At 48.1% G+C, this 72,089-nt stretch overlaps 1 protein-coding gene across 1 annotated transcript; it reads left to right on the forward strand.

Moving 5' to 3' along the window:
- Positions 1–5,040: 5,040 nt before the first annotated feature.
- Positions 5,041–31,141, forward strand: C1QL2 (complement C1q like 2). The gene is made up of 2 exons (XM_069616602.1): positions 5,041–6,679; positions 30,532–31,141. The coding sequence occupies exons 1-2, from the start codon at positions 6,095–6,097 to the stop codon at positions 30,709–30,711; spliced, it is 765 nt and encodes a 254-aa protein (XP_069472703.1). The 5' UTR covers positions 5,041–6,094; the 3' UTR covers positions 30,712–31,141.
- The last annotated feature ends 40,948 nt before the right edge of the window (positions 31,142–72,089 follow it).

A 72,089-nucleotide genomic window follows, 5' to 3' on the forward strand; every position in this document is an offset into this window, starting at 1 on the left:
TACCTGCACGTACAAAGACTTCAAGGCCCTCACAATAGCTCATAGATGCATTCATGGGAAGACACCAGGCTACCTGAAATCCAAAATGTACACATACGCTCCAAGCTGCAGTTTAAGATCAATGGACCAAAACAGGATTGCAGTAGCTACATACAAACGCAAGCTGGGTTTGGGTAAATCATTCCCGTCATCGCAGCAGGTACCTGGAATAACATGCCATCTAACATAAGGAAAGAACCGAATTATCTACGCTTTCGCAAACTGGTGAAAACTCATCTTTTCAACTAAACAAACTCATCTAGATACCTCTGATAACTCTTCACATAGAGAATGTCCTGTCATATTTTCTGTTTGTCCCTTGTATCTGCGCCCCGAGACTAGCGAGTTACCGGCCCAATAGAAATGAATAAATAAATAGCACAAGAGCATGAAAGCTGCAATATATGTGGGCCAAGGAGAAGTTCCAGGAGGAAGCATCCTTAGTTTCTGATCGGCCATCCAGAGGGGTTCGGTGCATGTGATGTACCAAATAATGTCAGCCTACACGACCAGCCCAAAAGATATGATGAAGAAAATGTTCCCACCTCTATTCAAAGGCCTTGGGAAGCTAAAAACTAAGCAAATTAAGTTGCATATCAACACTCACATCAAGCCGATAGCCCTGCACTAGCGGGGACCACCCCTCAACATTCAGAAACAAGTAGTGGATGAAATACAGTCGCTATTAAACCAGGACATCATATAACAGGCAACGGGACCTCCGCCCTGGGTGTCACCCATAGTGCCAGTACTCAAGAAGGAAAATAAAAGCAGTTTCATCTGCGTGGACATTAGAACACCAAATGTTGCAATAGAAAGAGATCTGTACCTGTCACCACGAATGACTGACATGATGCACCTGCTACATGGTGCTAAAGTTTTTTCCAATTTAGATTTAAATAAAGGATACCACCAGCTTGAACTACATCCGGACTCCCATTACATAACTACTTTCTCCACACACCTAGCTCTCTTTAGATACAAAAGTCTCCATTTTGGGGTATCTTCCACTGCAGAGATCTTTCAGAATGAGATACATCAGATCATTAAGCATATACCCCATGGGTATAACTACAGCGATGACATTTTAATTTTCAGAGCAACGCACGAAGCCCACGATGACATGCTATGAAGAGTGTGCTTTGCCCTCGAAGAGGCAAACTTGACCTTGAACGCAGACAAATGTGAGCTGAGCAAGTCAACTCTCACGTTTTTTGGGCACATCTTTTCACACAAGGGTTTACAACCGGATCCAGACAAGATGCAAGCACTAGCAGAAAAACCCACACCAATATCAATATCCGCCATCAGATCATTCTTAGGAATGGTAAGCTACTATTCCAGATACATTAAGGACTTTGCATCTGTCAGCACACCTCTATGTCTACTTACCGGCAAGGGACAGGAATTAATGTGGTCTGCCGACTGCGAAGAAGCGTTTCAAGAGATCAAAAACGCCTCTGCCTCATGCATGGCCTACTATGACCCAGAACTAGAAACTGAACTTACAGTAGACGCCAGCCCCATCGGCCTTGGGGCATACCTCGCACAAATAAAGCCGGGTGAGTCACCATCATCTGCACGACGCATTGTGGCCTATGCAAGCTGCAGCCTGTCCTCGACGAAGTTTGCATTCTCTCAACCAGTGAAAGAGAGCCTAGTTGTAGTGTGGGCATGTGAATACTACCGTTTATTCCCGTACAGCCGGCCGTTTACCATTGTAACAGAACATCAAGCTCTCACGACCATATATGGCAAGCCCACAGCCAAAACGCACCCACACATTGCAAGATAGGGGCTCCGCTTACAGGAATACTCACCATCATATATCGACTATGAAAAGACAGCAATCCAGCGGATTTCCTGTCCAGGTATCCCCTACCCGCCAAAGATGGAAGACTGTCTGCCGAAGCCAACCAATATCTCAACTGTATTGTGAGCAATGCACTGCCCAAAGCACTCACCATACCACAAATTCTCGTGGGCATGAAGCAAGACCACTTCCTCACAACAATAAAAGACTGCGTAACTTTATGAAAGTGGCATCAAAAGACTGCCAATGAGACACCTCAGTCAGAAACAGAGAAGCGACAACTCCGGACATTCCTGATAAGGCACACTCTCTCTGTTTCCCTGGAAGGATTACTGTTAAAAGAGAAAATAATTGTCATCCCAGCAAACCTAAAGTATCAAGTAATTGACATGGCCCATACAGGCCACCGTGGCATCGTATCCACCAAGAGGCAACTTAGAACAAAGGTATGGTTCCTACAAATGGATGCCAAAGTTGAACAGACGCTGGGGAAGTGCATAGCATGCAAATTGGTTGCTCCTCGCACATTCCCTGAACCACTCAAGATGACAGTAATGACTCAGCAAGTATGGAACGAGGTTGCAGTCGACATGTTTGGACCACTCTCCAATAGAAAATACGTCTTAGTAATCATACACGAGATATCCAGATTCCTGGAAATACACCTACTCCATCCCACAGGGGCTCAGTCAGTTATTCCAGCACTGGACAAAACTTTTGCAGACTACGGGATCCCCACCATTGTGAAGTCAGACAATGTACCCCCATTCAGCGGGCATGATTTCACAATGTTTGCGGAGCACCTGGGATTGCAACACTGCAAGATCACACAACTCTGGCCTCAAGCAAATGGAATGGTAGAGAGATTCATGGCAAATCTTAAACGCACTCTGCAAATCTGCTCAATAACAAAGGGATCATTCATGCAGGCCATCCGCATACTTCTCTGGGATTATCAGAACACACCACACAGCTCCACAGGTGTATGTCCTTCAGCTCAAATGTTTGCCCGTGTTGTGAGAACCACTCTCCCACACAACCCCAACAGTGAAGTAGCAGTCAAGAGTGCAGCCAAGGCCAGAGCAAACTATCAGGAAAGCAAGGACAAAATAATGGAAAATGCTGACCGCAGAAGGAGGCAACGGAACAGTGACTTCCATGTAGGAGACCAAGTACAAGGTTCCAAGGAAACACCTGCCTTCAACCCAGTCCCCATGACAGTCACACATATCAATGGATCCATGGTAACAGCAGCAAGTCCCACAGGCACCGTCACAAGAAACTCCTCATTCTTCCGATCAGTTGAAGGTGACCTAACATCTGAGAGAGAAAACTCTACTACGTTTGAGGACTCCTCTGATGACGACTCCGAGTTTATGGATAGCGACATGGACACAGATGACAGCGAGGGTGACCACAACAGTGGTACTACACCTCCCTTCGACAGCCCTTGAAGAAGGTCAATTTGGAAACCCTCAAGATGGATTGAGGAAATGGGCTAAGGGTACAAGTTTTTGTTAAGCAAGGAGGAGATGTAATATCCTATCTTTATGCCCATTGTTCAACGTGTGAAGACAGGCAACCACCTGTCCCCTTTTACTATTTGTTGTGGGTTGTAAACCACCATGTATCTTGTAGGCAGGGATACCGCTTAATCAGCAGTCCACGCCTGAGGATTAAGGAAGGTGCTAACACACATCTTGGGCTCCGTGTTTCATGGAGTCTGTGTATAATTGGTCTCATTATTCAAAATCCACAAGCGTGGATTCCCCACTATTGTCGGATGTGTCAGTAGCAACACTTGTTCCCACAGAATTCTAGTGGCTTTGTGCAATGCCACATCCTCGCCACGGGTTTATTTGGCCGGTGTTTCTTTTAATAAATTGTCCTTGCCACATAGAGGAAGCTGCAGCCCTTGCGGTTCCCTATTTTCGACCTAGTGACCGCCCCCACTTCTTTCTTAGTTAAACGCCCACCGCAGTCATTAGGTTCTCGTTTTAGCTCCCTTCCAGCCGACCTTTGGTCCAAGCATTAGTCCCTCTATTCATTGGGTCCAGTGTCTATTCCTCGCCCCTGTCGCTCTCTTTTTATGCCGCTCTTCCTTGCAATCTCTTTCTGATCTCACTGTAGTCTACTTTAGCTCTCTGTGAACTTGTGCATTTTCTCTGCCCATTTGCTTTATTTATGATTGCACAAACCTTATTTGCCTAGAAATAGCTCACAAACACAGTGAATAAATAACAGCTACTAAGTTGTTTTGTTCCTACCTGGTCCCCTGGTTTGTGGCTTGCACTTAATATGGCATGCCTTTGTCAATTGATTTGAACACCCATGGCTGAGACAGGATTCCCCGCTTTCCTTTTTTAGGCCAATTTGACTAACACCTCACCCACTTTAAAAATTCACACTGAAACCATAAGTGTGCTTCTAAATCTGCATGGGAAGGCCAGACCCCGCTTGTTTACCAGGTTTGTATGTCCTTTTGGTCCTTCCCGGAACATAGGGCCAGCTCTTATGTTTACAGTCTACTTTAAGCTCAACAGTTAAATGCATATTTTATTTACTTGCTCAAGATGGAATTAAGAATTACTATTGTATTTCCAATTTAACTTAGCAGCTGCTGTTGATTTGGTATATATTCAGATGTATTCATTTAAACGAATGTACCGAATGCGTTTTTCTTTTTTGAGAATGAATTTGAAAGGTTGATTAATCAGTCAACCAAATAAAAATAAAAAAATGCATTCTCATTCTCCAGCCACGCCACGTTTTCCTGCAGATTAAACCCACCCCTGCCTCTCCCCCGCTTTCTCGGCCCTTATCCCCTTTGCCTCCCATACCCGTGGGTACCCGCTTTCTTTCGGCTTATTATCTCTGCGCTCTTGCTCCCCCTGTGTGCGCTCATCTTCCCACTGAAAGCAGTCTCTTCTTCCGCGTGGTGCACCCGCCCTGTCACTCTGTCGTTTGTTTCTTTCTCTTTATACGTCTGCACTCACTTCCTCTATTGTTTCTGTCGTTTGCTATATTTTTTGTTCTCAAACATCGTTGACTTTCGTCGCTTTCCTGTCCGTGTGTTCACTTTCTAGATGTTTCTTCTAGGCATTTCCACACGTCTCTCTGGCGCTGCTCACCCCCTTTTGTCTCTCAACCAGTTTCCCTGCCCCATCCAACTCCTCCGTGTTTCTCCCCTCTTTCTCGGTCTACCATTCGCCTTTCTTTATCTCGCTCAACTCCTCATTTGGCCTCTTTTGAATGTTCTTCTCCCTCTTTGTATTTCTTGGGCTTCTCCTTTCTGCCCACTCCCCCCTCGCTCTCTCTATCTCACCTTCTCGCTACATCTCTTGTGCACTCCGTTTCTGAATCCCCCTCTGGGTCCACTCGCTGCCCTCTGGCGCCCGGCCCCTCTTTTTCTGGCCAGCCTGTCTCCTTTTCCCCTGACTTCCTCTCACTCACGCTCTCCAGTACATTCACCCCCATTCCTTTGAATGCCCTCTCTCCCCTTTCGTCGGTCTACCTGTCTCCGCCCTGAGGGGGGAGGGCTCTTTCCGTACCCCACCCTCTCTGGAATCTGATACAGCCCTTACAACGCGGTCCCAAGTTCTCTTTCTGTTCCGTCAACTTGCCTCTCTCCCCCTTCCCTAAGCTCTTCTCTCTCCATCTTTCGCCCTCAACGCCTCCCTTGCCTCCCCCCTCTCTCTTGCTCGCCTCTTATCACCTGTCCTGTTCTGTGCCCGTCTTCCTTCCTTACTTGGCTACCTCTTTTCCTCTACCTACAGCCCCTTCTTCTTCTTTCCTGTTTCTTTGCGAGTCGTCCTCCCCTTTATCGTGAGCCTCTTCGTCCCCTGAGCCTCCCGTCTCCTCAGTCACTGTCCTCTCCCTCCTCCTCTGCCCCCTGCCACGCCCCCACCGCTGCCGTTGCCTTGCAGGTGCTTCCCATTAGGCTGGCACAGCAGCCCGCTCCGGCCCCGGGATGCCACCATGGCTCGCCGCCCCGCGCGCGCTGTGAGGCAGAGTGACAGTGGCAGGCTGAGGCTGCCCGCGGGACCTGCGCGCTCAGCTTGAGGTCACTGGAAAGTTACTCGGTGTCAGTGGCAGCCGGGGCTCCGCGCGTCACCCGTGTCACTGGGGGGCCACCACCCCCAGCCCGGCACCATTACTTCGTACAGCAAGGAGGACTTGGTGGCCCTCCTGTCCGGGATCTTCCAGAGGAAGCGGCTGATCGCTGCCGTGCTCGGCATCGTCATGGTGCTGCTGCTGCTCGTCGCCATCCCCTTCCTGATCCAGCCCCCCAAGTCCTCGGCGCACTACGAGATGATGGGTACCTGCCGCATGATCTGCGACCCCTACAGCGCCAAGCCGAGCAGCACGGCCGTCGAAGCACTGCAGGACCTCAGCGCCGTGCCCCCGCCTCCCTTCATCCAGGGCCCCAAGGGGGATCAGGGCAGGATGGGGAAGCCCGGGACCAAGGGGCCACCGGGGGAACCGGGGCCCCCGGGACCGCGGGGTCCCCCTGGCGAGAGAGGGGATCCCGGCAAACCAGGATTCCCGGGGTTGGCCGTGGCCGGGACAACGGACACCACTGGGGGCACTGTGACCACGGCCTTCGCGGGACCCAAGATCGCCTTCTACGTTGGACTCAAGAGCCCCCACGAGGGCTATGAAGTATTGAAGTTTGACGACGTGGTCACCAACCTGGGCAACCACTACGACCCTTCCACGGGCAAGTTCACCTGCCAGGTGCCGGGCATCTATTTCTTCACCTACCACATCCTCATGCGCGGAGGGGACGGCACCAGCATGTGGGCTGACCTGTGCAAGAACGGCCAGGTGAGTCTGTGCCTTGGGCAGTGCGCGGCGAGGGCGCGGGGGTGCATGTGACCTTACCTGTGCAGGAGCGGCCAGGTGAGTCTGAGCCTTGGGCAATGCGTGATGTGGGGGCGGGGGTGCATGTCAGCTTACCTGTGCAAGAGCAGCCAGGTGGGTCTGAGCCTTGGGCAGTGCGTGGTGTGGGGGGGGGGGGGGTGCATGTGAGCTTACCTGTGCAGGAGCGGCCAAGTGAGTCTGAGCCTTGGGAAGTGAGTAGTGTGGGGGACAATGGAGTTGACATCTGCAAGAGCGGCCCTCTGATTCTGATCCTTGGAGAATGCGTGGTCTGGGGTGGAGTGGTGCGTGAGCTTACCTGTGCAAGAACGGCCAGGTGAGTCCGAGCCTTGGGAAGTGAGTAGTGTGGGGTACACTTGGGCTGATATCTGCAAGAGCAATCAGCTGATTCTGATCCTTGGAGAACTGGTGGTGTGGGGGGTGTGAAGGGTAATGTGGGTTGGCCTATGCAAGAGTGGCCAGGTGAGTCTGAGCCGTGGGGAATGCGTGGCGTGGGGGCGGAGTGGAGTGTGAGCTTACATGTGTAAGAGTGGCCAGATGAGTCTGAGCCTGGGGGAATGCGTGGTGTGGGGTGGAGTGGTGCGTGAGCTTACCTGTGCAAGAACGGCCAGGTGAGTCTGAGCCTTGTGCAGTGCCCGGTGTGCGGGTCGGGGGCATGTGAGCTTACCTGTGCAAGAGCAGCCAGGTGAGTCTGAGCCTTGTGCAATGCGTGATGTGAGGGCGGGGGCGCGGGGGTGCATGTCAGCTTACCTGTGCAAGAACGGCCAGGTGAGGCCTTGTGTGGGGGCAGGGGTGCATGTGAGCTTAACTGTGCATGAGCGGCCAGGTGAGTCTGAGCCTTGGGCAGTGCGTGCTGTGGGGGCGGGGGTGCATGTCAGCTTACCTGTGCAAGAGCAGCCAGGTGAGTCTGAGCCTTGTGCAATGCGTGGTGTGAGGGTGGGGGCATGTGAGTTTACCTGTGCAAGAACGGCCAGGTGAGTCTGAGCCTTGTGCAATGCGTGGTGTGCGGGTCGGGGGCATGTGAGCTTACCTGTGCAAGAGCAGCCAGGTGAGTCTGAGCCTTGTGCAGTGCGTGGTGTGGGGGTCGGGGGCATGTGAGCTTACCTGTGCAAGAGCAGCCAGGTGAGTCTGAGCCTTGTGCAATGCGTGGTCTGAGGGCGGGGGCGCGGGGGTGCATGTCAGCTTACCTGTGCAAGAACGGCCAGGTGAGGCCTTGTGTGGGGGCAGGGGTGCATGTGAGCTTAACTGTGCATGAGCGGCCAGGTGAGTCTGAGCCTTGGGCAGTGCGTGCTGTGGGGGCGGGGGTGCATGTCAGCTTACCTGTGCAAGAGCAGCCAGGTGACTCTGAGCCTTGTGCAATGCGTGGTGTGAGGGTGGGGGCATGTGAGTTTACCTGTGCAAGAGCAGCCAGGTGAGTCTGAGCCTTGTGCAGTGCGTGGTGTGGGGGTCGGGGGCATGTGAGCTTACCTGTGCAAGAGCAGCCAGGTGAGTCTGAGCCTTGTGCAGTGCGTGGTGTGGGGGTCGGGGGCATGTGAGCTTACCTGTGCAAGAGCAGCCAGGTGAGTCTGAGCCTTGTGCAATGCGTGGTGTGAGGGTGGGGGTGCGGGGGTGCATGTCAGCTTACCTGTGCAAGAACGACCAGGTGAGTCTGAGCCTTGGGCCTTGCGTGGGGGCGGGGTGCATGTGAGCTTAACTGTGCAAGAGCAGCCAGGTGAGTCTGAGCCGTGTGCAATGCGTGGTGTGAGGGTGGGGGCATGTGAGTTTACCTGTGCAAGAGCAGCCAGGTGAGTCTGAGCCTTGTGCAGTGCGTGGTGTGGGGGTCGGGGGCATGTGAGCTTACCTGTGCAAGAGCAGCCAGGTGAGTCTGAGCCTTGTGCAGTGCGTGGTGTGGGGGTCGGGGGCATGTGAGCTTACCTGTGCAAGAGCAGCCAGGTGAGTCTGAGCCTTGTGCAATGCGTGGTGTGAGGGTGGGGGCGCGGGGGTGCATGTCAGTTTACCTGTGCAAGAACGACCAGGTGAGTCTGAGCCTTGGGCCTTGCGTGGGGGCGGGGGAGCATGTGAGCTTAACTGTGCATGAGCGGCCAGGTGAGTCCGAGCCTTGGGAAGTGAGTAGTGTGGGCAACACTTGGGCTGAACTCTGCAAGAATGGCCAGCTGATCCTGATCCTTGGGGAATGCGTGGTGTGGCGTGTGTAAAGGGTAATGTGGGGTGCCCTATACAAGAGTGACCAGGTCCGTCTGAGGGGCATGTGAGCGTACCTGTTCAGGAGCGACCAGGTGAGTCTGAGCCTTGGGGAATGCGTGGTGTGGGGGTAAAGGGGGGTGAAGTGTAATGTTGGGGTGCCCTATGCAAGAGCGGCTGCAAGAGCGGCCAGGTGCGTCTGAGCCTGGGGGATTGCGTGGTGTGGGGTGTGTGAAGGGTAATGTTTGGGTGCCCTATGCAAGAGCGGCCAGGTGAGTCTGAGCCTTGGGGAATGCGTGGCGTGGGGGTGGAGTGGCGTGTGTGTGTAAGAGCGGCCAGGTGAGTCTAAGCTTTGGGAAATTAGTATCGTGGGGGACACTTGGGCTGACCTCTGCAAAAATGGCCAGGTGAGTTGGAGGCCTGCCATCTAGTGGTTTGTGTGTTGTGTGTGTATGAGGGGTGCGTGATGAACGGTCAGGTGATTGTGAGCCTTGGGAGTGAGTGGTGTGTGGGTGGGAGGGAGGGAGGGAGGTGACCTGTGCGAGAACGGCCAGGCAAGCCTGGAGTGCGTGGTGTTTGGGTGGTGGCTGGGGGCTAACCTGTGCAATAACGGTCAGCTTTTTCTGAGCCTTCGATAAGGTATGCGTGGGGCAAGTGGGTCGGCCTACTGATGAACGGCCAGGTGAATCTGAGCGCTGGGCAGAGTGGGTGCAGAAAATGGTCTGATCTGCACAGGACTGGCCACGAGGTTTAAGGCAGCTTGAGGATGGACTCAGTGAGAACGACTAGTTCATTGTTATTAAAAGTTCATGGCGAGTGGATTCCCGGCTCTGCAATAGCTAAATTGATGGTTGCGGTCATTGGGAATGGAGGATATGTCGAAGGCAGGGGGGATGAGCCCCGGCACCATCATGTACCCCGAACACAGCAAATACAGCCAGGTGGGTGCAGGGGCGCGTGCTGGTAGGGGGTCAGTCTGCGGGGTAAGGGCAGAACGCGCCAGGCGAAGCTGTGCCCGGAGGAGGGGACGCGGTCGGGTCTCGCCTCCAGCTTGTGCGATGCCCTTGTAGAGAGAGTTAGCCAGGTGAATCAGAGACGTGCAGCGTGGCGGTGATAACACCTCCGCAAGAGTGGACAGACGAGACCCAGTATGGCGAACTAAGGGGCCACTGCGGCATGTAGGCTCGCCTTTGCAGAACGAGTTGATGGGGGAACGGCACACCCTGTGTGCTGACCTCTGGAACAACAGTGGGGTGGCTCTGTTCTCTCGGGGTGGGGCACACCAGCATGTGGACTGGCCTGTGGAATATCAGGAAGGTGAATCAGGACTCCAAGAAGGAGAGGAGACAGCACCAGCATGTGGACTGGCTTCTGGAATAGCAGTCAGGTCAGTCTTGAAACCAGGTAGTGGAGGAGTAGGCACCAACACGTCGACTGACGTCTGGAAGAACAGGCAGGTGAGACAGTACTCCAGGGAGGGGCGGAGACAGCTCCAGCATGTGGACTGGCCTCTGGAAGACCAGTCGGGTGACTCGGGTCTCCAGGAAAGGCTGGCGGCAACACTAGCATGTGGACTGGCCTCTGGAAGACCAGTCAGGGGAGTCTTGAATCCAGGTAAGGAAGGAGAAAGTGCCAGCACGTGGACTGACCCCTGGAAGAACAATCAGGTGAGTCAGGACTCCAGGAAGGAGAGGAGACAACACCAGCATGTGGACTGGCTTTTGGAATAGCAGTCAGGTGAGTCTGGACTCCAGGTAGTGGAGGACTAGGCACCAACGTGTGAACTGGCCTCTGAAAGACCAGTCAAGGGAATCAGGTCTACAGGAAGAGGAGGGGACGGCACCAGCATGTGGACTGGCCTCTGGAAGACCAGCCAGGACTCCAGGAAGGGGAGGCGACGGTACAAGCATGTGGACTGGTCTCTGGGAGACCAGTCAGGTGGGTCTTGACTCCAGGTAAGGGAGGAGAAGGTGCCAACACGTGGACTGACCCCTGGAAGAACAATCAGCTGAGTCAGGACTCCACGAAGGAGATGAGGTGGCACCGACGCGTGGACTGACGTCTGGAAGAACAGGCAGGTGGGCCAGTACTCGAGGAAGGAGAAGAGACAACACCAGCATGTGAACTGGCTTCTAGAAAAGCAGTCAGGTGAGCCTTGACTCCAGGTAGTGGAGGGGTAGGCACCAATATGTAGACTGGCCTCTAGAAAACCAGTCAGGTGAGTCAGGACTCCGGGAAGGGGAGGTGACGGTCCCAGCATGTGTAATGGCTCCTGAAAGACCAGTCAGGTGAGTCTTGACTCCAGGTAGTGGAGTAGTATGCACCAACGTGTGGACTGACGTCTAGAAGAACAGGTAGGTGAGCCAGTACTCAAGGAAGGCGAGGAGACAGCACCAGCATGTGGACGGGCCCCTGGAAGACCAGTCAGGTGAGTCTTGACTCCAGGTAAGGGAGGAGAAAGTGCCAACACGTCGACTGACGTCTGGAAGAACAATCAGGTGAGTCAGGACTCCAGGAAGGGGAGGAGGTGGCAGCAGCATGTGGACGGGCCTCTGGAAGAACAGGCAGGTGAGCCATGACTCGAAGAAGGGAAGGTGACATCACACTCATGTGGACTGGCTCCTGGAAGACCCGTCGGGTGAGTGTTGACTCTAGGTAGTGGAGGAGTAGGCACCAACGGGTGGACTGACATCTGGAAAAATAGTTAAGTGAGTCAACATGTGGATTGGCCTTTGGTTGCATAGTCAGGGGAGTCTGGATTCTAGGGACGGGAGAACGCACCACCAACATGTGGACTGGCCTCTGGAAGAATAGTGAGGTGAGTCTGGAGTCTAGGGAAGGGAGGAGACACCACCAACACGTGGTCTAGCCGCTGGAAGAACAGTCGGGTGAGTCAGGACTCTGGCTCTAGGGAGGAAGGGGCATGTAGCACCTTTTCCAGTAACCAGGTGAGACTCGAGTGAATTCAAAGAGTCTTTATTGCAGATGACCCGGCGCTCCCCCCGCATCCTTCTTCACCTGCCAACCGTCCAGTCTCTCACCTACCATTCCACATTCCAATCATAACATTCTCACCATCCGCACAGTGAAGGGAGCGCCAGCCCAACATAACAAAGAACAACAATGAGGATACAACACCCCGCCCTTTATAACAAACAACAAAATGAGCAAAGCAACCTAACACAACAAAACAACATAAGCTATTACATTACAATCATCTTCAATTATGAAAGAGTCTTAGAGGCATACCTAGTAAAATTTCTAGGTTTCTACAATTTGTGATTGTTCACCATTAGTTTAATTGACAAGGGGGGTCCTGACATAGACATAGGGCCTCATTAAACGGATGGCGGAGAACCATGGCGCTATTAGCGCCATGGTTCATGCCGGTAAAATACTGGCACCGCCTTGGCAGAAAGGGGAATTACCGCCCCATTCCAAGGTTGGCGGGGCGGTAATTCCCCCTTCCACCATTGCCCTTCCCCATTCCCATTTTTGGCCCATAGGGCTCAATGGGAATGGGGAAGGCGCTAATTACGGTACCGCAAATTGCGGTACCGTAATTATATCCCTGGGTCCCTTTGCGGGTTGGTTTTTAACGCCTGCAAAAAGCAGGCGTTAAATCCCCCAACCCGCAAAGGGACCTTATAGTAAGGCGGTAAGGATTTACCGGTACCAGTATTTTACCGGTACCGGTAAATCCTTACCGCCATCCGTGTAATGAGGCCCATAGTCTTTTGACCAAGCTGAAAGCTTCCTAATCCTGCTTCTCGATATACCCGTCCTTCCGTTCACATTATCCACACCCATTTCTGTTGACACACTCCCTTGCTCTCCACTCCTCAACCTTCCTTGCCTTCCACCCTCTTCTTCAAATAACTCAACGGCATTCCTCTTTCTTTCTTCAATGCTCACAGTCTCTCCTTGCCATTTCAATTTACTTACACAATCCAAATTCCATATTGAACCATCCTGGATCCTGACTGCATTCTTGAATACTTCTCTGAACCTCACAGGATTGGAGTACTTCGACTCCCCCATTTTTTTCACCATCTTCCCCTTCCTTATCCTGACGAAATCACTGGGTACAACTCCCATTCTACAGGACCGCTGATTCTGCTTGTAATCTAGACTCTTACCATCATTTATCTTTAATCTCATAAGATTTACCCATACTGGATTCAATACAGTATTGGGTACCCTGCCTCTCACCAACTCGAATGGTGATTTGCCTGTATCACCCCTGACTGATATTCTGCAGCACCACAACTTCTCCTCTAAAGCCCTTTTAACTGACATGTTGTTGCTCAGAGCTTGTTCCACAGTTTCTACAATTATTATGTTACATCTCTCCACCAACCCATTAGTTTGGAGATGATCATTTGCAGAAAATGTCCATTCAATACCTATCATTCTGATAAAATCCATCATCTCCTTGCTTCTGAACTGTACACCATAGTCACTGATTATCACTTTAGGATATCCTTCTCTCCTGAACACAGGCTGCATGAATCTAACAATTTCATGACCAATTTGATCTCCATCCACCTAGAGCTATAATCCCAGGTCAACATCTCAAAATTCTCTCTACCATGAGATCAACTCCAGGCCACCAATACTTGGAACGAACATTGCATTTAGTACCCGAGGAACCTGGATATCCTTGATGGGCTTTCTCTATTGATCCTTCTGGCAAACTCTGAGGTGGTATTAATTTGTCTCCTCTCAACAATCATCCTCCAAGAAACATTCATCCTTAACTTCCCAAAATTGAAGACAATTCTCATCTACTAATCTCTCTTCAGGCCAACCGTTTCTAGTATATTCAATGAGTTTACATAACACTTCATACCCTTTAATTTCCTGAATTATTTTTTCTTTCGAAGTGACTTCCAAGACCACAGCCACACCTACCATTCCATGTTCCACCTCCATTCCAATCATAACATTCTCACCACCCGCATACTGAAGGGAGCGCCAGCTCAACCTAATATAAAGAACAACAATGAGGATACAACAGGGCAGCACCAGCATGTGGGCTGATCTCTCAAAAAACGCCCATGCTCGTGGGCAGCATGGCATGGTACCTGCATGTGGGCCGACTTCTTTAGGAACATGCATCACGCATTTTAGTCTCAGCGTAAAGGTTTGGTGTGTATGGTACAATGATATGGGCTGAACACTGTAACAACAGGTAGGTTACTCTGAGCCAGTGGCAGGTGTGGGGACATACTATTTTATGGCCTGACCTCTTTAAGATCAGCCAGGTGTCTCTGGTTCATGGAACAAGGTGGGCACTGCAACAGTATCTGGGCTGATGCCTGCAAGAATGGTCAGATGAGTGTGGTCCTTGTGGCAGAGGGTACGATATCAGCGTTGTTTTCAAAATGGATGGCCAGTTTTGTCTGGGGCTTGTGCGTGCTGATCTCTGTAAGAACAGATAAGTACGTTTGAAGCCTGGGGCCATATCGGGTATGGCGCCTGCATGCTGCTTCTCCTCTGCAGGAACAGTCAGGTTTGTCTAGACTTTGGGGTTGTGAGGGAACGGTACTTCGTGGGCTGACTTTTGCAAGAACTGCCTAGTGAAGCACCAGCATACACCTCTGCAAGGATGGCCAGGTGAGTCTGGGGCAGAAGGCATGGTACCATCATGGACCACTGCAAGAATAGCCTGGCAATGATGAGTCCTTGGGCAGTGAGGCAATGGCACCGACCGCTGCAAGAACAGCTAGATTTGTCTGGACGTGGAATGGGCTTAGTCTGGAGACAGGGCCACCAGTTGGCTTTGTGCTGTAACCTGGAGCTGTGGCCACATACCTGTGCGTGTCATCTGCAGACATGGTGATGGGGCGGGGTGGTACCATTTTCTAGGATAGTATGAGGCATGGGTCAGAAGAAAAAGTGCTGAATGCCATAATTACGATGGAAAACGTGGACTTGATCTGTATGGAATGGAAACTTGAAAGTGGGATCAGAGTAAACATTTCAGGTGCATATTCCAGAGACTCTGGTGGGACAGGGACACAATATTATAGGAATAAAGGGCAAATAGGAATGATGGACATTGGAGGCCTGGGCTGCATGAGGTGGAGTCGTCCAAGGGCGGGGTAGAATTGGGTTCAAGAAGTGTTGCTAGTACCAGTGAATGAAACATGTGGGGACATTGAAACCAGAGTTTGGGGTTGGGTGGGGGCTATTGCTCAGAGTAAAATAGGTGAAGGGAGGGAGATGTAATTCAGGAGATTTGGGGGGCATGGAGCAGGAGGTGCAACGCGAGGTAGGCATGACACCAAATGTAACACAATCACAAATGTGCCCAACTAGGACAATCAAAGGCACACAAGGGACTATATCATAGGTAGGGCCAGAAGGCAGGTTTGGGATTAAAAGGGATTGAGTCAAGAATTAGAATGGGGAACCTAGTATTTACCTGTTTCTGGGATCCAGGAGATACAGGGGGTTAGTGAGATCAAATATTCAATAAATCTCACAATTGGAGCTCATGACACTACTAGGTGCGTAATGGCCAGGGTCTGGAATATTGTTACGGAAAGGTGTCAGAGTAATACAAGAGTGCCAATGGAACACATTGCTGACAGATGATTTAACTGTATCAATGTTCGGAGGCTAAAAGGTTACCGAATTTAAAAAGACTGAAGAGTTGGGAGAAAGTGTCTGCTGTGGGGTGAGACAATAGGTACATAGAGGCCGGTGTAACCATGGAACCCATACGGCAATGGTTACAATGGGGCTTGTGATGCCCCTGATACTACGGTTGGTCATGGAAAACGTCACTGGGGTGGAATTGTGGCCAGTGTCAGGCGAATATGTGGCTTGAGCCAGGATAAGAAGCCCGGAATGGGTGAGATCAATGTACGGTGAGATCAGTGCCTTCAGATGAATGGTGTAACGAGACAAGAGGAACCCTGAAACTGATACAAGCACAGGTTGGTCTATAGGCTGAGCCAGAGAGTGTAGAGGCTCAGAACCAGACATGCGGTATTGAGTCCAATGCAAACATAAAAGGGTTCAAAGACTAAGACTGCAGGTGGTCAGTAGGCCTGAAACCATACACAGTATAAAGGACTCATAACGCAACACAACTTAGCATAGGAAACACAGACTAGGGCGTTTTTAACAAGATAATGCAATAGCTTGGGTGCCAGGAGCCATGTCATACATAGATGGTTTGCATGACAAATAGAGACCTATATTACGCAAAGCATGGGATAGGTTCGGGAACATACATGTATTGTTGCAGCAAACATTCCAAGTACTGTGGTTGGCTGGGGGAAAAAAAACAAGATGTGATATCGACCCATAGGGGAGGCTCTGCTGCAGATACAGTGCATACAGCATGCTTGGCAGGAAGCTACTATGTTCTAGGTTTTGAGTGGTGGTCTCTCTCCGAGGGGAAATACCAGCCCATGCAGCCAGGTCATATTATGCACAAAGTAGTGCATAAAGAAATGAGAATTCAACAAAGCGAAAGGAGGATGGCCAGAGACTAATATGCAAACGACACTAGAGTTTGGGCTAGAAAGTTGACGTGAGACCAAGCCATGAACAGGCCTGCAGCAGACAAGTGCATAGTAAGCAGATGAAAGAAGGGGACATGATGGTCACTAGAAACTTGAAGGAGACTAAAGACTGGATAGATTGAGGACTTATTAGTCTGGACACCAAGCAGAGAGATTTCAGGACCAGATACCCTAGTGCAGGGGTCTGCAACCTTTGGTTCTCCAACTCTTTTTGGACTGTGACTTCCATGGTCCCTCACAATTCACGGTGCTGGCCATTGCTGATGGGAAATGTAGTCTAAAACATCCGGAGAGCCAAAGATTGCAGACCCTTGCCCTAGTTGGACGCAGGCTACGATCTGTGATGATGATGTCTTGCAACTGGAAGCCAGTGGATGTCTATTAGATAATGCCCATGCACACACCGGGTACATGGGCTATGAAGGACTGCCAGCTCTACCTAGATACATGCACGGGGGAGCATGGACGTGTATGTATGTGTATGAGTGGGTACAGACCAGAGATAGGTATCTGTTTCAGGTTAGATGGACGCCACCCATTATAAATTTTCCCAGTATAAATTATTCTGTGTGTGTTGTGAGCTACTTCAAGTCTGTGTATGGCATACCTAGCATAAAAATCGGGGAACAAAATGCGAGCAAAGTCATGTAAAAAGTGAGACTAACTGTGCACACGTGGCACATCGCTGAAAACGGCTGTGTGTCATCTATTGTGTACGCTCCTGAAATCTCCAATGACCACGTGCGCAATCACTTGTTAGCAGTTTGGTAGATGCCCTCAGAGATGTGGCAAACGGGTGGCATGGAAATGGGCTGCAGTGAAAAGAGAGCGGGGTCTGCTTGTGCCATGGGTCTAGGCAGTGTGCTCCCCACCCGCCCCCCAGGCAGAGAGGACTCTGAATATTTCACTTATTGCGTTAGCCCATTCATTCCGACAATGAAAGATTGACTGGCTTCGGCTCTGTTGGGCTGGGAAACCCAAGTGCTGTTGTAAAACGGACACAGGTTGGCAATCCTCGAGCATAGTGTGCGCCTCGCCTTTGCGAGGTGAGGAGGAGTGTGTGTAGACGGTGGGAAACCGCAGTGTTATTGATAGCCGCGCGTCTTTCCCAGCACTGCCTTGCCACAGGGAGTGGAAGAGGCGGGAAAGACCTCGCCTCTCAGGGCTTTTCTGGTCATAACGACACCTCAGCCTCTACTTACACTGCCATGCGCGCGCACAGCAGACGAGCCAAGCAGCGAGACCGCGGCCATGACATGGGTTCTGTTCCAAAAGTTATTAGCCCCAAGTATCGACCCATCCTGTCAGGGTGTCCTTCATTCTGTGTCAGATTGGAGGGCGCCAATGAGCTGAGGCTAGGGCTGGCCTGGCCTACAGGGAACTCGGGAGATTTCCGGTGGGCCTCTGCACAGTGGGCCTCTTTCGTAGCTTATTTTCAAATGTTCTCATTCGAAAGGTTTGGGCTTGCTCAAAATGTGCAACATGGATCCACTTTGAAACAAATGTCCAGGGCCTCTTTTGGTTCCCAGTCCACCCCTGGCTGAGGCTGAGTGGAATTGTCCAGAGCAGGGCCGGTCTTAGCTTTGGCAGCACCCAGGACGAGAACAAAAAATTGACCCGCCCCCCACTCCCCAACTTTTATTTTTATCAGTTTACCATTCCTCTAGTTTTTACAACCACATTCACCATTCTATATGAAGGATTTGTCCATTCATGTCCCTGTGCAAGTGTAAAGTTGTAATAGGAGCCTTAGTTACTAGTCACTTAGACTACAGCAATCCGCCGGCCGCAACACCTTGTCACACGTTGCACTGTGCTTCTGCCTACCTTCTCCCCTGCCGGGACCACCGTTCCACTACTTTATTCTGTAGGAGGCGCATTTACTTAGTTCTGTAGGGGGTGCATTTCCTTTAAATAGGTCGCCTTCACCCACCACGGCAGCTCAGGGGAGCCCTTGAAGGACTCCCTCGAGCTGACGCGGCGGGGTACTAATGTGGTGCCCGGGCGACCACTCAGGTCACCGGGTCTAATGCCGACCTTGGTCCAGAGCGAGGGTGATAGATTTAGTAGCTATATCGCCGGTGGTTTGAGTCAGAGTGAGGGCAGCAAGCAGGACCGTTTCTGGTTGATGGCAACAGGGCTGGAAATGGGAAAAATATACTGCAGGAACATTCACTTCTTTGGAGGGGCAGGGCCCCTGCCCAGGTTGTAACACAGTATCTCTTCTTAGAACCCAATCCTGGCGATTTGCATAAAATCAAAGAGCATTGTGGGAACATCATACAATCCACAATTTAAATGTTAAACATGCCTTATAGTGATTCAGTAAGAGACCCTTTTAATCGAATAATGGACTCTTCTGTATTGATAGGTCACATTATTCACCGTAACAAAGAAATGCCTGTAAATTGCATGACATATATATCGGTTTGGACAGCTCTAGCATCCTCAAAGCTGGTTGAAGAGCGGTTACTTGTTTGTGCAGTAAGTGCGATAAATCAGCTCCGGATCTTGTTGGTAGATGTCTGTGCAACCCCCCTGGGCCTCGGGAAAGAGCAGGGCACTGTGGAGTTGTAACATCTGTGCTGAGTCTCTGGGACAGCCCGTCCCCACTTCCTGGTCCTCCCCCCAGTCTGGGTGACGCTCTTTTGCCAGAGTGCCGCTTTGTCTTGTTCCAGCACATTCCTTGCACTGGGTGGCAGAAGAGGAACTGTGCGTGAACAAGAAGGAGCTGCTCTCAGTCGAAGTTGGTCTTGCTGGAATAAAGATTTAGAGGAGGTCCTTGGCAAAACCCACTGGTCTTGCTAGCCCAGCAGTCTTACAGTTCTGCTCTCAAGCTGGGGCTCCCTAGATCACCCAGAAGCAGCAGTTTAGGGGACCTGTATGAACGAGAATAGGTGATTAATTTAAAGCCCTGAGCTGAAACATCCCAAGCCCCACATCCATTGACAGGATCTCCAAAGAGTGAGGATTGAGACAAATGAAAAGAGCACAAAAACAAGTTTGAGTTAATCCTAGAAGGGTTTTGTGCTTGAATTACTATCAGATTCATAATTCACATATATACATTTGTTCCCTGTTGCCTCTCAGCCCTGGTCACGTGACTCTGACCCTCCACGGCCTTCCCCCTATAATGGGGCAGGGGAGAGAAGTTGTTTCCGTTTCCAGCATTGGTGGGCAGGACTGGAGAGAGGGACATTGAAAGGTTGACTTTGTGCATGACTGGTGACATTCTGCCTGGTTGATAATGGGTGTGCACTGGTGGGAAGGTGGTCTGCAGAATGTGTGGTGGGTGGAATGGTGGTAGAAAAGCTGCCAGAGTGATATCATTGGTGCAAGGCTGCACAGTAAAATGATAATGAGTGTGGAATTGGAGAGGAAGTGTGACGAATCAACTTCCGGGTTACCATTAGTCCAGGGGTGAATATCGGTATCTAAACCATCAATCAGTCCCACACCTCTTGTAAACCAGAAGGGATACAAACAGATTGTAAACACAAGCAAATTGTAAACCTCCTTGTCCAATTTTGGTAAAGTGGCAGAAATGGCAGGCTTATCTCTGAAATGTTGTGGATTGTTGGTTAGTTGCAACACACCAAAAATACAATTATTACCCAATGATAAAAGGGACTGTCCGGTCAAGGTTGTATAAAATATCTACTTTATTATTATTATTATAACAGACATTTCTACCAACACTACAAAATACAACCTACCCTGTAAAGGAATGCAAAGGCCAGATTGTTTCAAAGAAGGAAAAGGGATGCACTTTGGATACTGACAGGAGGGTAGTCAGCATGGTAAATAATAGAAAGTCTTCGAGGTTACTTGGTCTAGTAAAGTGATCTCCAGGCTTCTTATGGTTACATCTAAGAGGTTTATTGCAAGTTCTTAAGTTACTGTTACATTAGGATATAACGACAATTAACACTGGCATCCATCACCCAGGCAGGGGAGCACTAACTGCCTGAGTGTGGAACCTTCAGGTAAACATTCCCACATTCACACATCAACATTCCACATGACATCACCATCGCTCAGCATGCAGGGACCGGCACTATATAACACTTGGCTTCAGCACAAAGGGAGCAATGGGTCATAAAATGTCTCTCGGGGGCTTTGAGAAGGACCAAGGGGACAGAACCAGAACGTACCTTGTGCTTGTAGGTGTTTTTGGTGCTCGACATGGTTGAGTTGTTTCAGAGCACTTTGCAGTTTCTGTGACAGAGTTCAAGATGGGAGATAGCTGCGGGTATCAGCCGGCAAAACCTTCAGCGATTGAAGCTGGATGGACAGCTGCAGGCTGGCCTACACGGTGGCAAAGGGTCAGGAATCGCAATCTCAGTGCTCGTCCACGGTTCTGAACCACTGGTCGAGACATCTTTAAGCGACTGCAGCGTAACAGTAACTGTTGCAGTCGATTGCAGCTCAAGGGTTTTGACTGGCTCAAAAATGTTCTTTAAGGCAGAGGGCGGTAGATTCTCATTGATGCACTTCTCCTAGCATCTTCGCTGGGTTAATGTTATCATTTAAGGCAGATGGCGCAAAGCTGGGACGTGTGTTTCAGCCAGCTGCCTTGTCCTTGGTTTTGAGTTCAGAGACTCTCTGGCACTTCCAACGTAGGAAGCTTGCTGCAGAGTCTAGCAGGGCACACTGTGTTCTGGCTGGGAACCAGTTCTGAGGCTGCTTGAGGATCCTCTGGATTCATTATCTGCCTTTCTTCCCTGGGGGATGTTTAGGCAGGGGATCTTGCTTCCCTCTTGGAGATCCTAGCCTTCTTTCACTGGCGGAAGATGTAAGGCAGACCGTATCTTCAGCCAAGTTCCAATGAGGAGTTCTTCTTGCTACTCCTTCTTCAGATGATCTACCAAAAAAAGTCTCAGCTCTCTTTTAATGCCAAATGAACCACAGGGATTGGTGTTGGCTAAGCCTACCTTAAATAACCAATCCTGGGTCCCCACCAACAATCTCCTGTATGCATGAGGTCATAACCAGAGTGCTTTGCAACAAAAAAGGTAAAGGGGTGAAAACATGTCATGTTATTTCCCATCCGTCTTCCTATCTGGAGTGCTCTCCGGTTCCTGATTAAAGCAGCAGGTCTCCCTTGAAGCAGCAGCGAGACAGACTCTCTGACTCCTGCAAACCACATTCTCATACCTTCTGAATGGGGTCCACTTGCGAGGAGGGCTACTGTAAACACGCAGTCCCAGACATGACAGTTCTCTGTCAAACAATGCTGAGGGCGGGAGCTGGCTTCAGGTTGACACAGTTGTATATAAAAGGTTGTTGGGGTTTCCTGCCTCCTTTGATGTCATCTGTAGCCAGTCCCCATGTGGTCCTGTTTGAATTACCCTATGCATCATATGTGAATCGCTGCTACTAGCTGCAGGGCCCAAAAAAGGACATAGGAGATCTGTGGAGCCTATATTAGTTAATCAGGCTGGCCATGGCAGGGGGAAGGTTTGGCCCCCCCTCTGGAGATGCATTGTGTACTTCTCCTGCCATATCTCAAATAAATATGACAGGGGGGTCTGCCCCTGTAGGATGTGTCCATCCAAAGTACACGTGTCTATGCCTATGTCGTGAAGTGAGCATGGGAAAATGTGTACAGATTAGCCCCACAAATTTCCTGGAACATTTCAAAAAAGCCCAGGCGAGTGCACACCCACCGTGCGAATGGTCGAATTCCTCATAGGAAGGCCTGCAGATGGAGGCTACATGTGATTGGCAGGAATGGGAAGGGCGAGTTGATGTGGGTAGAACAGGCATAGGAGGGTGGCAGTGTGAGTTTATGTATAGTGTGTGGAGCTGTGGAGAGGAGGGCAGACAGTTTGATTTTGTAGGTGGAGCTCTGGCGAGAATGGCTGTCAGATTAATTTTGTGTGTAAAAGGTGGAATGGGGCCAACCAAGGCAGGATATGATATTTTGGTGCACACTTTACTGGCCCATATTTACCCTCTATTTTAAGTATCAAAGGAGCTGAGAGCCTGCTTCTATTCTAATGAGAACGCTTAATGGTTGCTAAAGCCCTATATGCCTTTGGGCCTTTGTTTATCAGGAAATATGCTGTTAGGTTAAGGGTGGCGAAGCAGTGCGTAGCACATAGTGTGGGAGAGGTTGGTGGATTGGTCAGCCTTGTATAACCACTGGCGAAGCATACATTTCACTCTGTTTAAAGCTGTCCAGGGGACACATTAGGATACATTAAAAGATGCAGGTGATGGATTCATCCTATGTCAAGAATGGTTCATTGGTGAAGTCACACATGGCATGGTCATGCCAGCCAGTAGGTGTTAATTTCTTGGCAGTATGTGGATGAAGGTAGGGGCTGGCATGTGAATGGCCAGATGGCGTTCTGTGCTAGAAATTCCTGGTAACTATGCCCTCTCCTTCATTTTGAGGATGACACACCTTTCAATCTGGCCATTGGATTCCAATGTATGGGATAGCATGTGCCGGTCAGCTGCTTCAGTATTTCCGGGTGGGAGGACATCTGTCCAGTGGTAAACACTGGCATTTCATATTCCAGCATTTGATAGGACCAGTGATGCAGGTTTTGTAGATGGGGCCTCACTTGCTGTGACAGTGCTTTTATTATTATAATTATTATTTTTTATTTTTTATTTAGTGAGCTTGGGCCTTGGTTTGAGAAGTAACAGAGCACTTTACGGAGGTGTACAACATTACAGATGCATGACAGAGCGCTTTTCTGTGGTAACAACAGAACTGTTATACAGAGGGGGTAGGATACAGAGGGGGACAGAGGTGGGGTACAGCCATATCGGGTGTTGGGGAGGAGAGGGGCAGGTGGCATCTAGCTAGTCAGGAGGCACGAGGGGCCATGTGATGGCCTAGGTGTTTAGGAGGAGAGACTCCTTGAAGTGGTGGGTCTTGAGTTCTTTTCTGAATTGTCGGAGCGTGGGGGAGAGTCTGATGCCGATGGGAGGAGGATCCATAGTCTTGGGGCATAGGCAGAGAAGGCTTGTTTTATGGTTCTTTCCTTTTTGCAACAATGGATTTCAAGTCTGCACATGTCCTGGCTTCTGGTGGTGCACTTTCTGACAGATATGCAGACTTTCTCTGCAAGGTAGCTGGGTGAGCTGAGGGCAACTGCCTTATAGATGATGCAGAAATACTTGAAGGCGATTTGTGCATGCAGTGGGAGACAGTGAAGGTCAATGTGGGCCGGGGTGATGTGGTCGTACCTGCATCGACCCTTGATGAGGCATGCAGATGAGTGTAGGACACTTTTCAGGGGCACAAGGCCGGATGACGGGAGGCCTTTGAGAGTACATTGCCCCCATCCAGGTGGGATAGGACCAGTGCTTGAACGTTAGATCTAAAGCTGTCTGGAGGGAGGAAAGGCTTGACCTTTTGCAGGAGGGTGAGCTGATACCAGCTGCCATTTCTGAAATATGCCCACATCTAATGCCCATTGTTCAAGATGGATCAAAAGTAGGGAAGCAAACACCTTACAGTCAGCATCGAAGATTGAAATTGGCTGCTGATCATTTTGGGGATCTACACAGGACCCCTTCTTATAAATTGTCACGATGTAAGCTGTTTGTCATGATTGGGAAAAGGATTCAAAGGCAACTATTTGGTTGAATAAGTCAGTAAGAATGGTAGCTCAGACAGCTGGATTATCCTTAAAAAGAACATTAGACAATTTATTAGCCCCAGGTGCCCTGGATTTACTAATTCTTGAAATAAATCTTGACAAATTTAACAAAGGACACAAACCATTTTCGTAACTTGACAATCATAACCCTCTTTATTTCTACTTTAAATACACCCCTTTTCTAAACATTCATGTGTGTGACATTAGTAAGTGCAATCCATTACACAAATGATACATAAAAATATGTTATATGAAAACAAATGCTATTGTGTCTACTGTAGCTGTCTTTAAATACCACACTTTAAGGCAAGGGTCTGGTTGAGAGATGCTCTCAGGCAGTACAAAGAGACCGTGAGACCCAGACTACAAAGAAACTGTGACCCAGAACCGGGCTGTACCAGGTGGTAGTGGCCTGAGTTAATAGGCCGAGTTTACATCCAGGGGTGCAAATAGGCAGTTATGTCTTTGACAAAACAGCTAGTGACAAGCATGCAACCCTTTCTTTCAAAGAAATATTAATCTAACATGGCTGCCATGGAAATGGAAGCGAGGCTCCAATCAAAGCCCCTCTTCCACTTCCATGGCGGCCGTTGGACTTCAGGTAAGTGGGAGGGGAGAGGAGGGGCAGAGACGAGAGAAGTGGAAACGGTGGGGGCATAGAGGGAAAATGGTGGAGCGGGCCCTGGTAGTGACGAGGTTGTTTGAAACGTGAGTTTATACCGTGAGGGTCAGTGTGTGGTCTGAGTAACCTGATTGAATGAGGTGCTCGCCTGGGGGTGCTAACTTTCAATATAGTCCACTGATGTATTTAGAATTAGGGACACTTTACAAGGCAAGTTGCCATCTGTAAAAAGAGGCTTTGGTTCTGAACTCTAATGAGTATACCGACAGAAGGGGCTCCCCGGAGTTACATCTGACAAGCAGAGAAATAGCCCTGCCTCTAGGTTTCAAATGTTGGCGTTTCCAATACTGGGAGGACTCCTGGCTAATGGAAAGTTCAACAGGTTGCAGTGACGAGCAGGCATTATTTACAGTAGAACGGGGATGTCCGGGTTGTTATACATGCAGTCATTCAATCACACACAACTACTCTGATAGAAAAGATTGCATCAAACGATTGCATCAAACAAGGGATTGTCTGGAGTAGAAGTACCATGACTGCAGTCACAATGTCATCTCATACATACTCTCGCTAAATCTTACAAATGACAAGTGTCAAAATATTTAATTCTTGCTTGACATTGTCTAACATTGTCAACAAATCTCCTCTCTATTTACTATGGTGCAATACAAAACAGTTAATTCAGCGCTATCCTCTTTCATCAGTTCTGAGTGATGCTTTGGTCACTTTGAAACTACAGATTGTGCATTTGGGAAAATGTGGGAGCTCCTCTACTGAGAATGAAGAATGCCAAATAAGTGTTCCCTGGGATGGTTCGCACTAAGGTGCTTCTACAACAGCGATTTAGCAAACTAGCTTTCACAGTGGAGAAATATCCATTTGCATACCAGTCAGGTCCGCTCAGAAGGACACTTGCCCACCGAAAGGCAAGGCAATTCCAGTGGAGTAACTTTGCTGAAAATGGTGGCGGGGTAATGACATCTGAAGAAAAGGTGCCTAAGCCAAATGAATGGGGACAAAATGGTGTGCCATGAAAGTTGGGGGGGATAAACACCTCTGCCCCCCCCCCCAAATTACCCCCATGGGCAATTCTCCTCTGAATAATAGTACAGACACACATTTCTGCCTCGTTTTGCCTCATCAGTGAGGTGAAGATGGGCCTCTCTAAGCACAGCGCGCAAGGAGGCCATGTATGGGATGCCCTTCTAATTTAGGGTTAAACCTCAAGTGTCCCAAATTTGCCAAAATTGTGGGAGATCCACTTCTAAGTGAAGCTGTGCCTCTAAGCACAGAGAGCAATGTGGTTTTAGACCCTCGTGAGTGGCAAGCCTCACCAGAGAATAGGTTATTTGAATATGTGTGTTCTCAGGAGAAGGGTTACCACATGTTTGCACATTGTTATTATTCATTCACACAGAGGATGATTCAAACATGGGGTTCCCTTAACTTTTTATAACAGGCAACAATTGTGCAATGTATATGATTTTCAATTACACCTTTCTAGGCGTGGGTATTTACTTGAGGCAATTGATGTGACCACATTTATAACTTAAAATAAAATTAATTCTGCCACCCATCCACTGAACGTGTCTGGCAAATACTCTTGGAGCATATGGAGCATATATATATTATGCAGGGCACCATATCTATCTATATGTATAAAAGTGAAAATGTGTGGGTTTGTGGCTTGGCAAAGTAGTATTCCTTAAACAATTCCACACACTGTTTCACCAATCAGCATCAAATTTTGCATAGTTGCCTGTTGGGATTCTCCAAATATTACTGGCTACATGACATGTGGACAACCAATCCCTTCCCCTGCAATGCAGCACAAGTCAAAATTTGTTTTTTGGTTTGTGGCCTGGCAAAGTGTTGTTCCCCATCCAATTCCACACTGTTTCACCAATCTGCACCAAATGTTGCATAGTTAGCTGTTAGTAACATATGGACACCCCACTCCTTTCCCGGGATTTCAGCACCTTCACACATGAGACATTTGCCTGAAATCAGCGAAACATCAACATGGTCATAGAAGGACCAGTCCTCAACCCTAGAATGCATGGTTTCTTAGACATTTGCTCTGCAATGCACCGCAACAAACGGCACCATGCCAGGGTGAGGTAACAGGTAGGGGGAGAGCACAGTAGGTCCCAGTACGCACCAGAACACCAACTCTCGCATCCCCCCAACATCTGCTCCGGGGTATGTCAGCCAGCCACACACACCCATTCTCAGTACAGTTTACGTCAGAGTACAAAGCACATACAGCGATAAGCAAATTGGAACAGCGACCAACAGAACCATTGATTTTCTACAGTTGATGAGAGTGTTGTCATGTCTGTCCACAGAACCTCTTTGGAGAACGGGTACTTTTTGCTGTTGGTCTATAAAGAAAAACGGGTCGCACATCAGGTTGGATGTTCAAATAATGCAATTACCATAAACAGAGTGCTCTCCTTTCATCCAAACCTACATAAACCATTGAACAACTCTAGGGGAAATCAGCAGAGGTTTAATCTGGTCTAGTTTAAGGTGTGGGGTTTATGTTTGAAGATTGAGTTGCACATGTTATGAAGTGGTGGTGTTTATAGGAAGGGCAACCCACTGATTATGTTTGCTTCCATGGAAGCATTTTGACCCCTTGACATAAGGGTGTGAAATATAAGTTTGTATGCAAAGGGACAGGAAGGTGTTCGTTGATCAGAGGGTGTGGCTAGCACGGTGTACCAGTTACCAGGGCCACTGTGCCCCGTTTCTTCTGCGAAATGAGTCTGTGCAGTCCACTCAGGTTGGCTCCTCTGGATATTCAACACGGTTGAGCTTTTTAGGGTGATATGCTTCTGTGAAAGCACTGCGTATCTGGACATGTATGCCGCATTCTGTATTCTAAGGGGCCTCTTTGGCCATTTCACCCTAGATGTTCCGACGGAGTCGGATACGTGTGTGTGGGATATTGAAAAGTTGTGATGTCATGCACTGACACCTCATCTTATGAGCACTTTGACTTATGAAGTGCTGATGTGTTCTTGTGTTGCATTACTGAGGGCGGAAGCTGGAGAGGGTTGGCCACCGTGTCGAGCACGGGGTGGGTTGTTTTCCTTCGAGGTGTGCAGGATGGTGTTGCTGTGTGATGTGGAAAGGCTAATACATTGACATGCACAGGCGATCTACATGCATCACGCATGACTTCACGTCTCAGCATTTTGACATTCTTGTAGGCAGGACTCTAGACTGGTTTCGGAATGCACTTCATGGTATGAACGGGATTATTGGGATGATCAGATGTACAAAGAATGTACAGCTATCGGAGGGATTCTTTCTTTGGTATTAACGTGAACCCTATACTATGGACGAGAAGACAGTCTGGTAGGTAATGGGGGAAGCGGGCAGCACTCATTCAGATGCTGTGATGACCTTGGAGTTCATGACGTGTATCTGTTACATATGCGCACTTGGCCCATATGGTGTAGGGTCCATAGCGGGAGCATGGTGGAGGTGCCAGTCAGTAAGTAGGATTCCCGCTGCCCTTGCAGCACTTTGGTCCTTTAGTGCAGATTTACAGGCTAATTTGGGTAGGTGAGGTGTGAGGTTCTAAGAGGATTAGGGGCTGTACAGGCACTCATCTCGATTTTGGGGAGCATTTTGACCATACAAATGTAATGTAAATGGAATTGGTTATTTATACCACGCTTAATAACCAGAGGTTTCTAAGCGCGGACCTGGGGATCGAACCTGTGTTGCATCGCGTTGTCTTGCTACCGAGGCGAGTGCGTTGCTCTATCCTCCCAAAACAGATGGCACACGATTTCTGTGGAGATGTGCAGGTATGAAGGGAGCTGTGGAGAAGATTAGATATGGAAAATACAAGGGATTTACAGTCATGTGACATGCCCTTTTCCATGGGAGGACGTCAAACCCTATAGTAGGTATTTGAGGACCGAGCGTTTAGTATATTTTGGGTTTTAATCCGCACGCGGCTACCATTTGGCTGATGCTATGGGAGCTGCAAGAAAAGTGGGTTAGGTTAGTGCAGGCAGAGGGGAAGTGCACGCAAGTTTTTCCACTGTGTTGATGCCTGAAGACTGGCAGTACCCTGACTCTGGTTGCTGATTTGTGTTGAGGGTACTTGAGGTGTCTGCAGGGCCACTGCTAGGCATACCCAAGCTTGCTGCAGTGCACTCTGAGCGCACGGTCGACACACGCTGCAGCATGCATGATGAAGGGGAAGCTTATCTTTTGTCAAAGAGGCTGTTCTCCCTCGAGGTTTGTCTCCCCTTTGTTTCATCTGGTGAGGCAACTTGTTACCTCTCAACCTTCTGCTGCATGCTGGAGAGACACCTGCCCCCCCCCCTCCTCACAGCGACCCAATAGGCGTTCTTCCTTAAACAGAGCATTTAAAGTGGGTGTGATTTACTAGTGATGACCTATTTAAGAGAGCGTTTTTGTGGACAAGGCATCCTTAACGTGTTAAGAATTGCAATGGGGCATTTTTATTTTGAAAGCACATGCAAAGCAGCAGTTAGCTGCTTAAAATCTGTGCCTTCCTCCAGCACAATTAAACATATCGCATAAAACTGTTTTAGATATTTGCCTTATTTCCACATGTTCATATTTACCAAGACAAAAAGCATTTAAGTTCAATGTAATATTCTCCTGACATTGTATATTACCAAGGAGGTGACAGGAGAGGTTCTCATCCTGGAGACTGGAGGGGATATTTTCTCTGGCTCTTGCCCTGTACTGATTTTCCGGGCAGAAGTTGATACATGTGGGTGGGCAGCTTCCACCCACTTATGTCAATGGGTGGACGCAACGAGAGGCACCACCAAGGGCTCGGGAGGATAGCTCAGGGGCAACATGCTCGCCTTGGCAGCAAGACGACACGGAACAACACAGGTTCGATCCCTGAGTCTGCGCTTAGAGACCTCTGTATATTAAGCGTTTTATAAATAACCAATCAATCATATCAATGTCTAGCCAAGGGGGGGGGGCCCCACCAGCCCACCTGCCTCTATGTGTTTGCTCTGGTGTGCCACTGCAGTGACCTCATCAGGCCACCGCAATGAAAAATCTCTGGGGGCGCCACAGGATGCAACCCCTATTGTGGGTTTTTGAGGCTAGCATTAAAAATAAGTTTGTTTGCTAAAGTGTTCAGGTACTAGGATTTCACACGAGGTTGCCATGTTTCCAATGCAGACGCTTACCCACAAGAACAGATAAAAGTGCCATTAAAACACACGTCTCATGTTTGGATTTTGTTTTCTTTGGAATATTTCATTATAAATTGTTGGGCTTAAAAGGTGGGCACCTTTTATACTTTACTAGTGTAGTTATTGTAAATATTCCTCTCTGATTATTTATATAGATATGTTGTTCTTTTTTGGGATGTTTTCGCTCCTGCCTACCTACGTAGAGGTCATTATCTTGTGATGTCACTTCATGTGATGTTATGAAACGTAAATTAAGGGGCCCACACTTCATTTGCCGCACTTGACCCCACAAGTCCCAGGGCCGATTCTGGGTATCTGCATCCAGAAGGGAGCTTTGTGTGCGCTGAGTGAGAGGATGGGTGGCCTTAGATGGCGTCATACTAGCTGTTGGGAGAGGTGTGGCATCTGGTCGTTTCAGTGTCTTTGGAAGGTGCTCCACGGGGCTTAGTCTGTGCATTGGCAGGGCAGCAGGGATATTGAGTGGTGGCAATAACTCTTACTTGTGTCTGTGGTTTGTGAAAAGGGAAATGTGGAAATGTGGTGGGGTTGGGAGGCGGTTTGGCCAATTTGGCCAATGTGTACGCAGCACCCACCATGTCTTGCCCTTGGTTTCGCCCTGCAGGTCCGTGCCAGCGCCATCGCCCAGGATGCAGACCAGAACTATGACTATGCCAGTAACAGCGTGGTGTTGCACCTGGACTCGGGTGACGAGATCTACGTCAAGTTGGACGGGGGCAAAGCCCACGGGGGCAACAACAACAAGTACAGCACCTTCTCCGGCTTCATACTGTACCCGGACTGAGCCCCACTGTCCAGACGCCACCACGCGCTGCTGCACCACCGCCAAGGCCACGCCCTCGCGGTCCTCTTTATCTGTACGTCGTATGACGCAAAGAAATGGAAAATACGTTACCCATGTATCTGTCAGTTTACCCATGAACCATTGGCCTCTGGGAACGGATTAACTCATTTCTGTGAGAGGCAAACACTTTCAAAAACAGTTCTAAAACAAGGATTATCATTTTCTTCCCATGGACTTGTTTTTTTTAATTCCACAATTGGGAGTACCGGTGTTGAATTAGAAAACAGACTCGCCGATGCAGCTACCCATGCTTGTTTGCTCAAACGTATTCATGTTTTATGTGAACGGAAGTCTCTATGCGGTTGGTATGATCTCACCGGAGTCTCGTTTTATGTCTGCAGCAAAGCATTAAATTTAAGTTTTTAGACAATTTCCTTTGTCAGCCTGTCTCTCAGTCCCACTTATCCTTTGAAAGGCGGGCGTTTAATGCGAGCGCGCGCCGTGGGGCGCTGGATGCGGTTATCAGCGTGTTGGCAGCACAGGCGCAGGCGGCAGGAACACGATGACAATTGCGGGATAATTTTTTTTAATGGAAATAAAATAATAATACTTGAAAGAGCAGTCTGTTTGGAAATTGGAACGGGGCCCCCTGATCCAGACGTACACTCAAGGATGAGACAGAATAATGCAAAAAAAAGAAGAAGAAATTCCATTAAAAACACGCATCAGGTGTACGCTTTAACGGCAGATTAACACATGTAATAGTTTCCTGATTTTTACGTAGTGCCACAGCGGGTTGAGTGCCCGCAGCAGCCCCCTGGGTGCAATTGAGACACGTCTCGTGATCGAGCCCATCCAATTGGCAGGTGAAGACCAATTATTCCAGTGATTTGAAACACATTATGAAGCGAGAGACTGTGCGCAGCGAAAACGAGTACTGCTGCACTTGTGAGCAATGCATATCTTGTAGAGCAGCTATTAAACACAAGGCCGCATTCCTTTCCAAAAGTGGGGGCGTTGTCATAGGGGAGACTCGCACTTTCAATAATGTCTTTAGGAGCCTTAATAAACAGAACAACCTAGCGGGTGTTTCGCAGTGCTGATTGGTCAATCTGCGGGCTATACAAACTGGTATAGCCCGCAGATTGACTAGAGCTGCTTACCTTTGCCGGAAAATGTACTTGCCGCCTGCAAGTTAATTGCAGCGTTTTGCGAAGCCGCTCGCACTGGACGCTGTAGAAAAAGGAATATAGATTTAGATACGGCTGTAGTTTTAAAATAGCTTGGCTTACCTTTCACACCAAGAGAGATGTGATGTGTTTTCACCGTAAGAGAAAATTCATTTCTTTTGACTCAGCGTTATGCCAATCAGCATGAGCCATACAGGATAGCTGATTTTCTTTCTATCCTTAACACATATGTAAACACAACCTTATGCCCACTTAACTTGTGTTCGGAGACAATATTGCTGGGGAAAATAAAGTTTTGTAAACAGTAGTTATTCCTAAATGCTCTCCAATGGCCATCCAGCACATTTGCCAAGCATTTTAGTGCTGGACATGGATGAGGGAAGTAACATAGGCGTACGACATGTGGCAAGTCTTTTTTGGCCTCAGGAAATAAACACTGCAACACTAACGGTTTTTATATCAGAGCTATCATATAGATACCCATTTTATTTTGTCAACACGAGGAAACATAGTCCCCTCCCTTGCGATTTATGAGGAAAGTAAAATTACCCCCAAACTACTAAATGTAAAAAATGTGTATTCATGATACTTTTGTAACTAATTTCTGCAGCATGTATGTGTAATGTATCCTTTTTCTACTTTAATTGAACAATGAGGGTGTTCTAATAGCTTTATAGACCTGCAGCTCGGGCCGTACTGGGCCTTATGGTCCCTCATACCTAGTTAAAGGCCCTCGCTTCGCTCGGGCCATTAACTCGGTCTTCAGGGCCCATAACACCCGGTACGGCCCTCGCTGCAGGTCTATAAAGCTATAGTGTACACAGTGCCTCAAAAAACGCAAACAGCAATTTTAAAGAACTAGAGAACACCCATTTTAAAAACATGTATAGCTCTTAACCCCCGCCCTCCCCCCGTCGCCCTTGGCCTTGGCAAGCACTCGCAAATGAATGGCATTGGGGTTATCGACCTGGGAAGGATGGAAGGCCGACTGTGAGCCCTCCACCCGGCCTGAAAAAAACGCGAACTTCAATAAACAATTGGGTCCTAAAATAGAGGTTTGAGGCTACCAAGATGGCAGGTTCTATTGATTCATGTATTTATTTATTTATTTATTTATTTATTTATTTATTTATATAGTGCACATAACCCGTCTAGGCGCAGTTGTTGCAAGTACATTAAGGTTACAACAGAAAAGAACATTGCGTTTAGGTTAGACAACAGAGCAGATAGCTAACCATTTCAAGGTTTACAGTAGCATCATAATTGTGGAGGCGGGCTAACATAGAAAGAAGAAGCAATGAGTATACCTGAGACTTTTGATTGTATGTGGCACATTACTGCTCCTGTGCAAAAATCCATGTTTTCAGAATTTTTCTAATGGTCCAAAAGGATGGTTCAGCTCTTAATGCTAATGGCGAGGTGCTCCATAGTTTGTCCGCAACCACCAGGAAGCTATTGCCACCTGCCTTTTGTAGTTTGTATCTAGGGATAGTTAGAAGGTGTGCATGTATGGGCCATGTTGGTCTGTTAGTTTGGTTTTCTGTGAATGTGTTCCTTAAATATTTAGGGGGCGAGTTTGCAAGGCACTTGTGCGTCAGTGAAAGGGTTTTGAAGGAAATTCGATCCTGCACTGCGAGCCAGTGACCATTCCTTCTTGCCAGGGTGAGGTGATTTTTCCTAGGGATGTTCAGGGAGACTCTGAAGGCATTGTTTTGTATCACATGGAGTTCTTTCAAGTTACAACTGTTTGTTCCAACATACAGGGCATTACAGTAGTCTAGTCTGGATAATATGAGGGCTCTGGCCAGGGTGATACAACTGTCTGTTGAAAGAAATAGTCTGCAGGCAGTAATGAGTTTGGAAGTATAGGCCGCCGCCGAGGCCGACCCATTGACTTGTCTCGTTAGCGTCAGGGCAGAATCGAGGTAGACACCTAAGGTTTGGACTTCTTTGTATACTATAATGGTTCTGTTGTCAATGTCAAATTATTTGAATTGGTTGTCTAGTTTGTTTAACTGGTTTTGTGAGCCAACAAGGAGTAGCTCTGTTTTGTCGTGGTTTAGGCATAAGCTGTGCATAGCCATCCACACCTGGAGAGTTTGTTAACTTTCATTTAATAGTGTGGAGTCAGTGTCAGATGTGCCTGTGATAGGGAGGAGGATTTGGGTGTCATCCGCATAGTTAGTATATGTGACACCCAAAGCATCCAGATGGTTAAAGAGTGGCTTTGTAAAGATATTGTATAGAGTAGGTGAAACACAAGATTCTTGTGGAACTCCACAAGAGACTGGTGCAGGCTCAGCAACTGCTGTCGGGGGCGAATACGCTCATGGTTCTGTTTGAGACGAAGGATTCTATACGTTTAGTGGATTTGGATGTGAAATGGACAGCTGAGGCAAGGTGTTTGCAGAGTACTTTGTGATTGACCAAAGGCTGCTGATGAATCAAGTAAGAGGAGGAGCGCTTGATTACCCTTGTCTTTAAGCTCATCCATTTGAATATTAAGGTCTATCAGAACTGATTCAGTGCTGTGACCAGGACTGAAACCTGACTGGCGAAGGCCCAAGAGGCAATTAGATTCTAAGTGGTTTAGAATTTGTAAGTAGGCAGCCCTGTCCAAAATATTAAGTAAGAATGGTACTGTTGTTATAGCTTGGTAGCTTGTTGGGCTGTTAGGATCTAGTGTGGGTTTTTTAAGTAATGGGAGGACCCAGACATCTTTGAGGTTAGTCGGGACGGTGCTTGTTTCGAATGAGGCATTTATTAGCAATGTGATGAATGGAGCGAGCTCCTCCACTGAGTCTTTGATGACTGATGCTGGACAAATGTCCCCCTGATATCTGGACGGTTTAAGGCTCGAGATGATTTTGGTTACTTCTGTTACGACGACTGGGACCAAATCAAATTGAGTGTTAGTTTTCGGTGGGGTATTAGTGTTCAGGAATTGTATGTCAGGTGATAGGATAGAGGTTTTAGTTTCAATTTTAGTTTGTAGTAAGGAGATTATTGTCCAGGAGGGCTTTTTGAATGTTAGTGCACCATGTTGCATTGTTAAGACAGGATTCTTGAGGTGGCACAGGAGATTCTAATTCTCGAAGGATAGTGAATTGGTGTTTGGTGCCAGCGTTTGCTTTCGTGATTCTTCCATTTTACTTGTCACCTTTTGTTTGGAGGATGGCTTGTTTGTATTTCTTAGAAGTGACAATGAAACTATCTTTATGCAATTCAGTATTTTTTCCAATTATATTCAACTGCCCTTTTAGAGCTGCGCAAGAATTTGAGATCGGTGGTATAACGCGTATTAAAGTGGGCAAGTCGATTGACTTTGTGCATACTTAGTGGCGCTACTTTTTTGACAGCATTTAGTAAGGTATAATTGTAGAGCTCAACCATCAGGGATGGGTCTCGATTAGCGTTGTTTATGTAGTTAGTGATAGAGAGCAATAACAGCAGTAGATTCTCAGCAGTAATATTGCATTTGTTTCTAGTAATGGCTGAAGGTGCTACGGTTGAAGAGTGATCAGGGAGAGGACTTTGCTGGATGGTGAAGGTGATAACGTGATGGTCTGATTAGGGGCAATGTGTATTGGATAGGAACTTGGCGTTGCAATTGCAATTGAGGTCTGCCAGCCAATATAATGTTCTGCCTCTAGTGTGGGTGGGGTTGATGACACGATGCAAGAAACCTAATGTAGTGATAGTGTTGGCTAAGGATAATGCATTGTCATTGTTGGCGTCATTAAAGCCTAGATTTAATTCACCTAGCAGTAAGATTTGTGAGTCTAGTTTGGTGCTCCATGCGAGGAGTTGTATGACATCCTCCTCAAATATGGATGTTGGACCTGGGGTCTGTAAACAATATGAAAGGTCATGGTACGTGTGGCGGTGAGAGATAGTTTGATGGTGAGGAGTTCTCCCGAAGGGAATGGTTGGTGGGATAATTTCCTTAAGCCAAGCTGTTTTTTTGCGATAAAGATTACTCCTCCGCCCCTAGAGGCTTCTCTCCCTGTCCTGAGGATTGTGTAGTTTACAGGGATGGCCAAGTGAGAGAGCTGGTCCTGCTGCTGTGTGGAGCCAGGTTTCACTGATCGCTAAGAAGTCAAGGTTATTGGTTGTGATGAGGTCTGCGATGTCTAGCGCATGTGCAAGGAGTGATCTTGCGTTTATAAGTGCATCCTTGATTGAAGAATTATCGAGGTTGTGTAGGTCTCTGGATGGACAGTTGGTTGTTGGATTTGGTGTGAGTGTTGATTTAGGGTATTGGGTATCATTAGAAGTAGTGTCCAATGAGGATATTGTAGCAAGGGCGCTAGGAGCAGTACAGGTGATGTCATTCTGCATGATAGCAAGAGAGCTACTGCTGATAGCCGTAGTCTTGCTATATGTGGAACGACTATAAACTTTGTTAGTATTATGGTAGTCCATTTTACAGTGAATTTGGTTCCCTATAGTTGTTTTTAGGCGAGTAGACAGATGATGCTGGTTTCTCAATTGTCGAGATCGTGGTCTAACATTCTTAATATTAATTGGGCAAGGACGATTGCATCTGGGCAGATCAGCATGGTGCGTTGTCAATTGGTCAGGGGTTGTGGGTTGCTGAGAGTTTGCTGAAATCTTTCGAGGTTTGTTGATTGTGGCGTTGTCAAATTGTAGATCTGGGAGGAACCGTGTGGGCAAGATAGTGTGTGCCTGTGGTAAGGAGGTAGACATTGTTAAGGTCACAAAGAGGCTAGCAGTGGGGTGTCCTGGAACCTGTGGGTAAAGTCATTGGACTCAGTATTCAGGGTGTCCATCTTCTGGTAAAGCCTGACATGGGTGACTGTGTGCAAGTTGGGCAGCGTTTAGGCGATAGCTCGCCGAGTAGTTGCACAAGGTTGCAATAGGTATGTGTTTTGAGGTTATCTAACAGTGTCTATGAGTGCGCAGTCTAGAGCATGCATGTAATGTTGTACATTATAGGTGACTTAAGTAAAGGGTGGATATAGCATATCATAGCATGGATAGAGTCCTAAGGCAAGTAGAGATATGGGACTAAAACAATTAACAGGGGGTACGACTCCTACCTACCGCTAGCATTTCAAAAAGATATGAGAGCAGTGGTGGTGACATGTCATGTACTAAGTTATATCAGGAAGGCAATAGACAGTACATTGATGCCAACTAGCAATATAGTGAGTTCGGGATGAGGGGCAGTGGAGGGTGGGGGGCAATATTGAACAGCCAGATCAGTGAGTACTTCTGTCTACTGCTCAGACAGCTTTGTCTTTGTGCACCACACCATAATCATTGACGCAAACCAAACCCACTGATTGAGGCGTCAGAATAATAATACCCATCAGATATCGCCATTACATATTTTCATTAAAAGTTATCATGTAATGTGTCTTAACAAAGATCAGCAAAATCATAGGTGGTAAATGTTTAATAGAGACACAAAAAGTGATGAATGGACATGTTTAATTAATCATAACCAATGGCATTGCTCTGGGCAGCTCCCAGTTCATCATGCATATCTCACTTGTACCATCACAGAAGTCAACTGGCCATCTGCAAGTCAGTCTTGGTCTTGCCACTGACAGGCAGAGAGTCATAGGGCCACATTAATGGAATTAATTGCACGGCAAATAGGGACTTTGCGCACCCAATCTTGCGCAAAACCCCATTTGTCGATTCATGGAAAGCAATGCGCGGGGCTTACCTGGGATTTATGATAAGATATTATATTTTATTTGCATTGCGCCCATACACACGTTTTTCAGTGCATGACGAGACAAGGGAGAGGAACAAGGGAGGACAAAACATTGATCTTACTAGGCCCAGTGATATTGAGAATGTGCAAGTGCAGGGGAGGGGAAGGGGGGGAAAGTGCGAGGGGCAGGGGGGGAGAGTGGAAAGTGCTGAACACATGATAAAACAATGAACAGGTAGTGCGGCCAGCAGTGGTAAGTGCAAGAATAACGTTTAAACAATGAGTGTCTAAATAAGTGCAGGAAGAGGACTGTAGGGTAACAGGTACAGACCCAATTGCAAGGGTTGCCGGAGGCAGTGCAGGTGTGCGGCTGGATGGGCAAGGACCTGGGCCCAAAGCAGAGGGTAACCAGGTGCTCAGTGCCAAAACAGACAGATCAGCAGGGGAGAGGAAGAGAGAAGGCAGAAACAAAGAGGAAGGTCTTGAGGAGCTTCCGGAACCGAAGATGGTTCTCCTCAAGTTTCAGAGAGGCAGGGAGGCTGTTCCAGGGGGAGGTCCCAGCCGAGGAAAGAGATCCACCCCCAACTTGTTGCTTGGAGAAGCGACTGACCCTGAGGGAGTTAGAGGTGGAGGAGTGAACAGTTCGAGTAGGAAGGTATTTACAGAGGGAGAGTTGAAGGTATTGAGGACCCAGGCCCCAGAAAGCCTTGTGGATAATGCAAAGGGTATTGAATTTAATCCTTGCAGCCAATGGGAGCCAATGAAGGGACTTCAGGGCTGGAGAGATACGATCCCAGGACTTGAGACTCAGGACAAGTCTTGCAGTCCTATTCTGGATGAGCGGCAGAGGGCAGAGAGTGGTTCTAGGAAGATTAAGAAAGAAGCTATTGCAGTAGTCCAGCCTAGAGAGAACCAGAGCTCAAGAGACAGTGAGCTTCTGGGGGAAGGAGAGGAAAGGAAGAATACCTCTGAGGAGGTGCAGTTGGTAATTTGACTTGTATGAGACATCAGAGATGTGTGGAGAAAAGATAAGCGTGGAGTCGAAGATGACCCCAAGGTTCTTAGCCTCGCAGGTGGGAGCAGGGAGAGAGCCAAGGGAGGCCAACCAGAGAGTTGCAGGAAAGGAAGGTGCAGGTGTGCCGATGAAGAGGATCTCTGTTTTACTGGCATTAAGGCAGAGGTCGTTGGAGGCGCACCACTGCTGGATTGCAGACAGACATTCAGAGATGAGAGAGGAAGAAGAGGTGGCAGAGGGGAGCCTGAAGACAAGTTGGGTGTCATCTGCGTAGCACTGAAAGTTTGAGCAGAGAGCAGCAATGCAGTGGGCGAGCGGTGCCAAGTATTGATTGAAAAGCCAGGGAGAGAGGTTAGACCCCTGGGGAACACCACAGGTAGAAAGTGAGATAGAGGAAAGGAAAGGAAATATCCAAGTTGTACCTGGGAGGGTCTATCGGAGAGGAAGGATGTCAGCCAGGCCATGGCCAGATCAGTGATACACAGGTTATCACAGAGGCGATTGAGCAGGATGATATGTTTGACCGTGTCAAAGGCAGAAAATAGATTGAGTAGGATGAGGACAGATGGGATATTCAAATCCAGGTTGGAGAGCAGGTCTTCACTGGTGTTCAGGAGAACATTTTTTCTGCTTCTGGCAGCTCCAAAGCCAGACAGATGGTCATGGAGACAACCAACAGAATCAGTGTGAAGATTACATTGGGATTTGCCAGCTTTTCCAGGATTTTTCCCAAAAAAGGAGTGATAGAGATCGGGCGATAGTTAGCCGAGCAGGAGGGGTCGGATGTGGGTTTCTTGAGTAGAGCATGCACACAAGAGTGCTTCAGAGGGGAGGGGAAGGCTCCAGATGCAAAGGAATGGTTGCAGAAGTCGGCCAGAGCAGGAGCAAGGGTGTCAATGTGGTCCTTAATGGTTTTGGATGAACAGGGAAGAACCAGTTTTGCCGAGACTTTCATAGATCAGACTTGTCTGGAAATCTCATCAGGGGAGAACAGAGGAAAAGATGAGAAGGAGGGAGGAGAGGTGGCTGCTGGGGGCCGCAGGTAGCAGAGAGAGGAGGGGGAGGATGAGGAGAGGATGAAAGGGTGAACAGGATGTCCTGAGTTTTTGAGGTCAAATGAGAGGCAAGGGCTGTGCAGAAGGCCTGGGAGGCAACAGGAGAGGTAAAGACTGCAGCAGGGTTGGCCAGTTCCTTGCAGATTTTAAAGAGTGCGGCCAAATTGTTAGATGCAGCAGAGATGCAGGCTTGGATATGGTCTCTCTTCTTAGTGCGGACAGAGAGCCGGCATTGCCTTTGGAGCAGACTGTAGGCCAGTTTGTCAGAGGATGCACAGGAAGCCTGCCATTTACTCTCAGCCACCCTACACTTACGTTTAAGGGTAACAAGGTAAAAATCGTACCAAGATTTGCACTTGGCTTTGGGCTTCAGGCGGATCTTCATGACAGGGGCAAGAACATCAAGAGTATCAGAGATAGAAGAGTAGAGCATGTAAAGGGCTGTGTTTAAATGTGAGTCAGCCAGAGGAGGAGGAAGGGGAGAGAAAGTGGTAACGAAAGCCTCAGCAGACATACGTTTCATGGGTCAGATGACTAAGAAGGTAGGTGGCTGTGTTGGAGTTGTCTTGGCCTGAGGGGTAGAGAGGAAGATATGGGAGGAAAGGAGAGAGTGATCACTCCACGAGAGAGGAGTGGTCAGAGGCATAGAGAGAGGGTGGTCTGAGGAGATCAGAACATCCAAAGTGTGCCCTGCAGAGTGAGTCAGGCCAGAGGGGAGCATAGAAATAGAGAGAAAGTAGAAAAGTTAGCAAGAGTCATGAGGTGGGACAGGAAGCATCCAGATGGATGTTGAAGTCTCCAAGAAGGAGGAGTTGAGTGGTCGAGGGCAGGAGGGAAGAGGAGAGGTCCGCCCGCTCAGAGAGGAAGGAGGTGATTTGACCAGGTTGCTGATAGATAGTTGCAACGGTAATAGAGTGGCCAGGAGAGAGAGACAGACACGGCATTCGAAAGAGGAATAGGTCTGTGTAGGAATGACAGAGGCAGGAATCCACTCAGGCAAGATCAAGGCCACACCCCCTCCAGAACGGTTGGATCTGGGCACGGAGAGGATCTTAGAGCCATCGGGGAGGAGAGTATCAAAGCTTGTGACAGAGCTGGCCATGAACCATGTCTCGGTGAGACCGAGGACATCGAAGTCAAGTTCTTCCAGCAGGTGGCAGATATCAGAGGAATGTTTGACAGCTGAACGAGCATTGAGAATGGCAATATGGAGAAGATTGCCATTCTTGAAGGACTTCCGGGGAGGGGTACAAACAGAGGTACGGCTTGCGGAGGGCTAGAAGGAGAAGAAGAGGAAGGAAGCTAGGGCAAGGTGGGCAAGGTAGCCAAGGACCAGGCGGGGGAGGGGGGAGGCAATGAAGCAGAGAGAAGGGACAGCAGGAGAAGAAAGGAAATTGATTAGGCGCGGGAAGCATCTATCAAAATGGAGAAGGTTGGCCTGAGGTCCTTGGCCCAAGACGGTGCCATTCAGGTAAACATTAACAATTACCTTAGAGGAGTGGAAGGGGGCCAGGAAGGCATCCCACTGGGTGCCCCATTAATGGGAGGAGAAGAGAAAGGAGAGAGCACAGAGACCATGTGAAGAGTCCATAGGTCTGGCAAAGGAACGACAAAGAGGATGGCGGTAAGGGTCTGTCTAGAGAAAGCGCTGGTGTAAGTGTCCGCGATAGGGAGACCAGGGTTAGAGACCAAGATATCCTTTTTGAACTTCTTCCTGCCAGACTTAGTGAGAAAAGGAGGATAGTCAATGGAGAAACAGTTAGAGAAGATAGGAGAAACAGAGAGCGCCATGGGTGAAGTGGAGAGAGGGTGGGGGAAACAGGGGAGATGGATCAAGATAGGAGCAGCGGGAAAGAGTAGCACAATGTAGTCACTGGGAACAGCCAAAGTCAAGAGAACAGCACAGAGTAAAACATTAAGTGCACACAAAAATTTGAATTGGCAGCAAATCAGCCACAGGGGCACAGCAAAGTTTGAAACTGGTGGCAAGTAGGATAAAGTACAGCCACAGGTGCACAAAACATTAGAATTGGCAGCAGGTGAAATCAGCCAAAGGGGCACAGCAAAGTTCGAAACTGGTGGCAGGCAGGATAAAGTACTGCCACTGGCAGAAAGACAAGAGGCAAAAAGTCAGGGGGTAGGGATTGAGTGAAGTTCAGAAAGTCGGGGGAAGACAGTGGAGCAAGTATATAGAGGCAGCTAACCCATGGTTGTTACAGTGTAGGCGTACCGCAAGCCAGGCTCCACTGTGGCGAGCAGGAGGTCCTCTACCCCCTTTTGAGCTGAAGGGGGTAGAGGTCCTCCGGAGCATCCAGTTAGTGGACAGGGAGCAGACAGGGGCCTTAGGAGAGAGCCTTGAGAGGAGGGCCAGTCAAGCCAGCCAGCTTTCCGATAGGCCGATGTAGTAAGGGCTTCACCCAATCAGGGCCGCAGCTTCAGGCACCAGGCACTCCGGTGGACGAGATGCGGGCAGCCTTCTTGGAATGACCTGCTTGCACAAAGAGTGAAATAAAAGTCCTTGCACACAAAAGCAGGTGCTTCCCCAGTGATTCCTGTTTTCTCAAAGAAATTGCGCAAACATGCGCACAGCTGAAAAGCCCAGGGGGGCTTACCTTAAGTCCTGGATGTTGCAGAGAGCACTTGAAGACTCCCAGTGTGGAGGGAGAGGCACTGTGGCAAGCCAGCACACTGCAGCCTTAGTGAGGAAGTGGGTATGGAATAAGGGATGAGGGAAGCAGGGGCTTGCGAAGAATCCGCGGCGGTCTGCCACCTCACTGCCACCTCACTGCCACTCAACGAATGCCTTGCGCAAGACTCCAAGAAGAGGGTGGGCTGGGCCTGCACAGCCACCTGAAAAGGAGTTGGAACACGCAGAATGAGAAGGAACACGCGGAATGAGGAAGAACAAGCAGAAATGTGGGCGTTACGAGTGACGTTCTACCGTCAAACAATCGCACCGCCCATAAGTGTGCAAAACAAACATATTCATGGAATTGAACAGGGAAGGCCAGATTGCAAAAAAGCAAGCGCAAATCCCAAAACACCTACACCATGCGATAGCAGGCGTAAACGTCAATACACACACTAACAAATGCATAAAAAGCATGCACAAACAAACACACGAATGCAGCCATGTTGAATGTACCATTTGTTGCAGCAATCATCCAGGAACATCGCAGGTGGAGGAGGATGGCCAGGGCCTGGATCTTCCACCCACGGACCAGCCTTTTTGAGATGCCCGATGAGCAGGTCTATAGCAGGTATAGTCTCCCCCATATCATCCTAGACCTGGTCAGGGAGTGGGAAGATGATCACACATCATCCACCATGTGCTCCCAAGCACTGCACCCCTTGCAACAGGTGCTCATGCTCTGCATTTTTGGCTATTGGGTCATTCCAGCGGACCACCTGCATAGTAGGTGGCATCTCCCAGAGGACGGAATCTTGCTGCTTACACCAGGTGTTGGCAATCGTAACTGCACGTCCTTCTGGCCGCCGGCATATCTATATGCCCAGAACAACGACAGAAAGGTAAGCAATGGTCCAGGATTTCTATGGGGTGGTGCACTTTCCAAAAGTGCTAGGTGCTATTGATTGCACCCATGTTGCTCTATGTCCACCTAGAGCAAAAAGGCACATCTAAGGAAACCGGAAACATTGGCACTCCATCAATGTTCAGGTTGTGTGTGATGCCAAGGGCATCCTTACTGAAGTGTATGCCAACTATCCTGGTAGCACACATGATAGTTACATCTTCAGGATGTCCCTGTTACACCGGCCCTTGGAAGCTGGGAAGCATGGCAACAAATGGCTCATTGGTGAGTATGAATGGCCATGCACATGCATGCATGTTGTACACAGACCAGTAGACACTGTCAACAAATGCCAATGACAACCATTCTCACATCTACAGGGGACAGTGCCTACCCTCTGAGCACATACATGATGACGCCCATACGCAAGCCCAACACAACTGCAGAGGAAAGGTACAACACTGCCCATATTGTGATTCGGGGCATAGTGGAGCGCTCATTCGGAGTGCTCAATTCACGTTTCCGCTCCCTTGACCACTCTGGTGGTGTGTTGCTATATGCACCACCAGTAGTCCGTAAGATCATTGTGGCAGCATGTGTCTTGCACAATGTTGTAACACGGCGTGGTGTCCCGGTGGACATGGTGGTGACACACCATCCACACCCACAGGCATACCACTTGCGTATGGCTGGGCAAAGAGCACGTGGAGAGGCTGCACGTACCCAGCTTGTGCAATACTTTTTCACCTAAAATCCTTCCCCTGTGGAGTGCACACGATCCCCCAAAATCCTAGGTGCCATTCAATGATAACAATGGGCCAATCCACTGTGCCCTCAAAAATACCCTGAGAAAGTGCCCTTGGAAGTGCACATTTGTGTGCATCCCTTAAAACAAAAAAAGACATTCCATTGTGTTTCCAAAAGAAACACATTAAAGAGGGAGGACACCACTACCACCATGCCAACCATTGAATGAAATTCCCCCTTTGTCACCAATAACACCCCATATGACTAACTAAAATACCTGTCAAATGTGTAAGCAGCAATACATCCTGTAACTCATCAAAAATCATGTCTGAGCTGCAAGCCATACATGGCCTCCAAAAGTAACATGTCCACAAAATACAAGAAGCACAATGGCATATTGCTGCACACATGTCAGAGAATGTGCATGATGCGCACAAACATGTCCCTATTGTGGGGTGTTAAAAAGCAGTGCAGTAAGGATCCACATGTGACATAATCTGACAACATGACTACAATAAACCCCATCCCAAAAGAACCAAAGACCAAGAGGTAATTGACAATTGTGATAAAGAGGGCGGCACACCAGATTGTCCACATCCAGACATGCAGCAAGTAATGTATCCATTCCATAAGGATCAAGATAAATGCACATCTTACCTGTCCCCTGGGCATGCAGTCGACAGTCAAAATACATCCCATGAAATAGCCATCATTCCCTGATGAAAGGATCTGCAGACAATGAGAAAAATGAAACAGAGTGCAGCCAACACATCCATACACCCAAAAAGTCAAGACCCACGTGCCCCCCTCAGTGACATACAACACATGCAAACAACAACTCACAAGACAACATCAACATGTGTCCCAGCCAGTGGTCGAAGTGAGCGGGAGCGGTCGGGAGCGGTGCTCCTTTACTTTTTTTAATTTCCTTTTACAGCTCCTATACTTTTAATTTAAAAAGAAACCGTTCCGGAATGGTTTCGTCCTAAAATAAAAGGGTAGGAAGAAGTGGAAACTTGCACGTTCAGTGCACTGCACTGAACGTTCCCTTAAACAGCAGTTAAAAGTGTCCGGGTGTGCGTAGTGTGTGTGGGAGGGGGCGTGGTGATGGGGTTTGTGGGGAGCGAGAGCAGGGAAGCAGGGAACATAGCTCCACTACTTCTTTTCGTACACTTCGACCACTGGTCCCAGCAGACATGCAGCAACACCTGCACACTGCATACAATTTGAACACACAAAACACACACACTGAGAACTATGCCACACTGGCTGACTCCATGAATGACATGCAGCAAATGTGCATGTCACATATCCCCATTCCACAGTCGATGGCACATACACAAAACACTCATCAGTCAACATGCTGCATGAAAATGAAAAGACATCAGATATGCAGATAATTGAGCCCCCAAAAAAGCCAGTCACCCCTGGAAGACAAGCCATGGCATGACAAGGCATGCCATCACCAGTGTAGTACTGGCACAGTGCAGTGAACACAGTCATGGGAGCCCATGATGCAAAGCACACGAAGGCCAGTTCACACATACTCAACTCCTGCACTCCAGGCAGGATCATGCTTGAGGCAACATTTCACAGAGGCCGATGTAAGACTGGAAGGCTGGCCACCAAGGCAACTGCCATGGAAGACACAAGCAGACATGACAAAGCAATGTGATACTGCAAGCAAGGGTACATGCATGCAAAAGGTAGGATGCAAGGGAAAAGTGCAAGGTTGTTAAGACGGATTTCTGAACTCTGTCCTGGCGGCGCAGAAGTTCAGAAGGCCAACCTAATTACTTGGAACAGGGTAACCTCTGGACAAGCCAGACCAATCAGGGTAGCGATCGCGGCGGTCAAGACTAGGTCTCAGGAGGGGTGAGGGTGACTGAAAGCCCGCAATGAGCACACAAAGCAAGGACACCTACAAATTACTCCAAACAGGTGTTATATTAAAATATATACACATTTATTCCAAGGTCTTTGCAACAATGACCGTAGCGAGGAATCACAATAAAACTCTAGTAAACCAACACATACCAAACCAATACAATATATATACAAATACAAACGAGTCTAAAGCGTTAGATGCACGAAATGTGTAGTCCACCTAGAAGGGGAGGGAAAACAGGCAGTGCGAAATAATGATTAGACCCAGTCCGCCTTCAGAGGCACCTAACTAAAAGGAAGTCCAAGCCCTACGGAGAGTGGAGCCTTGTGCTCAAAAGTACCTGCACATGCTGGTGCCAACAGGCAAAAAAGGGGAGTCTCTTCGAGGGAATCAGGCAGTTCAGTTTGGTGCACAAATGAAGAAGAACAGAGTTCCGCGACTCAAGCGCAGCCTCCACTGTGGGCAGAAGCAGAGCGCGAGTACGGAAAGGCGTGCTGTTTGACACAGCGGGGAAAAGCTATGGGCTCCTGCAGGAGGGCGACCAGTTCCTAGCTATGCTACTCACCGGTCCCCGATGCAAGCAGACCCAGGCTTCTCCGCGTCAGTTTCAGTGCTGGCAGGTTCAGGGGAGCAGGGGATGTCTCGTCGTCGTGTAGATTCTGCAGAAGCAGAGTTGAGTTAAAGATGTCCCAAACGAAGTGAACCCGCACAGTTTGTTACCACAGCAGGGCAACGGAGCGGCCGTGTGTATCTCAGCCAAATGTACACTACTCACTTCAGACCTGGGAATGCCAAGTGTACGAATCGTGTGAAAGTGACAAGGACTCGAAATACAACACAACCTGGCGGCGGTTACAGAGCAAGACTCCTGGGTAGGCTGGTCAGTCTGCTGGATGGCCCAGAGACACTTCCGAAGGCTTACGTGCAGGAGATGGTGAAGATGCCGAGAATAGCTGTCCCCGCTATTCCAAGGGTCGAAGTACCAGTACAGGCCTTCTGGTTCGATCAGAGGTAGAAAGGGTTTCACAAGCCGACAGCAGTGCAGAGGAGCAGTCCTTCAGCGGGTCACCAGCAATTCCTCGGTTCAGCCTCGTGGTTGCAGGATACTTGGCTCCTGTATTCCTTTGTTCGTGAGAACTCAGGAGATCGACATGGTAGTGGCGTTTCCAGCCCCCTCTTATCCACGGTTCCCTTCGCGCCAAAACGGAGGGGACCCAATGGGAGATCCGCTCATAAAACACTCACACCATACGTGGACCTATCACGGACCACGGTGGTCCCAGGCATTCACACCACCCTAGACTCTCTGGCACCCAGGATGTGTATTGGGACCAGACATCCCAGCCCACATCCTGGAGGCACACACAAGGCCTGTAGAAGCCTGCCAAAGCATCTGTGTTTCGCGGGAAAGTACATGCCCAAATAATGAAGGCCCCGGGTCAGCTCGACCTGGGGAAGGTGAAGGGGGCAAGACGGTCAGCGGACAGGACAAAGGAGCCTCGTGATCTGGCCATTTTGGGAGCCAGGCCACCATTTTGGGCTAAGCGCGAGAAACATGCTTAAAACGCTAAAAGGAGCTCAAAAACACAAGAAACGATCGCTGCCACCATTCCCATCCGTGATTCACTTGCACCGATAAGTTACAATCCAAAAAGAGTATCTAGGGCCTGTAGAAGGCCCTCTTTTGTCATGTTGCACGAAAGCTGCAACATGATAAAGAAACTACGGAAAACAGCGTTTCCCGGTACTGACTGTCTTAAGGGCATGTCAGTTTCCCCGTAAGAATGGAGCGAAAGCCCAGAGGAGTGCGGCAGAAGGCTGCACTTCTCTGGCAAAGTCTAGATCATGGTGAAAACAACAGCAAAAAGTTTAGGGGTTGCCACATGGAAGGAAAATTACCCACAATTAAGAAATCTTTCCTAACAAAGTTCAATGCAGACTTCATTGTGATAGCATACAATTGGTTCAAATGTGCATTCAATTGAATGCCTCAGCACCATGCACCCAGCTGTGGTCAACTTGAAGCTGCAAACACCATGGTGCAGAGTGCATGAGACATGCATGTCAAAACACCAACACTGTACAACGTAGTTTGCCTGTTCACAACATAGCATCCCAAAAATGTGCATCAATGGTGCCATGTTTGTGGATCGTAAATGGTGCTGCACACCATCAAAGTGGAACCCTGAGCAAGAGAGGCCAAATGTGCTGTTGAACTATCACCCCACAAACATTGCATGGGATGCTAAGTTTCTCTTAGTACACATGTGCAAAGTGCAATGAAACACATACCAGCACAACCATCAACACCTGCCACAGGCCACAAACACCTGGCCCTGACACCCACTCCCAACCACCCAATAAAGGCCCACACAGTTGAAACTCCCACAATTTGGAACCTGTGGCCCCATTAAATCATAGAAACCACACCATGGCCAGACCTATGACCGGAACATCACCATGTGACATGAAGTAGTGCCGGTGTCCCACAAGAAAAGTCAATTCAAAGTGGACACACACAGTGCAAGACTCTCAGCCAGACACCACACAAGTGTCTGCAAATACCCATCACTTACCTGAACAGGCTACCCACCTGCCTTGCATATGATGCAACCCACCGTAGAAACATCTGCTAATTGGAATCACATGCATAGTATCAACAGAAAGAACCTGTACATCCATGACAACACACAAATGCAGCATGAAAATATGCTGAGACCAACCACTGCAGAAGGACCACAGCGGGCAAGAGGGTGACAAGACATAGATTGTGATCTATGCATGAGTTCAGCGTAGTGCAACACAGAGAGAGAGTGAGAGGGAACGCCAAGTGAAAAACACATCAAGGAGACTGTCTGGATTGGAGATGGCCAAGGACATGCACTGCACCACAGTACGTGCGGGCATAGCTGAGTTGACCGAGGGAGGAAGACAGTGACAAGAGTACCACTTAAAAAAGCATCCTGGCATGCAAAGCACATATAAGGAAACTTCCACATGCAGCAAACACTGGGAACAATGATGCATGCTGAACATGCAAGACAGTGCTCATACTTAAATGTTGACTTATGTAGCATGGTGTGAATCATGCATCACCTTCTGCGGGAACTGTGCCTCCGAATGAGTGAGAGGATGGCCAGTGTCTGGCGGAGGGCATGGGGAGCATGCATGTCAAAGGGTGCAGGGTGTCTCCCTGGGACAGCAGTCACTGCCTCATTACGGATTACTGAAACAACATGGGACAAGATATTACAACCGGCATAGTTAAGTACCATTAACACAGCACACATGTGTGAGGATACACTGAACCCATAGTTATCTGCACATGCCATCCTGATCACCACCATGCAAACACGCAAGTTGACCTAATTCTGCATGCCTGCATGTCTACCACTGCATACATCATGGCCTTGAGAGGGCAACTGCACAACCCAAGTAAAAAGATAAAACCCCCAAAAAAATGAAACCTGGACAGGGCAACTCAAAAATAACATGCCAACATAAAAATGCTAAATGCAAAAAATAACATTGAGCCTGGGGTCTATAAAAGGAAAACAAAATTGTCCCTCATGGACAGCGGGGCCACAGGGTCCACCCAGGAGATGGGAGGGGTAAGGTGCATGTCAACGTCCACATGGTTGGATGTCCAATAAAAAAAAAAAAGAATAACTCCATGGGCTCATGGACCTAACGGTCATGGCACACCCATCCTGTGTTCAATCTGCAGGTGGAAGTGGTGCTGGAGGCTGACCACACAGTGCCCTGGCCTGGTCCTCAGTGCAGCCGCCATGCATGACATTGATGAGTGCACCAGCAGACTGAGGGATGTGAGGTCACTATGCACAACCTCACTGGTCGTACAGAGGTCCTCCGAGATTGTCTGCCTCAATGCTAACACCTACTGGTGGAACAGTCTTCTGGGGCTGCATGTTCCTCATGGATTGCATTCCTATTGGCCAACATCTCCCACCTCAGGGCATCCCTGTGTGCCCAACCCTCTGCAAGCAGGGATGCCTGCAGACACTGCAGATCTGCCCACCGGCCCCTGATGTTGGCCTGCATGCGCAGTCTGTGGGAATGGCATGTGGACCGCGTGACCTGCAGCTGTTGCACCACCTGTGTTGCTGGGGGGGTCATGGAAGTGGCCAACCTATTCATGCCCTCAGCCAAACTGTCAAAGGCATCACCCTGTCGGTGTTCAGAACACAACACCTTCTGCTCCCACACTGTCTGACCAGCCTGCACACGTCTCCCAGTGTGCGGGGCCCACACCTGCCTGATGCAAGGGAGAATGGCCCTTGCTGTGATGCCCCTGTCCTTGGCTCGATGTCTGCAACACTCCATTGGACATCTGTCCCAGGACCAGAAACCAATACATGGGAGGGTGACCTTGCAGCCGTAACCACCACAGACGGAGGGGCCACCACTGACTGGCCTTGTGAAGGCACCTGTCCCCCTGCAGACTAATGGGCTCCAACTGCTCCACCCATTGGTTCACTCACCTCCGCCAGCATTGAGGACTGCATATCCGGATCAGCATCAGAGCCAGCTGAGTCCAAACATTCAGAAGAGTCTGCAGCACAGCTGAGGATGGTCTGGAGCATGAGTGGGTTTTCACTGTCTGCCACGCCTCGTCCTCCATTGGTGGTCTGAAGCACCGTAGACTCTTTTTTATCCTCCTCCTCCTCTTCCTCTGCATCTGGTGCATCCTCACCTGCATATGGACAGGAAAACACATGTGGTGTCATGTGCAAAGTGTCTACAGTAAACATGTGTATCGCATAGCTGTCATGCAACAAAATGTAGCGCATGTAGTCAGAAGAAATACAGCATTCACACACTGTGGCCAACAAGCAATGTGAGCATGGCATATGCAGACTGGCCAACAAATTCCCTGCCCAGGGCCATGCTGCCAGTGGAAACATTGCCAACCAACAGGGTCGTTAAGCACCACGTTAGGGCCCATGTTAGTGCACACTGTTGACTAATACCAGAGAAATGGGCATGGACATGTGTTTCTGTGATGTGCAATTACATTACATGACAACAGGCAGCCACACATATGCACATACAAGGCCGCATCCATCACATGCCACACCATGTTATCTTGGTACAGGACTGTAGACAAAGAGAGCATGCAGTAAGTTATGGAAACAGAAAATAGTTCCAGGTGATGTATGGCTATAAGAGGACCACCTAGGCAAGGTCTATGAAGTAGAGAGAGTAAGTTAATGTAGTTGTAGATAGGACCAAGGCACAGTGACCCACAAGGGGGAGAGGGGCATGGGCACATGGAGTGTGGGCTGAGTGTGGGAGGGTAACATGGAGCAGGCGTCATAATGATTTGCCTCTGGAGTCATTGCCATTGGGGCAGCGGGGATGTGTACAGTCTGAAGACATGCACACTCATTAAGGGCATGCCATAAGGCATGTTGTGTGTCTGCGTGGATGGTCTATGTGGCAAGGTAGCACATAAGTACATGTGTGCAAAGAGATTCAATGACCTGCATGGTATGAAGTGCAACTATGATGTAGGACACACGCACATGTCTAGCAGAGCAGGGCCACCCACATGCAGGATGCAGCAAACAACTGTGCACGTAGTGGGATCATGTGGCAGATGTTGGGGGGGTGCTTGTGGGGGATGAGTAGTGTCAAACTGACATGTTCCACTGATATAAACCACATGGTTTGTATCCACTATTGCGTCCACTGGACAGGAGTCAGTCCACCACATAACATGGTTCCCCGAGGGCAGCCATTCGAATGAAGCCAGATGTGCACCACAATTATACATCTTGCTGATGCACTTCTTCACATACTCAGGATGCACAATGTTGGTCACTCACCGGACGTGTCTTTGTAATCTTCAAGGCCTCCCAGGCCTTGCACCTGCTCCAGTAGCATGAATTGGCTCATAGCCTCTTCATGCTAGGTCAGCACCTCCTCCTCTGGTGATCCCCCTCCAGTTGTCAGAGCAGATGCCGGTTTGGCATCCAGCTTGGCCTTGATGCGATGGGTGAGAACATTCCAGTGCTTCATTACCTGTGCAGCAGTGCGCTTCTCAAAACCTAAGGCGTTGATCTCGTCCATGACATGCTGCCAATGCACCATACGCTGAGCAGCTGTATGGGTGCTCCCCGGATGCTGGCACATGTCACATTGGTCACTGGTCACGTATTCCATGAGGATCTGGAGTTCTTCATCATGGAAGTTCTTCTTCCTGAACGTGCCAGTGTCCTGTCCCGTGTCATTGGGTTGAGCCTGTTCCTGCTTTGCAGGCTTAGCCTTCTTGCCACGGGTGCCACGAGGTGTTAGGACCACTTTGGGATCCAGATGCTGGGCCACAAGTGGCCCGGGCATGGCCTGACCCCTTGGGGCTGGGGCAGCTGCTTCCATAGCATGCCCCTGACCCCTTGGGGCTGGGCCAGCTGCTTCCACGGCAAGCCCCTGACCCGGCCTCATCTGATCCCCCTTTCCCTCTTGGTGCCTTTCCACTCATGTACCAGGTGTAACGGAAATATGGAAGGCACACCAAGTAATTGTCCTGGCCAATATGAGTGAGGGGGCAGTCTACATGATGGAAGACGTAGTTCTGTGGTCCAGCAAGGCTCAAATGTACCCCAGGTGGGAATAGTATGGTACGCGTAATGCACAGGCACCCCTAAAAAATTATAAAATGCATACGCAATACCAGGATAGCTTCTGAAATAAGAAAAAAACAGTACACAATTCGTAGTGGCACCCAACAACACAAAAAAATGTGTATGCGAACCCCGGAAAGCTACCAGATAGGTAAGAAAAGTGGTACGCGATACACAGGAGCACCCACAGTTGGAAAGGAATGGAATGCGTGGCACCCCAAAATAGGCAGTACTCCACTCATCCGGTTTCTCCCCTTCAAAGGCACAATCGTAGTTGCTTTTACACATACTTATGTATCCCTGAAAATGGTTAGCTCAACGCGTGCGAGCATCATGTAAGTTACGCTGTGCGCCTTTCCTCTGATGTCACGTGTCCACGCTTTTCTCAGTTTGCACCCAGCTATGGTCAACAGTGCGGTTCACTCTGGACTCTGGTGGAGCTCACATCCCTGCCCACATTGGGAGTCCAAGGCACAGCAGCTGAGGTGGTCACCGTGCCTACCCAGGCAATGGAGGTACAGCAGGCACCTATGAGCAGGTGGGGATCATCATAAGCCCGGAGGGCGTACCAGCGTAGCAGGCACCGGCACTGTGGCAGCAGGTGGCAATGATGAGGAGGCTATTTTTTGCAGGGCAGTCCACCCAAAGGAGGCAGGTGGAAAGTATGAGGCATGATGCACACGTGGACATGAGGCACAGACAGTCTTCCATGTTCCAGCTTTATGAAGGGCAGATTGTGGCAGAGAGGCAGCGGGCATGGGCAGCAAGAGTATTGATGGCCAGGTCAGAGATTGCGCTGTGTCAGGCAAGGAGGCGGGCTGCCATCCTGGAGGACACTTGCAGGGAAGTGAGAGTGATCAGTGGTGTCGCTAGAGGAGGAGACCTTGGGGGGCCGGGCGCCTCCTGTGAAACCCTGTGCCCCCCGTTCTCTCCCCCTACCTAAGACGAGCAGTGACCATGTTCTCACCCTACTTTTGTCTGTGCCCCCCTACTTTTGTCTTTGGCCCCTCTGTGCCCCTCCTAAATTTGATTCCTGGCGACGCCACTGTGAGTGATAGAGACACAAATGCTGGATAACCTGCAAGCCCTCCAGGCAACAACAGAGGCCTGCCTGGGGGACGTGGTGTTGGACCCAGTCCTGGTGGAATAGCTCAGTGAGACTGGAGAGGAGGACTAGCCCACTAGCTTTGTACATAGTTATTTAGGTGTAGGTTTCATTGTTTTATTTATTATTTTCCCCAGACTTTGCAGACTTCCCTTGCCAGTTGTTCATGTATATAGTTATTTAGGCATAGGGTTTATATTTCATTTAATATTTTTGTGAGGAATTCGACCAAAAGTGCACTCACCAGGGCTTTTTTGTTTGTTTTAAAAAGAATTAATGATGGGGTCATTCCCGCACACATTTTCCACACTCGCTGCACAGCAGACAAATAGTCATGTACTCTGGGAGGACACAGCTTACAATCGCTGCCCTCCCCTGTCGCAGCTGTGGGTACATCAAAAGTCTTTGGCCATGGGCAGACTGATTAGAATTTCAAGGCCCCATGGATTTGCATCTTCAGTGTGGAACCTTTCTGGTGGTCGCGAATACTGTAGAATGTTAATTAGCAGGCCTCAGGGAAGGCTTGGGTGCAGGGAGTGACAATGGAGACCAAACGCCAGACACCTCGTGTAATACAATATGTCAACTTGGTACTAAGACCCCTCCTTGGTATGAAAGGGCAGTGAATGTCCTGTCTGGAACCACTCCTTACAGAGCACAGAAGTATGTGAATTGTAGGAGACGAAAGTCTGCCTGCAACCCCCTACTTCAAAGGTGGCTCATATTGTGTCAAGCACCGCATAGGGCTCAGTTAATTAGGGAGATACTTTGATGTACAGCAGACAGGAAAATGGCTGGGACTTAGAGGTATATGTTGTCATCATTCCCCTGTGTGTTACCAAGCGCCCTGGTTCTGACCTGAAGTATCACAGAAGATTGATGGATTGGTTCATTAAGGTGGGCTTAGCCTACACCAATCGCTGGGGCACATTTTGTTTTAAAAGAGGGCTGAAACCCTCACTGATCAGATCATCTGAAGACTTTGCAAGAAGATTGAAGAAGGACTCATTTGGACAAGAGCTAAAGGTACAGTCTACCTTACATTTTACACCAGTGAAGGAAGGCTAGGAGTTCCAAGAGGGAAGCAAGATCCCTTCCCTAAACATCTCCCAGGGAACAGAGGGAGATACCGGACTCAGAGGACCCGTCCTGTTGCTCCAGAACTGGTACCCAGCCAGCACACAGCATGCCCTGCTAGGTTCTGACAGCAAACTTCCTAGGTGGGAAGTGCTGGAGAGTCTCTGGACAAAGGACAAGGCTGTTGCCTGCTAAGACCATCCTGAGCTTTGGGCCGTCTGCCTTGAAAGGAGACAAGCCCTGCGAAGAAGCTAAGAGTACTGCCACACAAGCATTATCCAGCGTCCATCTTTTTAAGGACAATTTCAAGACAGTCGATTCCCCGAACCGCATCCGGCTGCACTGCTGACTGTTGTAACGCTGCAGTAACCAGAGCCATCTGAGATGCGTCGACTAGCATTCCAGATCCTCCAGCAAAAACAGACCAGCAAACTGTCCCAGTAAACGGCGACAGTCTGTTAATTTGCTTTTCTGAGAGGTCCGTTGTAAGATTGACACCTTCAAATGACCCATCTGTGGCTTCAGTGTGCAGGAGGTCTGGAAGGGGATCGGTCTCCTCCTCAGTCTCTCTGTCAGTCACTAACGCCATGAAGTCATCCCGGCTATAACGGTGTTTTAGCCGGTTGACGTGAAAAACCCTGCACATCTGTTTAGTTCCTTTCACATCAATGAGATAATTACACTCACTGACCTTTTCCAGCACACGGTAGAGCCCAGTCCACTTGTCCTGAAGGGCACTGGGTTTGGCAGGCTCCATATTCCACACCCAATGGCCTGGAGAATAGACTGTCACTGTGGCCTTTTGGTCGTGCCAGTTCTTTATCAGCTCCTGACTGGCCTTTAGATTTTTTGTTGACTGTTCCATGTACTTTGCCATTCTAGACCAAAGGCCGAGTTCATAGTCCACCACATCTCGGGACGGGGATGAGGGTTTGCTTTCCCATCCCTCCTTAACTAGACTGAGGGGACCTCATACAGGGTGTCCAAACAGAAGCTCAAAGGGGCTAAACCTTACTCCGTTCTGTGGCACCTCCTCATAGGCAAACAAAAGACATGGTAGAAGAATATCCCATTTTCTCTTCAGGTGCTCTTCCAAGCCACCTATCATGACTTTCAAGGTCTTGTTGAACCGCTTTACAAGCCCATTGGTTTGTGGATGAAAGGAGGTAGAGAACCGGGAGGTGACTACACACTCTTCCAACATAGCCTTCATACATGCTGATATGAAGTTTGATCCCCTGTCAGAAACGACTTCCTTGGGGAATCCAACATGGGAGAACATCTCAATCAGACCCTTTGCAACCACGGGGGCTTTTATGCTCCTCAGAGGGACAGCCTCAGGGTACCTTGTGGCGTTGTACACCTCCAACAAGATATATCGGCTCCCTGAGCTGGTTTGAGGATCCAAAAGACCCACAATATCCATGCCTACTCTCTCGAAAGTCTGCCAAACCATGGGTAGTCGAATTAAGGGGGCCTTTGTGGCACCATCTGACTTGCCAGAAGCTTGACAAGTTGGGCAGGACTGGACAAATTCCTTAACTTTTACGCCGAACTGTGGCCAGTAAAAGTGTGCAGACAACCGGTCCAATGTCTAAAGGAATTTGGTGAGCCAATTCCAAAAGCAACTTTTTGTGGCATTGGGGAACCACCAACCTTCTGGTGTCCTAGCCCTCAGAATCCTTTGGCTCACTGTACAGGAGCCCATCCTCCCAGTACACTTTGAACAGTCCAGGGGCCTCGCCCTTAGCCTGCTCCTCCGCCTGCTTCTGCAAACCCGCCAGAGTGGGACACTCTTTCTGGGCTGTGTAGAAGTCAGTCTGATCTGGGTCCCCAGCTGATGCGAACTAATCCTGCTTGGGCAGACCCTTCAGATCTGTGTTCATCTGGTCCTCCACCTCAGGTTCCTGCACTGTGTCAGGCAACTCTGAAGTCACAGGGTCCCCTGCTACCAAAGCGGGGTCCTCCGTGGCTACTAGCCTCTCTCCCGCAGGAGTAGGCGACTCAGTAGTCTGTGGAACTGGACTAGGGGCTACCGGCCACACCGGTCCTTCCAACAAGCCCCCTGGAATCACTTCAGGCCCTAAGGCTTTCAGAGCTTTCAATCTGGTGTTTTCCTTGGCCCTTGATCATGAAGCTGCTGTGACTAGGATCAGGAAGATCATTACCCAACGGACATAGGACAGGGATGGAGTCTTTCACTGCTAAACGGTGCTGGGTCATTATACCATCACCAACTGAACTCTACTATTGCCAAGGGGCACATATTCTTACCATCAAATCCACTTACGCACAACTCAGGCCGATCTATATACTGGCCTGGCAGTACCCATTGCCGAGTGACAGAGGTGACACGAGCCGCAGTGTCTCGGACCGCAGGTGTTTTGTGTCCATTGATGTACACGTGCTCTAGATAGAGTTGAGTATTATTGGGAACTGGTGTCTCTTCTGGAGATCCGGTACCGTTCCCACTCGTTGTAACCAATCCACATTCAGCCACTACCTGGGCTAGAGGGGAATCCTCCTCTGAGAGGCCCACACCGCCTCCTCCATGAGTCCAACATTCACTATGGTTTTGCTTGGGTAAGCCCTTGCAAGCAGGATTCCCTTTCCTATGGCCCAGTTTCTTACACACGAAACAACCTTTGGGTGGAGAGAACACAGGTGTCCCGGTGTTAGGGGTGTCCACACTCTTATTTTCGGTGTGCACGGCGGAACTAGAGTGTGGGGGTTTCCCTTCACTCTTTTGGGGACCTGACTTTAAATAGGATTGGGTTGGACCTTTGTCCTTCCCTTCCTTGTTTAATTATTCTTTTGCCGATTTCTCATCCAGTTTGGATGTGCTTGCCTGAGCCTTTTTTCTGGAGTCGAGTACTCACAAACCTGTCGGCAGCCTTTGCAAGCTCCCTAGGATCTGTGATAGTCTTGTTCACTAGATGCTGGTGTAGGTCAACCTCACCATTTTTCAACACATGCTCACAGGCAATCAAATTGTACATCCATTTAAATGTGTCAACTTTGTTACCAGTCACCCACCTGCTCAGATATTTCAACGACAAGTGTCTGAACACTTCAAATGTCTGCCCACTTTTCTTTCTGAGCTCTCTTAAGCTCTTGAGATACTGTTCTGTGGTTTTACGGAACTTCCTGAGGGGGGCTGCCTTCATGCTCTCTTAAACTGGCCTTTCCTCAGGAGTTAACTGAAGAATTGAATCAGTCCCTGGTGTCGGTAAGCGACTCATCAGGGCTGCACCCCACAGTACCTCATCCAACTCCTGCACCTGAAATGCCAGCTCAAGCGCTTCAAACCAGTTAAAAATATCTTTCCCCACTTCATAAGCCTGTACTAAATCTTTGGGGATGTGCCTTCAGGGCTTATCACAGGCACTCTGGTTTGAGCCACTACTGCTGTTCTCGCTAGAGGCAGACCTGTTGGCCTCTTTCTGCTCTTCAAGCACCAGCTTGCGCAGCTCTATGGTGACCTTGTCCCACTGTTTCTGTTCCTCTAGTGCTAGTCTCCTCTCCTCGAGCAGAAGCTTTCTAGCCGCTAAATCATTAACAGCCGGAACAATTACTGGGCCACTTAGAGACTGTTGTAGAGAAGGAGCCAAGTACCCCCACCTCAATCGAACCGCCCCTTTTACCTGTATGCTGAACGCCAGAGTATGTGACGTATACAGAACAGCTGAATCGACAAAGAGCAGAATATGGACTCAGTCCAGTGCCAGTGAAAGGGCCAGTATCTCGGAGAATCTGGGAGCCATGGTACCCATTGAGAAAACTTTATCTGCATACAAAGAAATATGATGGTCATCTGAATGAAATCCCTGAAGAAGCAGAACTAATAAACGGCAAGGATGAATGGAAATATCATTAGCCATTGCCAGGTATGTTACATGGAGCTGAAGATAAAGTACACAAAAAGATGCAGTGACCAGTGAATGCGGATATTCTATAAGGCATCAAGAAAGCAATAAGGATAAGTGACATCTTGGGCTCAAGGTGAAGAAACTTATGCCACAGAAGATATCAAATCATTTTACACGTGTACAGATGCAGAAGAAACGCAAGCAGCAAAGTAATCGTGAAGCTAGCTCTACACTTATAGTAAATAGATTGCGGCAAGCGCCAACGTATACATACATAGGAATGAGAGAATTATGGATGCTTCCACTAAACGTATTAAAGCAGGTTTTACATTAGCAAAAAGGCCCCAGTTCAGTATCTCGCAGTTAAAAGCAGGCATTGGGGGTCATTACGAGGTTGGAGGTAGCCATGGTGCTATTAGCGCCATGGCTACCCCCTTACCGCATTCTGAGTCCGGGCTCCCGGAATAGGGATTTACCGGGTCATTCCGACCTTGGAGGACCCGGTAAGTCCCCATTCCGGGAACCATTAGCGGGCCCGTTATTAGCTCTGAAGCCCCTTAACGGGTCTCTTCCTTAACGCCTGGTAAAACCAGGCGTTAAGGAAGGGACACGCTAAGGGAGCTCGTAGTAGGGCGGTAAGGGATTACCCGCACTGTTGCCCTTACCGGTGCCAGTAATCCCTTACCGCCCACCTCGTAATAAGGCCCATTGAATTACAGAAGCAGAGCTCAGAAAGGCGAGGTTGGATGAGCCCCAAGAAGCCAAGGTCTTATCAAACAGGAGTAAACTGACTATGGATACAAAATCGTGTGAAAGAACAAACCTCCTGTTCAAAAGGAATGAACATAACAAGGAAGACGTCAGAGGTCTATTGGAATAGAATATTAAATACACGAAAAGGCTTGATTTTATGGTCTCTAGTCACATGGAAGCATGAAGTTGGATGAACGAGATGGTCATACCTAGGCATGAAGGCAGACTGTGCTTCTCACTCCCTAATTTTCTCAGAGCTAAGAACACTCTCAAAGACGAAGTTCAAAGGCCTAATTGACAGTAGCCTACTGAGGTGATGATGGATTAATATGCTAATTGGTGGGAAGCTAAAGTTAAGGCAACCTCACCAGCATCAGGATGGCCAGCCTGCAGGCTGCTAACGTAGGTGGAAAAGTACTGAAGAGGGATAGAGTGCCAACCAATTGTAGAGGAGCTGCGTATTCAGGGGTCTTATAGTGTGTAAACCAATGGGACATTGTGTATTTAGTGACGTTCATAGTGGTCATTTTTAGAGGAGGGCTTAGTTGCCCACCTGGTGTTAAGTAACCAATCACATAGTTACACTCTTTTAGACTAGTATGGATCATATACTTAGATGTTCACTCAGAACCAATAGCCCATGTAAATAATTTTTTGTAGTTTGCCACGTAGGATCACGTTAGTACACACATCATTGATGACAAATTTTGCTTATAAAAGTGCAGTTTTTTCTTAAAGTATTTTGAGTTTGAAGATCGAGCGTTTGCGTTGATGTTCATTATGCTCCCTGTTTTAGATATCAAACAGTCTTACTTTTGTCAACTTCTTGAGTCGGCTCTTTTATTGATGTATGAGTAAGGTCTGCATCCCCATCCATCTTGAGGGTAATTGGTGCTCATCAAAGGGGCTGCACTATCCAGTTCACTTGGTAGCAGAGAGAGGATGGTTTAAGAGCCATCAATCTGAGTAAACTTAAGAGTTTCGGTAGTATCGAACAACCTTTGACATTCGACTGAAAAGAAGTTAAGCTCCCCGTAGATAGTGGTTAGTGTAAAACGTAAAAAGTGTCTTGCAAGGCGGGGTGTGACGGGTCCCCTAGTTTCCATAGAATCCCCTCCCAGGTCTGTGTGAAGCGGAAGGTTGAAGAGGCGATAAAGAAGGTGGATGATCCCGAGAGCCAGAAGAGGAAAAGATGATATTGGTGAGAAAAATTGAGTTAGTTGACAAAAGCATGGGTGATGAGTGAAGAAAAAAGAGAGTAACGGAGGGAGGCAGGATAAAATATATATAACATGAGGGTAAGTATATAATATATGTGGGTAATAAGATATTGACTCGAGTGAGAGAGGCCACGATAAGAGAATACGCCCTGGCCTGCGTTTTTTATGATATAACAGAAGAAGTTTGAACCCATAGTTCCATAGCGGAATACTAGGAGATGGGTCTGATTAAAGGCAGTTCCAAAGGGGTAACTTACACTTCAGTTGGAGTATTTTTAGAGGGCAAAACCAGTATTAAGAAGACGATTAAAGGAGATTTATGTAACCAGTTGAGTTTGTCTGTTTGTTTTATGTGGATTTTGTCTATGATGACGTCATAAGTGGAAAATATTATTTGATTGATTAGAACTGAACCTAATGATTATTTTTAGTAAGATTAAAGTAAAAAATTGTGGCTAGCGGGATTGGCGCTTGCGACGATTGGTGCTCGCTCATATTATATTATTTTTATGAAACGTACCTTTTAAATCTGTGATTGAAAATAAACAAGTGTTACACTAAGTTAAGCATAGATGAGTCAAGTTTGGAGGATATTACTCCACTTGTGCATCTCTGTAAGCAGTTACTGAAGCATGCATCTAAGCTTAAACAGTACAGTGCAGAATGGGTTAAAGGAACCGCAGATAAAATGTTTATGCCGTGGACCCAAGGAGGTTCGCTATCGAAGGCAGTTCTGCAGCATATGACGACATATCTGCATGCAGCGTACACAGGAAAGAAGCTAGAGAAGCGATTAGCTAGTTTAGAGGTTTGGAAGATGTATCAACATGAGAAGGATGAAGAGCCTCCTATAGATTGAATACTTAATATATGCAGAGAGGGAGGCGAGCAGCCTTCTGCTCCTCCCGCCCCAGCTGAAATAGGAGACGAGAGCAAAAAAGACGATTGGTTATACCCATTGAGGGAGCTTAAAGCAGCAACAGGATATAGTAACCCGGCATATGAGTCACCTGTGCAAAGCAGTGACGAAACACAGAGAAAAATACTGAGAAAGATGTAATTTCTAAGGTCCCAAGAGACAAGGAGAGATGCGATAAGGAAAAGAGTGATCGAGTAAGTACATCTCTATATATAGGAAAAGAGATAAAACGATGGAAAGGAGAAATAGATAAGGCTGATCAGATAGCGCTTTTACAGAACGAATGCATGGGTGGCCAGATTTTATTAAAAATTGATGGTAAGAGCATTGAGGATGTAAGACAACAGGAAGATCAAGACAAACAAGACAAAAAAGATAAGGAAAGAGAGGAACGATTGAAAGATCAAGGAGCGAAAAGAAAGGATAGGCAGAGATGAGAGCAGTTGTACCAAGAAGAACAGTCGAGAAAACAAGAGAGAGCAAAAGAGCAAAGAAAACGCAATAATAGCCAAAGAGCGATCAATGAGCAGGAAAGGTTACAACAAAAAAAAAAAGACGCAGAGGAACAGAAAATAAGGGATAAAAGATTACAAAGACAAAAGGATGAGGGGATCTGCAGGGTAAATGAGAGAAGGGATATGAAGAAAAAAGAAGAAGACAGAGTAAGAGAGGAAGCAAGGAAACAAAGAGAATTTGATGATGATATCGAACATAAAAGAAGGCATTGAGCACATGATCCCGATCGACTGGAGAAGGAGATAAGCGATCCTGAGCCAGAAGTAGCATGGGATGACATAGAGGAATTGTTTCCAGAGTACGAGTCATTACCAGGCCCGTCTAGAGTAAATCTAAAAGACAAGTTTGACTCTAGGAGTATTGGAGAAGCAATTGATAAGGTATATCATGAAATGAAAGCCCAGAAAGAGTTAAAGGGGAAGGGAAAAAACAATTGACTTGAGAGTACTCAGTTGTATGACACAGAGGGAGCCTCATGTAGTACGAGGCGAAAGGAGCTGTCTCTAGATAGACTGACTCTGAGCAGAGATGATGATGAGAGAAATTGCACAAGTTGGGCACAGGAAATGTCAGACGAAGACAGAGACACCGTCCATGGGGAAGGAAGAAGGGACGCATGTGGCCCTGAGGAATATATTTCAATGGAGAAAGAAGTCAGATGGTCAGATTTAAACGCACCTGTAACCAGGGCGCCAGTGCCACTGACACAGTCAGATCGACCAATGGGGCAATTCCACAGTGAATGGGGAGAATCGCCGCCTTATGTGAGTAGATTAAGATCACTACCTGGTAGAAGACGTTGTGGTAATATCGCCCCTGCGGTGGACAGACAAATGATGAGAGACGAGAATGAGTTTGGGGCGGCACAGTTCCCCTTGTTAGAGAAAGGAGGGGTTAGACCACAGTATATACCGTGGCCCCAAACGGACAAGGATAACTTAAGATGTAAACTCCTGAGTTTAACTTCGGGTGCTGAGAAATGGATACATGAATTAGAGAAAATGACGGGATGAAACACGTTGGCCATAGGGGACATTAAAGGTCTCCTCATCGCCATACTTGGTGAGAGAGCTGATGACGTGTGGACAAGGGCAGGGTGCCCTGGTGTGACTATAGTTAACACTGCTCATGATGGAGCACCATTCAATAACTGTAGGGCGGCGGTCTGGAAGGCAGTCAGAGTACTGTATCCAGACACGTCCGATATGGGAGCTATAATGACGAAAAAGATGAAGGACGGAGATGATCCATTGATTTATATTCAACATTTTCAGGAATCATGGGCTTTGGTAACACGTGAGTCTTGGGCAAAATCTATACCTGTATTCTATCATATATTATGCCAGGGGCTACCGGAGCCTGTACAGAAGCAGCTCAAGAAATTTGTGGGTACTGAAGCCAAACCGTGGTCAGAGATTCAGCTGACCATTGCGCACTATTGCAGGCTCTTGAAAGAAAAGAATCGCAAAAAAGATGATGCCCGAAAGGGCAAGGAGGCAAAATTAGTGCAGAAAAAACTGTCTAAATATGCCATTGAAGGGGCAATGTTGACGAGTGTAGATGGACCGAATCCACAGCAGAATGCAATTATGCCACAGGTGAATAACCAAAGGCAGTTTGACCAAAGTAATAATGGATTTACTCCGCGTGGAAGGGGTGGATTCCGAGGAAGAGATTTTCAGAATAATCAAGGAAATTGGCAGAATCGTCGGGGAGGTTTTCAGAACAATCAAGGTGGGTTTCAAAATATGCAGAATGACGGTCAGAGCATACAGGATGGGCAGATTAGGAGGCTACCTATATGTTGGACATGCGGGATGACGGGGCATTTTGCTCATATGTGTAGTCAAGGGTTCATGCAAAATGACCAATTTTCAAGAGGGGGGATTTCAAATCTGCCTGCATATTGTTTGTTTGTTTATTTATTTACATAGCGCTCCGGACCCGGAGGTAAAAGGGCGCTTTTATTCACAGCAGGTCAATGTTGGGTTTGCTCAGAATCTGTTACGCTCACCTGGTATCCACGGGGACGCCACCCAGCCAGTTGGTCGTTGGTGCCCTTCCCAATGATTCCCTGGTGTGGTCCCGGTGTCGATGGGATTCCGCCTGGAAATGAAGACTGTATTAGGACTGGGCGACCAAAGTAAGTTTTCCCCCACCGCCCTTGTGTTTCCAGCCCCTCCAGGTTCTCTTCTCACCTGGTTGTCGGAATCAGTGGGCTCTCCGTCCTGCTCTCTGGGCAGGGGCGTGTTGTCTTTTGTGGGCGCGGGCGGTCCAGTTACTTCACTGACTGCTGCCCTTGTAGTGTCTTTCAGGTAGGTCTTATTGCGATTGATGGCATCGTAATTCTTGCATGCCTTTTCTCTGTTCTAAATGTCTCTTTTTAACTCCCGAGGAGGACGGAGTGCCCGTTGGGAGAACTGGATATGCTGGTTCTCACCGGGAGATGATGGCGCGCTATAGCGCTATGATGCGGTAAGGAGGCGATTTGCGTAGCGCAGCAATGTCTTGTCCTCACTGACATGTGCTTTTCTCTTTTCATAGGTCGCGGTGAGTTCCCAGCGCAGATGGAGTTCCGGAGCTATGCCGGCCGAAAAGCAACCAACCAGGTAAGTCTTTAAGCGCTTTGTGGTTGTAATGTCTCCACTACCTCCTTTAATGATGTCTTTCTCTTTTTCTCAGGTCCTTCGATCCGGGCGGTGAACTCCACCAACAGAGCTGCCCAGGAGCTGCGAGCAGTGAAGGATGATGAATGCAGTTAAGATTCTGCTGCTAACGCTGTTCTTGGTTTTTCTGCAGGTCCGGAATTCACCAGGCTCGTGAGAAAGCTGGACACAGTGAGTGTCACGTTGCTAGAAGCAAAGTAACGCGAAGCGTGTTGTCTTGTTCGGGTGTGGTTTAAATAGCCACTGTAAAGTAGTCCAGGTAAAGTAGTCCCTAGGCCACCACACCCAAAACACTTGACCACATAGCTTGGTTCTAGGAACCAAGCTATGTGGATGCCTCCATGTTGGCTGAAAGCCTAAATAAAGTAGTTCCTCAAGCAGATGTCTTCCTTACTGATGAGCCTGGCGCCAAAGGCGCCAGGACTGTCCGCAAGAGGACCTGAGAAGTGGATGCCAGGCCTTATTAGTGATCCGAGCCCTGATTCCACCTGGCCAATGGGCTTGCCAGTGGGGATCAGGGCTGAGGGTAGTGACAGCATCAAACGATGCAACAGCAGCAAGCGCTGAGAGTGCAGCAAGGCTTGCAGACACAGCAGGTAGCAGTGGCTGCACCACCAGGTCAGTCACAGCATGCGCCCGTGCAGATTCAGCAGAGTACAAGTACAGGGCAGTTAACGACACCTAGGATACGGAGTGTCACAGTTAGTGGAGGGAATCTGTTTTCAGGTAACAGAATTAGTCTGTACCCGCAATAGGACAGCTCACTGGTAGACTTGATGTGTTCAGTCCTATCCATGACGCTGAATCCTCATGAGGAACCAAGGATAGATGTCACTATGGGGGGCAGGAATTTTTCATTTTTAGTAGACATGGGTGCAACTCGCTCATGTATACGTGAGGGAAAGATTTTTATGTCTGGCACCGCCATGAATACTCAAGGCTTTTCAGGAGCTACAAGTCGACTTCCTTTTACTGAAGAGTTACCAGTCTCTATAGGAGAATGCCACATGAAGGTGCCTTTGCTATACTCTAGGCAGACACCTGTCAATATATTGGGTCGAGATTTGATGACGAATCTCAATATGACGATCTCGTTTACCGATGAAGGCATAGTGCGCTCAACTCCAGGAATGCATTACTTAAACATGTGTGAAATCATTAGAGCATTTGCAGGACAAGTACCTATGAGAGCAATACCTTTAGAGCCAGATGTTTTTCATTATGGAGTATGTATTATATTGAAATATCTGCCAGGCCTAGCACTCAAAGCAATGAGAATACCTGATGAATTTCTGTTTAGACCAAAGATACCTATGCGCGAAGAAGAAGGGCAAGTGTTTCCCTTAGAATTGAAAGCAGCCATAGTGAGAGGTGAAATGGCTTTGCTTGATGGGAACGATGACAAAGGCAGACAATGATGTGCAGTGATTGCCATCGGAGAAGGTTAAGATTAATTGATGTCACCAATGAGGACATATTTGGCGATCATCTATCTGATAACGAAGTGGTATTTGAGATGAGTATTACTTGTTGGGTAAAAGCAATCAAACGAGAGGTACCTCAGAAAATGATGATAGCACAGCAACGCCCCAAGTATTTTGTTGTAGACAAGGCAAAAGTGCCAGCTTCATTATGGACCGCAGGCCCCTATGATGTAGACCTATTCAAGGGGGTTGGAGAAGTGAAGATTAAACAGAAACCAGGAGCAATTTTACCTCGAGCATGACAGTATCCCATGTCTCAAGAGGCAGATGAAGGTATTTTCAATCCAATTACCGCCATGATGGAGCAGGGCATCTTAGTGACGTCAGAGTCACTGGGCCTCATTACGAGTTTGGAGGTAGCCATGCCGTTTATACCAGCATGGCTACCCCCAAAGTCGGGTCTGGTTCCTGGAAAATGGGAATTACCTGGCCATTCCGACCTTTGCGGGCCCGGTAATTCCCATTCGCAGGACCCGGTACGTCCCCATTCCCATTTGAGCCCACATAGGGCTCAATGGGAATGGGGAGGATGGTAACAACGGTCCCGTTTATAACGGGACCGTTGCTACCATCCTGTTCTGCTAGCAGGTGCAGCTCTGCACGTCTGGTCTGACCAGGCGTACAGAGAGGCCCCGCTAGCAGAACTTGCAATGTGGCGGTAGAGTGACAACGGCACCAGCAGCACTACCGGCACCATTATCACTCTACCGCCAGGGTCGTAATGAGGCCCACTGGGAGAGGGGGTCTTGGAGACTAATTCAAGATTTAAGGCTGAAAAACCAAAATTTAGAAGCCGAGCTCCCTCTAGTCCCTAACCCATCCCCAATTCTATGTAATATACCTGTTGGCACACGATATTTTACTGTGATTGATTTGAAAAATGCATTTTTCTCAATTCCATTGCACAAAGACTCACAGGATCTGACGTCATTTACATTCTGACAAACCCGACTGAAAAGCACTTGGCTGCCCCAGGGGTATTGCGAGTCTCCATCGAATTTCAATAGGGTCCTGCAGATGGACTTAAGCAATATTGATTTGGAAGGTGTTGTTCTGCAATACGTGGATGACATTCTAGTTTGCAGCACTACAGAGGAAGAGTGCAGACGTGATTCTGTCCAGCTGATGATAATACTTTCTGACAAAGGATATAAGGTTGACAAAGAGAAGTTACAGTATTGTCAACAAGAAGTGTTGTACATAGGCCAATTCATTTTACATGAGGGAAAGAAGGTTAATCCTGAGAGAGCTGAAGGTTTTTTGAAAACCGCAAAACCAGACACGTTAAAACACATGCAGAGGTTTTTGGGATTATGTAATTACATCAGAGCATGGGTCTACAGTTCATACATGAGGCCTTTGCTGCAGGCTTTAAAGAAAGCACAGGTAACACAGGAAAAAATTGTGTGGACTGAGAAAATGGAGGAACCATTTGAAGAGCTGAAAAAAGCAATTTGCACAGATCCAGTTTTAGGGATTCCTAATTATGCTGAGGAATTATTTTTATTCTCACACACAGATGGCACTGTTATGACAGCAGTCCTCATGCAGAGAACCACATTGGGGTACAAGCCCCTTGCATATTACAATGGGAGTTTAGACCCAGTGACGAGAGGTCACTTCCGTGCAAATAGTCTCTGGCTGCTGCCGCGTTCGCAGTAGAGAAAGCTGCAAGCATAGTGATGGGATGATCCATGACATTATTTGTAGAGCATGCACTATTTGCTATTCTGGAGAAACCTAAGGGCACATGGACTTCTCAGAGGGCTTCTGCCTACGAGGTAGTTATATCAAATCCAGCGATCAAAATAGTTTGATGCAGAGTAGTGAATCCTGCCATGTTTGTAGCTGAACCACTGGCAGAGGGATGAGCATGCGCATGATTGTTCGAATTATGAAGAGTTCTATGAGGAAATCCCAAGAGTAAAAGAAAATGCCTTGCCAGGTGGAGAAATTGTTTTTATTGACGGTTCTTCAAGAATCAATCAAAATGATGGACAGAGATATACGGGTGCCGCTGTGGTAAAATACACAGCCAATGGGGAGTTTCAGACATTGGTAAGTGCCCGACTCCCATCTCATCATTCAGCACAAGCTGCAGAATTAGTGGCAATGATTGTCACTCTCGAGAATCATGCAGACCAGAAAGTAACAGTGTATAGCGACTCTGCATATGTGACATCAACAGTGCATGCAGGGTTAGCATGTTGGAAAAGGAGGGGCTACCTACGAGTGGATGGCATGCCAGTGCAGCACGCCGCCTTATTGATAGGCTTATTAAGGCACTACAACTCCCAGTGGCCCTTGCGCTCGTTAAATGCGCAGCTCATACTAAAAGGGCAGACTTCATTTCACTCGGAAACCAAGCACCAGACGATGAAGCGAAAATTGCTGCATGTTCAGAGAATATAGTGTCCTTTGAAACACTTGATGTGTAAGAGAAAATGGTTGTGTTGATGAATGTGGTTGAAAAATATATTGATTTGTCAAAAATGCAGCTTATGGAGGTTCAGGGGGAAGGACCTCAAGTTGAGAAAGATTTGTGGACACGAAGATGGTGTTCTTTAAACCCCTCTGAAGCATTGTGGTGACAGGATAGCACTGGTATACCGGTGATGCCTGTAGCCTTACTGAGGGTGGCGCTGGAACAGCTACACTACCCTGCGCATACAACTAGGGAGAAGCTTGCTGCAACGATTGCTGCAGATTGGGTTGTACCAAATCTGTTAGAGCATGTTGCCTTTTTTATGACGAATTGTATAGTTTGTCAAAAATTCAAGGCTGGCCATAAGTGCGCACAGTTGGAGGGGTTATTCCAAGACCTATTGGCCCCTTTCAGCATTTGGATATTGACTACGTCGATATGATTCAAGTATGTAATGGATATAGATACATGATTGTTGTGGTATGTCCCTTCTCAAGGTGGATTGAGGCAGGTCCCTGTACACATCCAGATTCCACCTGTGCAGCTAAATCTTTGGTGCAGGAAGTGTTTCCTATATGGGGACTATGTGAGGTAATAAGGTCAGACAATGGCCCGCATTTTGTGGACCAGACATTTGAGCAGATGAGCTTGTTGCTTGGTATAAAGCACACATTTTCCTCGACTTATGATCCGCAAGGAAATGGGATGTGTGAGAGGCTCAATGGCTTGCTTAAGGAAAGGATAGCCAAGTTGAAGCTTACTCTTAAGAAAGGGTGGTTGCATTGCCTACCACTGGCATTATATGCTTTGAGGAACCAACCGGGTTCTGACCATCATCTCACGCCTCACGAAATTGTGACTGGGAGGCGAATGGGAACACCCCTAATGCCTCTATCCAGAATTAGAAGTGATGCTCAGTCAACTGCAGATTTGTTTGGAATAGAAATGCATGATTATTTGAACTGTATAACTTAAGATATTTCTGTCATTTCAGGACAGCTGCAGCGAAAAGGGTGCAGGGCAGTACAGAAAACAGAAGGAGATGCTTGAACAAATAAACCTCAAGAATTTCATCTTCCCCAATTATTCGCCGGAGATGAGATCTTAATTCGGAACCACATGAGAAAAAGGTGGGACGGACCCCGTTTCAATGGCCAGTTCATAGTTGAAGACGTCTGCTGTCAAAGTGCAGGGCAGGCGTGCTTGGATATTTATTGGTGATGTTAACATTTTTGCTGGAGAAACCTCTCTATGCTCCGCACCCCACCGTAAGGCAAGTACAAGCATCGGGAAAGAACCACAGTCCGTGCAGACGAGATCTATGACGAGGAAGAAGGATGCAGAAGCTGAAAAATGAGAAAGATAAAAAATTGTTCGACTGTGGCTTGGTCCGGGACACTATTTTAACTGTCTCTGAAAGAGTTAAGCGAAGCAAATTCGAACACTCTGTGAAAATCTGTTGCTGGGTTAAGGGAAGATCTATATTCTTAACGCCACAGTAGCTTATTTATTTTGGACTGAGGCATGTTTAAGCCTTGATCAGAAGAGGAATATGCCAGACTCTGATTGTGGCTTTGATACCTGGAAGAGAGTGCAGTATCCTGATTCTTTCCATATTGTGTTCTTGTTTGGATTTGCCCATGGTGTTATCCAATGAAAACTTTTCAAGGATTATAGTTGAAGTTTTTCTCTATGTGCTGCGCTCATATCCAGCAATTGTGGGGAGAACATCTAACATACATACTTTTTTGTAAGATCCTAAAAATGGCCCGATTGTGAGAAGACTACTTGCAGAAATCATCGAGCAAGTGTTGCAGCTAGAGTTAGTGGGGATAGCACAAATGCCCCTATAACCTGAGGCTGCACACAGACTTGTCAATGTGGTGTTCTTTCGTCTGATTGAAGAATACCCACATCATGTTGGCAGACGCACAGACATGCTCACATTCCTAAGGGATCCTAGTAATACTGAAAATCTGACTGTGATCTTGGAGGGAATAATTATTCAAGTAAGCCTATACTCTGAGAGAACCCACAGGACGGTGGTGTGAAACTTTCCTTCGAGGGACAGATCGAGAAGGTTGCTGGCAAAGACAGACATTTTGTTTCATGCTGAAAGAAGTTCATCATGTCATCTGGCTTAAAGCAGATTCGAGGAGTGGACTGGGAGCTGGTATATGTCGTTGAACTAATCTAGACATATTGAGAGCAGCTTTCGTCTTGCTGGAGACATTTATATTTTGCATGGTTGAAAACTGGTTCCAGAAAAACAGAGATCGAGAGTTCATTCCTATAATTCAGCAAGCAGACAGTGGGTCGAGGACGAAGGTGCTGTGGCAAGACAGCAACGTCCAAGAGGAGTGTGTAATACCGATGTATTAAAGATTACTTTTTCCTTCCTTGGGCAATAAAAAATGGGTAGTACTAGTAGCAACTTTGTGATCCCGGATGTAAAAAGACATTCACGTTGTCGACGGAATAGGTTTTGTATATCAACATACCTTTATAATCATACTCCTCTCACTCACAGTCCGCACATCCTACTACTTTGATATACATGGAGCTAAGACTCCAGTGAATCTTCATGAGCAGAAGGAAGTAGCAATTGTGGCAACTACTAGACACTCAAGGCCCTATGTAGTTATTCCTGTTCCAAAGGTAGATGACCAATTACCTGAGTCTGAGATAAGCACCATTAGCAATCATTCACATGCAAGAAAAGTTGTAGAAGTTTTGTTTGAACACAAGAAACAAGCCTGGCAAGATGTACAGATAATGCATGGGAAAACACCTGATCCTGTGGTGAATAATCAAAAGAGAATCCCTAGAAGACAGACACAGATGGAGATTTTGCAAGACATTTTTATGCCTAAATGGTATGGTGAGAGGAGGAAACTCTCTGAACGTTCTCCTACCCAGGGAACACATGTAGGCGTACCCTGTCCACTGACAGATGTGCCTATGATTTATCCAGAAAGAAGGAGTTATGCTGGTACACTTCATGATATGATTATGGAAGGTCACATGAGGAGAATGAGAACTAAAAGAAACACTCAAGAAGATGTTTTCGAGCTAAATGATTACCTGGACAGTACGGCACATTTGGGAAATAACATTTGGTACCACCATATGAAAGAAGTAGGAAGAAGTACCTCTAATGAGGAAGACTTTGTGTGTGCACTCCTGCCATACAGTATGGGAAAGTCTTAAATCTTCATAGCTAACGAAATAGACATCTAGATAGCTCATTGTCTTTCACACATAGCACTTTGCAAAACCAGAGGTCAGTTCATGGGTCGAGATGCCTACCTCAAATGGGCTACTGATTTGACAGATCCAGATGAAGATGACTATGTGCAAGATACCAAGGCAAGAAACAGAGCCCACACCAAGAATCGTTTGATCAGATTTGAGAAGCCTGGAATAAAAGGAGCTGAAATCAGATGGGAAGTGAATAAGAAATTGGAGGTTGCAGGAAAATCTGCAGAGGACGCTCGAAGATGGAAGAATAGAGGTCAAATGCAGATCTGGGGATCTGTGTTATCGCCCGATGGATGGGAAGAAGGAGTGGTCGTCTGCAGAG

This window comes from Ambystoma mexicanum, chromosome 9 (assembly GCF_040938575.1).
Source record: "Ambystoma mexicanum isolate Mex_15411 chromosome 9, UKY_AmexF1_1, whole genome shotgun sequence".
In the NCBI taxonomy this organism is placed as follows: domain Eukaryota; kingdom Metazoa; phylum Chordata; class Amphibia; order Caudata; family Ambystomatidae; genus Ambystoma; species Ambystoma mexicanum.

What these genes read in the sequence shown, in the direction of transcription:
- C1QL2 (XM_069616602.1), top strand. Translation starts at nt 6,095, where the DNA reads ATGGTGCTGCTGCTGCTCGTCGCCATCCCCTTCCTGATCCAGCCCCCC. An exon ending in ACCTGTGCAAGAACGGCCAG is followed by an intron (nt 6,680 to 30,531) that starts GTGAGTCTGTGC and finishes TTCGCCCTGCAG; the next exon opens with GTCCGTGCCAGCGCCATCGC.